General features: G+C 46.0%; 2 protein-coding genes and 1 long non-coding RNA gene across 4 annotated transcripts; 2 read left to right on the forward strand and 1 right to left on the reverse strand.

The window, feature by feature from the left end:
- Positions 1-709: 709 nt before the first annotated feature.
- GLT8D2 (glycosyltransferase 8 domain containing 2) lies at positions 710-39,261 on the forward strand. The gene is made up of 10 exons (XM_062203014.1): positions 710-948; positions 15,120-15,166; positions 16,946-17,038; positions 24,343-24,514; positions 30,047-30,164; positions 31,071-31,155; positions 31,677-31,789; positions 33,886-34,052; positions 35,092-35,204; positions 38,500-39,261. The coding sequence occupies exons 2-10, from the start codon at positions 15,148-15,150 to the stop codon at positions 38,667-38,669; spliced, it is 1,050 nt and encodes a 349-aa protein (XP_062058998.1). The 5' UTR covers positions 710-948; positions 15,120-15,147; the 3' UTR covers positions 38,670-39,261.
- Positions 39,262-39,310: 49 nt separating this feature from the next.
- Positions 39,311-59,427, reverse strand: TDG (thymine DNA glycosylase). 2 transcript variants are annotated; one of them, XM_062203013.1, is made up of 10 exons: positions 59,261-59,427; positions 52,439-52,581; positions 48,831-49,072; positions 47,629-47,698; positions 44,807-44,942; positions 44,533-44,615; positions 44,358-44,452; positions 42,026-42,197; positions 41,501-41,626; positions 39,311-39,668 (listed from the first exon to the last, which is right to left on the reverse strand). In XM_062203013.1, the coding sequence occupies exons 1-10, from the start codon at positions 59,281-59,283 to the stop codon at positions 39,664-39,666; spliced, it is 1,095 nt and encodes a 364-aa protein (XP_062058997.1). In that variant the 5' UTR covers positions 59,284-59,427; the 3' UTR covers positions 39,311-39,663. The 2 variants fall into 2 exon arrangements, with proteins under 2 accessions (XP_062058997.1, XP_062058996.1); XM_062203012.1 differs by having other exon boundaries at positions 39,313-41,170.
- Positions 59,428-63,665: 4,238 nt separating this feature from the next.
- LOC133768447 (uncharacterized) lies at positions 63,666-67,207 on the forward strand. Its single transcript, XR_009866966.1, has 3 exons — positions 63,666-63,752; positions 65,099-65,201; positions 67,118-67,207. It is a non-coding gene; the product is annotated as an uncharacterized LOC133768447 (long non-coding RNA).
- Positions 67,208-70,941: the final 3,734 nt, after the last annotated feature.

The raw sequence follows: 70,941 nt of genomic DNA on the forward strand, positions 1-70,941 counted from the left end.
GTTTGCAGAGTGAAGTAGTGGAAAGACGATTCTCTCTCTCTCCCCGTTCCCTCCCCCAACCCCGTAACTCTGCCTTTCAAATAAATTTTTTAATTTTTTTTTTTTAACAAGCACCTTGTCTCATTCTCCCGAGACCAGAGCTGGTGTCTGGGTTTTTTATTTTTTTGACAGGCAGAGTGGACAGTGAGAGAGAGAGACAGAGAGAAAGGTCTTCCTTTTGCCGTTGGTTCACCTTCCAATGGCCGCTGCGGCCAGCGCACCGTGCTGATCCGAAGCCAGGAGCCAGGTGCTTCTCCTGGTCTCCCATGGGGTGCAGGGCCCAAGCACTTGGGCCATCCTCCACTGCACTCCCGGGCCACAGCAGAGAGCTGGCCTGGAAGAGGGGCAACCGGGACAGAATCCGGCGCCCCCACCGGGACTAGAACCCGGTGTGCCGGCGACGCAAGGCGGAGGATTAGCCTACTGAGCCGCGGCGCCGGCCGTGTCTGGGTTTTGCTTTGGGGTCGGCTGCATTTCAGACGAGTGGTTCTGATGCAATAAGCACTTCGTAGTTCACTTCTGCTCTGCGGAAGGTCACCCTCCAGGCATTTGCTCTTCTTCCAGCCGAAGCGCTCGCCGGCGCAGCCCCGCCCGCCCCGCACATCTGGAAACCGTTTCAAGGGCCGCCCCTCTGCGCCCGCGCCGCGCCCGCCCGGCTTCCCAGCTGCTCGGCTCCGGGCTGGGAGAAACCCGAGCCGCTCTCCAGTCGACGCAAGCAGAGCGGGGTGCGGGGCGGGGAGGAATACTCTCTTGGAGACGTCACTTTGGCCTTGGGGCTCTCCAGCCCTTTGGGATTTCCAATGGGATCTTAGCAGCAACCGGCGCCCCGGGCCAGCCACGATTGGAACGCCCTGCCCGGCAAGCTCTTCAGGACCGGGGAGCCCCACGCCCTCCCTCACCGTTCGCCAGGTAAACAGAGACGCTGAAAAGCAGCTGCAGGCCTGCTCTGGTCCCCGGCCCCTCTACAGCAGTCTTGGCTGAAGACTCATAAATCAGAAGTGTCAGGCTGTCCCACAAAACTTGGCCTTCCCAAGTCCCCATCCCCGAGCGTTCCAAGGGGGGACTTTTTTTTTTTTTTCTTTTTCTCTTTTTTGCCATGGCAGCAAATCCAGGGTAGTAAATGTGCAAGTTTTCCAAGTCCTGGACTGCTCTCCCAGACCCGGGTTTATCCACCCAGCTCTGTGCCCTTTCTGAACGTGATAGCCCCACTTGCGTCAGATTTTAAGCACAGAAATCAGAAGTTACATAGGATGTGATGAAGGCTAACATTTACCACAGGTTCGTTTCTGAGCCACTAATGATTCAGTTGAGCTGTGATTCAGGTTTTCAGAATCTGTCCTGAGGGCCTGTAGCCCGAGTCGTGGAAATCTCAGTGAGGCTTCGAGTCAGGGCAGTAGCTGTGGGATTCGGGCGGAAAATGCTTTTTAACATTCGAAGTATGTCTCGTGTTCACTTTAAGTGCAAGCAAGGTGGACTGGACATGCCTAAGATAGCCTGATGCATTGTGAACGTAAGTTACAAAGCGATAGTTAACACAGAGTAGCTGAGAGAACTCGATGTCTAAACATCGGGATGGACTGTGGAAAAAACCGTTGCCTTCGCTGGCCCTGTGCAGTCAGATGCCTGAAGTGAGACTGGCTGGGGAGCTGGGCTTTGTCCCTTCCTTTTCCTCCAGGTGTTTTGGCATTGCACTTCTGCGTGAGACCCTTTCTGTATGACATAAAGGACTCCCATCCCCTGCTTGACCGTGAGCTGCAGCAGTGGGAGCGTGGGCTGGGTGGGGGGAAGGGGGGCGGTCAGGGCTGAATCTTTGTGCTGGCACCGAGAAGCTTTGTAAGCTTGACTCTGGGCGAATTACTGCTCCAGCGGGTGCCTCCATCGCCTCCTCTGTGAAATGGGAAATAGATGGCCCCCTCCCTAGAGAAGACATAGGGGAGGGTCTGCAAAGTAAGGGAGGCCTCAGGCAAGGTGAGCTTCTCTAGTGATGACGAAAGGGACTGCCCATCGCTGCTCCTCGCTCTGGTACTCACCTGCAGTACTCTAGGAGAGAAACCCACTTAAGGCTATTTAACCCACTTAAGGTTGTCTAACACAGGGGATTCCAAACAGGTGATCCCCAAACCATTTTAGCAAGTATCATTTAACATTTCTCAGAGTGCCTGGTGGGCTGCTGCTCTGACCATGGTTGTTTTCATGATGGTTCCCTTTATGAAATCCTACTTTATGACTAAGGAACATCCCTAGGGGATGGCTCTTTCTTTAAGAGCTTTACTTTAATTATTTGAGAGGCAGAGTGACAGAGAGAGAGGGAAAGACAGAGATCTTCTGTCTGCTGGTTCACTCCCCGGCTGCTCACGTGGGAGAACTGGATTGAGTACCCAGCTTCTGGCTTCAGCATGGCCCAGTACTGGCTGTTGTGTTGTGGGTCTTTGGGAGTGAACCAGGATGGGAGAACTCTGTCTCTCTCTATCCCTATCTCTCTGTCCCTGACTCTGTCTCTCTGCCTTTCAAATAAATAAACAAACAAATAATGAAACTTAGGGGTTCTGATTTTTGGAGTATTTTTCTAAAGAGTCCTTCCCATTTTTGCCTTTTCCAAAGCAGAGCTAATCCCCTTAGCTATTGCCAGGTCTCCAAATATCCTTTCCAGGTTTGACCACAGTTTGCCCAAATTGCTTGGCATCAAGTGAAACAGATCCCCATGCAATGTCTTCAGGCATCTACTTTTCAACTTGCCTGTGCTATTGGTGTTTTGCCAAGACCAATGCCATGGAGTTTTGTTCATTTTCTTTAGTCTTACCATTCTACATCCTTCATTTAATTATTTAATGTGTGGTAATATGCACCATTATGTGCTATTTGCACATTGTATACCTGTGTGAAAATATTATACTGTACCTCATGACTATGTACAACTACACGCATATTAATTGACAAATAAAAATAAATATGTAATCAATTTTGATTTGCATGTAGTGAATAATGTGAAATAAGAATCCAGTTGTATTCTTTTTTTTTTTCTTTTTTTATTTTTGACAGGCAGAGTGGACAGCGAGAGAGAGAGACAGAGAGAAAGGTCTTCCTTTTGCCGTTGGTTCACCCTCCAATGGCCGCCGCGGTTGGCGCGCTGCGGCCGGCGCACCGCGCTGATCCGATGGCAGGAGCCAGGGGCTTCTCCTGGTCTCCCATGGGGTGCAGGGCCCAAGCACTTGGGCCATCCTCCACTGCACTCCCTGGCCACAGCAGAGAGCTGGCCTGGAAGAGGGGCAACCGGGACAGGATCGGTGCCCCGACCGGGACTAGAACCCAGTGTGCCGGCGCCGCAAGGCGGAGGATTAGCCTATTGATTTTTTTTTATTTTTGACAGGCAGAGTGGACAGCGAGAGAGAGAGACAGAGAGAAAGGTCTTCCTTTTGCCGTTGGTTCACCCTCCAATGGCCGCCGCGGTTGGCGCGCTGCGGCCAGCACACCGCGCTGATCCGATGGCAGGAGCCAGGTGCTTCTCCTGGTCTCCCATGGGGTGCAGGGCCCAAGCACTTGGGCCATCCTCCACTGCACTCCCTGGCCACAGCAGAGAGCTGGCCTGGAAGAGGGGCAACCGGGATAGAATCCGGTGCCCTGACCGGGACTAGAACCTGGTGTGCCGGCGCCGCAAGGTGGAGGATTAGCCTAGTGAGCCACGGCGCCGGCCATCCAGTTGTATTCTTTAGCATGTGGATATCTAGTTTTCCCAGTACCATTTATTGAGGAGACTACCTTCTCCACATTGTGTGTTCTTGGTGCCTTTTTGGAAAATTAATTGATCATATATGGATTGTTTATTTCTGGCTTTCTATTCTGCCCCATTGGTCTGTGTGTCTGTTCTTACACCAGAGCTACACTGGATTACTATAGCTTTGTAATATAATTTGAAACCAGGAGATGTGATGCCTTCAGTTTGTTCCTGATCAAGATTACTTTAGCTATTTGGGGTCTTTTGTGGTTCCATATAAATTTTGGGACTTTTTTCTATTTCTGTGAAAAATGGCATGGGAATTTTGATAGAAATTGCATTGAATCTGTAAATTGTCTTGGTTAGTATATACATTTTTATAATATTGATTATTCTTATTTCAATCAGTTAAAAATTTTAGAAGTTATTTTAAGTTTGAGAGGCAGAAACCTTCTATTTAAGGAATATAAACTTCATGCATTTCATGAATACAACTTTAGGAACATAGTTATTCTTCCCACTGTACCCACCCTTCCACCCACACTCCTACCCCTCTTCCTCCTCCTGCTCCTATTCCCATTCTAATTTTTTTTACTAAGACCTATTTTCAATTAACTTTATAACACATGCAATTAACTCTATACTAAGTAAGGAGTTCAACAAATAGTATGAAAAAAAAACTGTTGCTCAGCAGTGAAGACAATGGCTGTTCAAAGTCACTGCATTTCAAATTATTAATTTCACTCCAATAGATTACCTTTTAGGTGCTCTATTGGATATCACAGATCAGAGAAAACATATGGTATTTGTCCTTTTGAGATTGGCTTATTTCACTAAGTATGATATTTTCCAGTTTCATCCATTTTGTTGCAAAAGAGGGTTTTTTTTGGCTGTGTAGAATTCCATGGTGTACATACCTTTCATTTCTCTATTCAGTCTTCAGTTGACAGGCATTTGGGTTGATTCCATATCTTAGCTGTTGTGAATTGAGCTGTAATAAACATGGGGGTAAAGATAACTCTTTCATATGCTGATTTCATTTCCCTTGGGTCAGTTCCCAGGAGTGGGATGGCTGGGTCATATGGCAGGTCTGTATTCAGATTTCTGAGCTATCTCCATACTATCTTCCACCAACTGTTTACATTCCCACCAGCTGAGGGTTAGGGTACTTTTTTCCCCCACATCCTCACCAGCATTTGTTGTTTGTTGATTTCTCTATGAAAGCCACTCTAACTGGGGTGAGGTGAAACCTCATTGTGGTTTTGATTTGCATTTCACTGATGGCTAGTGATTGTGAATATTTTTTCATGTGTCTGTTTGCCATTTGGATTACCTCTTTTGAAAAATGCCTGGTTAAGTCCTTTGCCCATTTCTGAACTGGGTTGTTTGTTTTGTTCTTGTTGAGTTTCTTGATCTCTTTATATATTCTGGTTATTAATCCTTTATCAGTTACATAGTTTGCAAATAATTTCTCCCATTCTGCCAGTTGCCTCTTAACTTTGCTGAATGTTTCTTTTGAAGTTCAGAAGCTTCTCAATTTGATATAATCCCATTTGTAATTTTGGCTTTGATTGCCTGTGCCTCTGGGGTCTTTTCCAAAAAGTCTTTGCCTATGCCAGTGTCTTGCAGGTTTCCCCAATATTCTCTAATAATTTGATGGTATTCGGTTGTAGATTTAGGTCTTTAATCCATTTTGAGTGGATTTTTGTGTAAGGTATAAGGTAGGGGTCTTGCTTCATACTTCTGCATGTGGAGATACTGTTTTCCCAGCACCATTTGTTGAAGAGACTGTCCTTGCTCCAGGGATTGATTTTAGCTGCTTTATCAAAGATAAATTGGTTGTAGATGTATGGGTTGATTTCTGGAGTTTCTATTCTGTTCCATTGGTCTATGCATCTGTTTTTGTACCAGTTCCAGTCTGTTTTGATTATAACTGCCCTGTAGTAGGTCTTGAAATCTGGTATTGTGATGCCTCCAGCTTTGTATTGTATAAGATTGCTTTAGCTATTTTGGGTCTCTTGTGTTTCCATTTGAATTTCAGCATCATTTTTTCTATATCTGAGAAGAATGTCCTTGGTATTTTGATTGGTATCACATTGAATCTATAAATTACTTTCAGTAGTATGGACATTTTGATGATACTGATTCTTCCAATTCATGAACACGGAAGATTTTTCCATTTTTTTGTATCTTCTTCTATTTCTTTCTTTAATGTTTTGTAATTCTCATCTTAGAGATCTTTGACATACTTGGTTAAATTCATTCCAAGATATTTGATTTTTTTTTGTAGCTGTTGTGAATGGGATTGATCTTAGATGTCCTTTCTTAGCCATGGCACTGTCTGTGTATACAAAGGCTATTAATTTTTGTGTATTGTTTTTATATCCTGGCACTTTATCAAACTCTTCTGTGAGTTCCAATAATCTCTTAGTGGAGTCTTTTGGATCCCCTATATATAGAATCATGTCATCTGCAATTTGGAATAATTTGACTTCCTCCTTCCCAATTTGTATCCCTTTGATTTCTTTTTCTTGCCTAATGGCTCTGGCTAAAACTTCCAGGACTATATTGAATAGCAGTGGTGAGAGTGGGCATCCTTGTCTGGTTCTAGGTAACAGTGAGAATGCTTCCAACTTTTCCCAATTCAGTAGGATACTGACCATGGGTTTGTCATAAATTGCCTTGATTGTGTTGATGAATATTCCTTCTATACCCGATTTGCTTAAAGTTTTCATTATGAAAAGGTATTGTGTTTTATCAAATGCTTTCTCTGCATCTATTGAGATAATCATATGGTTTTTGTTCTTCAGTTCATTAATGTGATGTATCACATTCATTGATGTGCAAATGTTGAACCATCCCTGCATACCTGGGATAAATCCCATTAGCTCCAGGTGATTGATCTTTCTGATATGTTGTTGGATTTGATTGGCTAGCATTTTGTTGAGGATTTTTGTGTCTATGTTGATCAGGGAAATTGGTCTGTAGTTCTCTGTGTTGCTTCTTTTTCAGGTTTAGAAATTAAGGTGATGATGGCTTCATAGAAGGAGTTTGGGAGGATTTATTTCCTTTCGATTATTTTAAATAGATTGAGAAGAATTGGAGTTAGTTCTTTAAATGTCTGGTGGAATTTACCAGTGAAGCCATATGGTCCTGGGCTTTTCTTTGCTGGGATGGTCTTTATTACTGATTCAATTTATGTCTTGATTTTGGGTCTGTTTAGTTTTTCTATGTCTTCATGGCTCAATTTAGATAGGTTATATATGTCCAGGAATCTATCCATTTCTTTTAGGTTTCCCAGTTTGTTGGCATACAACTCTTTGTAGTAATTTCTGATGATTCTTTTTATTCCTGTGGTGTCTGTTGTTACATTTCCTTTTTCATCTCTAATTTTATCGATTTGGGTCTTCTCCCTCTTTTTTTTTTTCTTGGTTAGTTGGGCCAAAAGTATTTCATTTTTTTTATTTATTCAAAAACCCAGTTCTTTTGCTGATCTTCTATATTTTTTTCATATCAATTTTGTTGATTTCTTCTCTGATTTTAATTCTTTCTTTTCTCCTACTAGTTTTGGGTTCAGTTGGCTGTTGTTTCTTCTTGAAATGCATTGATAGCTCACTTATTTGGTGCCTTTCCAATTTCTTGATGTAGGCACCAATTGCTATAAACTTTCCTCTTAACACCGCTTTTGATGTATCCCGTAAACTTTGAAATATTGTATTGTCATCTTCATTCATTTCCAGAAATTTTTTTATTTCTCTTCATTTCTTCAATGACCCAGTGATCATTCAGGAGCATGTTGTTCAATTTCCATGTGTTTACATATGTTCTAGAGATTCTTGAGTTGTTGATTTCCAGCTTCATCCCATTGTGGTCAGAGAAGATCAATGGTATGATTTCATTTTTTTTTTTAATTTGCTGAGACTTGCTTTATAAGGTTTAGCATTTGGTCTATCCTAGAGAAAGTTCACTGGTGAGAAAAATGTGTATTCTGCATTTGTAGGATGAAAATTCTGTAGACACCCATTAGGTCTATTTGGTCTATAGTGTCAATTAACTCTGTTGTTTCCTTGCTAATTTTCTGTCTGGTTGTTCTTTCCATTGCTGAATGTAGAGTATTGAAGTCCCCCATTACTATTGTATTGGAAGCTATGTCTCCTTTTAGATCCATTAATGTTTCTTTTAGGTAGCCAGGTGCTCTATGATTGGGTTCATATACATTTATTATAGTCACATCTTCCTTTTGAATTGATCCCTTAATCATCACATAGTACCCTTCTTTGTCTCTTTTAACAGCTTTTATGTTAAAGTCTATTTTGTCTGATATTAGGATGGCTACACCAGCTCTTTTTGGTTTCTCTTAGCATGGAATGCTCTTCATTCTCCTGAAGCCTCTTGTCCCACCTTAATGAGATCTCTCAGTTGGCAACATGTGGGATAGGGAGGGACAAGTCAACATTTACTGCTTCTCTGGTGTGGTCTCGTAGTCACAGTAACAGAGCTCTCAGGGAAACGCTGACCAGCCTTGCCTGGGAGCTGTGGAATGCCATGGGCACACAGTGAGATCTGTGGTCTGCCCCCTGCTGTGGACAAAATGGCCCTTCAGTAGCTTCAGGACCTTGTGGTTAGAGGGTTATGGCATCAGAAAGCTCTAATTTCCAATTCCCTCTCCACCATTTACTGGCTGTGTGATTTTGAGCAAGTTACAGAACCTCTCTGGGCCCCAATTTTAACATTTGAAAAATGGAGATAGTAATATACCCACCCAGAGCAGGCATTGTGGCATAGTGAGTTAGGCTGCTGTTTGGGACACTGGCATCTTGTATCAGAGTGACTGTGAGTCCTGGATGCTCCGGTTCTGATCCATCTACCTGCTAATGTGCTGGGGAAGCAGAAGTGATGATCAGATACTTGAGTTCCGGCGATATACGTGGGAGATCTGAATAGAGTTCCTGGCTCCTCGCCTTAGCTGGCCCAGCCTCAGATGTTGCAGCCATTTGGGAAATGAACCAGTGGATGAAATTCTCTCTCTTTCTCCCTGTCTGTCTCTCTCTCTGTCACTCTTCCTTTCAATTAAATAATCTTTTTTTTTTAAAGGAACAGCTGAAAAGTATTATAAGAATCGCAGGAGATATCGTACCTAAATTGCCAACTTAGAGCTGTGTACAAATTCAAGTTTCAGTAAGTGTTGTTACTGTGTTATCTGGCCTTTACACACTTCTCCCCAGGGTAGGTCTCATGGCATAGCCGGTTAAACTAGTGCTTGGGACACCCATATCCCATTTCAGGGTGCCTAAGACCAAGTCTCCTCTCTGCTTCTAATCCAGCTCCTTGCTAACACACTTGGAAAAGTAGCAGAAGATGTCCAAGTGCTTGGGCTCCTGCATCCATGTGGGACATCCGGCTTTGACCTGGCTTTGACCTGGCCCATCCCCATCTATTGCAGGTGTTGGAAGAGTGCACCAGTGGATAGAAGATTCTCTCGTCATGCGTGTGTGTGTGTGAATGTGTGTGGTCTTCGCTCTCTTACTCTGCCTTTTAAGCAAAAGAAAACAACTTCTCCCCATATTTGCACACCATTCTGCCTGCATCAAATGGATCTGTAAGGGTTCCTGATTGCAAGAAAATGCACCTCATTTCAAAGCAGCTTAGAGAGGAAGAAGAACTTTATTGGCTGGGTACCTGGAACATCCAGGGAGGGACAGGCCTCAGGGACTTGGAACAGTGCTGCCCTCTGCTCCGCACCTCCCTCTCTCATGGTACCAGATGGCGTCCTTCATCCAGCAGTAGAGTGGCCAAAATCCACTCTAGGCGTACTGTATCCCACGAGTTAGATGAACGCATGCGTGGAGAAAGTGTGCCCGAAACCCGGCCTCGGCAGAATCCTGAGCCAGCCCAGGCGCTGTTCTGACTCGATTCTGTCCCGAGTCAAGAGGGGAAGAGGAGAAGGGCAATGGCAGATGCCTGGGTGTGCCGTCCGCATCCGGGAAAATAAAAGGGACATTGTCGCTGGCTGTTCATAGTGAGCAAGCACTTGAATCCAGCCTCTGTTGAGGTTTGCTAGCTCACTGCCAACAAGGTCTCACCACCGGTGGGTGCAGATTTCCAGCCTTGCCTGATTGGCTCCCGGAAGCCAATCGGGCATGTTGCCTTGCCAGTTCCAAAGGCAGTCTGTCACTCCCTGGTTGCTGCCTGCAGCCTCCAGGCAAATGTCACTGTCAGAGATTCTCTCGAAGGACCACAGCTAAGGAGGATGGACTTAATTTTAACACAAACTTTGTGTCTTCAAGACAAATTGTTATTTATGGCAAATTAACTTAAAAAAATAAAGGAAGTCCATTTCTACGTCTTGGGGTTGTTGGCAAAATGTTACAAAGAAGTGAGTGTGACAAAATCAAATTTGAGTTTCCAGACTAAGATGAATTTTATTTATCTACAGTTCTTATCTCCTGGTTAAACTTTGTCTTTTTCACAGAGCCTGCCCTGCTATCTTGTGTTTCTGTGAATGCTCACTATGCCTTCTAATGAGTATCAAAGGTATCCTAAGAAGCTTGTAGGTAGATTAACTGCAAACTGGGAAAACCAGGAAGAAGGGTACAACTGGTATGTTTTGAGAACATAGAGTTGGTTTGCTTTCTTGAATTCAGAGCACAAAGTACTCTAGAATGTAGTGCCGAGACAGGGTTTAAATTTGGGGAAATGTTTGATTGAAACCTTTTCATGGTGGGGTCACCCTCTCCTTGCGTCCTTTTTTTTTTTTTTTTTTTTTTTTTTGACAGGCAGAGTTAGAGAGACAGAGAGAAAGGTCTTCCTTTGCTGTTGGTTCATCCCCCAAATGGCTGCCACGGCTGGCGCGCTGCGCCAATCTGAAGCCAGGATCGAGGTGCTTCCTTCTGGTCTCCCATGCAGGTGCAGGGCCCAAGCACTTGGGCCATCCTCCACTGCACTCCCGGGCCACAGCAGAGAGCTGGCCTGGGAGAGGGGCAACCGGGACAGAATCTGGTGCCCCGACCAGGACTAGAACCCGGTGTGCCAGCGCCACAGGAGCCTAGTGAGCCGCAGCGCCGGCCACTTCCTGGATCTTGAATCTACTCTGAGAACATTCTGAAATATGTGATGCTATAGTCCTGATGATTCTCTGGGTCTATAAACCTTCTTATGGAGAGGGCAGGAAAGAAATAAAAAACTCTGTTGATCTCTCTCTCCCTTCTTTGGGCACATCGCATCCTTGAGATCCAAACCCCTTGACAGACATCACATCCTTTTTGGAAACCTTAAAATTGGAATGAAATATTTTTAAAAAATTCAATCTCATAAAAAGGACAGTGTTTTCAACAACTGGTCCTGGTGTGTGCGTTTGTGGGGGGGGGGGTGTAGGCATCATGGCACAGAAGTTGACACACCGCTTGGGACACCTCTGTCTCATGTTAGACGGCCTGGGTTGAGTCCTGAAGGGAACTGTATTGGAAGTGCAGCCACCAGGACTCAAACCAGCGCTAAGGGATGCTGGTGCCACAGGCAGCAGCTTTACTCGCTATGCCACAGCACTGGCCCCTGGCAGTTTCTTAGAAAGTGGAACATAGAGCTAACAAATGACTCAGCAGTGTCTTTTCTGGGTGTTTACATTTGCACAAAAGCAAATAAACAAATGTTACAGAATTATTATTTATAATTAGGAAACACCAGAAACAACCTAAATATCCTTCAATGGGCAAATGGATAAATAAACTGTGGCATATCTGTAGAGTGGAATATTATTCAACAATAAAAAGATACACACAACAGCAAGTATGAACACCAAAGGTATAACGCTAAGTGACAAAAGAGAGTCTCAAAATATCACACTCTGTATGATTCCATTTATTTAACATTCTGGAAAAGGCAAAACTACAGTGACAGGGAACGCGTCAGTGGTTGCCAAGAAATCAGGTGTTAGGGAGGCTGCCAACAGAAGAAAACTCCCTAGGAGGCTTGAAATTGTTCTCTCCTTGCTTGTGGGGTTGTTAGAATGCATGCATGTGTTAAAATTCATACAACTATACAACCAAAAAATGAACTTAATGGATGTAAATTTTTAAAGATTTCAAAATCATCAAGTAAAAAGATTTAAAATTTGTAAAAATTTATTTCACAAGCAGAGTGATGCGGAGGTGGGGTGAGAATGAGAGAGTGTTTCCATCCCCTGGTTAGCTCCCCAAATGGCCACAAAGGCCAGAGCTGGTCCAGGATGAAGCTGGGAGCTGGGAACTTCATCTGGGGTCTTGCAGGTCGGTGGCAGGGGCCCAAGCATGCTGCTTTTCCCAGGCATATTAGCAGGGAGTTGGATTGGAAGTGGACAGCTGGGACTCAAACTGGTTCTCTCATAGGGGATGCCAGTATTACAAGTGGCAGCTTTACTGCACCACAATGCCAGCCCTCATCAAGTCGAATTTTGAAGCTGAATTGATATGCCTCGAGTAAATGTGCCGCAGGAAGTGTGTTTAAAACACAAAAACAGGGGGCCCGGCGCTGTGGCACAGCAGGTTAAGCCTTCACCTGCAGTGCCAGCATCCCTTATGGGCTCTGGTTCAAGTCCCAGCTGCTCCACTTGCCATCCAGCTTCCTGCTAATGGGCCTAGGAAAGCAGTGGAAGATGGCTCAAGTGCTTGGGCCCTTGCACCCAAGAGGGAGACCCAAGTGGGAGACCCTGAAGAAGCTCCTGGCTCCTGGATTCAGCCTGGCCCAACCCCAGGCATTGGGGCCATTTGAGGAGTGAATCAGCAGATGGGAGATTCTCTCTCTCTCTCTCTCCCTCCCTCCCTCCCTCCCTCTCCCTCCCTCTCCCTCCCTCTCCTTCTCTTCCTCCTTCCCTCCCTCCCTCCCTCCCTGCCTCCCTTCCTCTCTTATTCTCTGCCTTTCAAATAAATAAATAAATCCTTAAAAAAAAAGCGGGGATGCTGTGTGTTTCTCATACAGCACATTTGCGTTTCCCAGGGTGCAGTGCTGTTTCTGGTTATGGAAATTCACAGTAGGAAATTGATGGGATCTAGCAGACCACAAAGAAACTACACTGTCAGCATGTATCAAATACCTTGGCAGAAAAACAGCTCTCATGATGCTGGTTTCCTATTCTCTGAAGAAGCAGTTGGCTTCTTTTGTTAAAACAAGTTGTTGCTGGAATAAATCTAGTTTCTGGCCTCTTGGAATTCACCCTGAATTTGTCTCGTGTGAAACCAAGAACTCCATGTAAGAAACTTGGCCTGATAGAATAGGAGAATGATTGATGATGTGCCAGTGATGGTTCTCATTTCTTACTAGAATGTAATGCATCTCGTGTGTGTGTGTGTGTGCGTGTGCACAGCATCTCCTGTACTTAACTATTTGTTTGAATGTGTGCTGTATTCATGTGTGTTGACATCGTGTAGGTGCCAGAGTTGCAGTTTGTTAGAACATGAAAGTGGGTCTACTCAAGCCATTGGTAGCTGGTACCCATTTGATGCTGGTGCCAAGGGCCATATTGTATAAGTCCCGTATGTAAAATGGCACAGTCTTTGTATAAAAGCAATGCACATCCTCTTGTATACTTGGATCACCTCTAGATTACTACTCATACCTTCTACAATGTAAAGGCTATAGGAATAGTCATGTACTCTCTTGTCTAGGGAAGCAGGCAAGGAAAAAGTCTGCACTTGTGCAATACAATGCAACTTCTTTTTCCAAATATTTTCAGTCTGCAGATAAAACCTGTGGATACAGAGGGCTGACTGTATATTGCTCTTCACCACAATTTTTCTTAATTCCAGTTCCCTGGGAACTTTCTGTCTCAATTTCTTCTCCCCAGAGTCCTGCACTTTCTACATGGGAGACATGGCTTCCCCCCACCATTGAATTCCCCCAAACACACTGACTCTGTGTCTTCAGATCCAGGCAGAAGAGCAGCGTGCAGCTGGGGTAGGGGTCAAAGGTATAGAGAGTAGCAGAGGACTGTGGATTGAACACCGGACATCTCAGTTCTTGAAAAGTACCTGGGACCTATCTGCATGGGGACTTGCCCATTTTGTGGGTGAGTGACAGCACTGGCCATGGAATCTTTCTTCTCATATAGCATTTCTTCCTAGGCTGTAGTCAGACCACAGGATTCCTGTTTATCTTTTATTCAGACCTGTTTAGCTTTTCCCTGCTTGCACCCCTGTTTTCCCACCTATGCACACAGGGCCTTGCTGTCATAACAAAAACGATTTTCTTCCCCAGGAGAACTCTAGCCATGAAGAGTAATTCTGCACAGTTGACATAAAACTTGAAACAAGAAACATGGAAGATATTTTGTACTTATTGTGGGTGACGCTCAGTAATCTCTCTCCTTTACCATCAGAATTTCCTTGGAAATGTTTGAAAACATTGCCTTGGAGCTTCATGAGGTCCAAGACGGATGGACGTTTGAATGCAGTTAAAATAAAATCCACCTCCTCTCCAGGCACCATGGTGTCTGGTCTCTTTGTACCTCTAGCCCTTTCCAGGCTTTCCCTTGGTCCATTCTGTCCTAGGCACGTGGACCCTCTTACAGTTCCTCAAATACCCAGAGTTCTTTTCCAGCCACAGGGCCTTTGCACCAGCAGCTCTCTGCCTGGAGTGCTCCTCTACATGCTCTCTGTGTAACTGGCTCCTGTTCCTCCTGCCCATCAAATGCCATCTCCTCCTAGGTGAGGCTTTTCCGGTTTCTCCACCAGATGCACTCCTCCTCCCCTCACGGTTAATCTTTATTCTAATGCCTGAGTTGTTTCCTACATAGCACTTACCCTCCTGCCTCCATGAGGATGGGATCAGCCTGTTTTGTTTCATTGGCGCATCTCCAGCATGTAGTAGGATCTCAACAAAATAATGAATGAGTGAATGATGAACAGATGAATTGGATGCGAAGTGTGCTCCCGTCAAGGGTGGTTCTGCTTCCACAAGGGACTCCAGAAGGCGTGAAACCCCCCGTACCAAAGGGATGAAGCTGTGAGAGCAGAAAGACAGGCATGGGGTTGATCTCTGGGATGGAGACACTCTCAGGGGCTGTTTGTTCCAGTTAGCCCCATCAGCTCTGCAGACCCAGAAGGCACACAGAGCTGTTTTTGGAGAAGGTAAGACAAAGAAACAAAAACCCTGACAACAAAAAGTGAGCTCTTGCAGGCCCTTTGTAGGTGTGTTCACCTTGAAGAATCACTTTTGAAGAGGTGGCTGTACATTCAAGAAAGATTTCGCTTCCAGAATATTCTAGATGCACAGCGGGACAAGATGACCACACATTTCCCAACACATCAGGCTTTCGAAGGAGATTTAGTCCTGACCACGTGTTGATGATTTTTCAATTGATTCTCTTTTAAACAGAATTTTATTCTTTAATCCACAGGTCACGATTCTTATCTGCGTGAACACTTATGGCTCTGTTACGAAAAAGTAAGATTACAGCTTTTGAAAATCATGATTTTAATAAAAGATATTTTGATAGACTGTTTTGATGTTGGTGCTTTTTAAAAAAGATTGATTTATTTATTTGAAAGGCAGAGATAGAAGGAAAGAGAAAGAGACGGAGATCTTCCATCTGCTGGTTCACTACCCAAATGGCCACAACAGCTAGCGCTGGGCCAGGTGAAAGCCAGGAGCCAGGAGCATATTCTGGGTCTCCCTTATGGGTGAAGGGGCCCAAGCACTTGGGCCATCTTTCACTACTTTCCAAGGCACATTATTAGGGAGCTGGATTGGAAGTAGAGCAGCTGGGACATGAACTAGTGCCCAGATGGGATGCTGGCACTGCAGGTGGAGGCTTGACCTGCCGCGCCACAGAGCTGGCCCAGTGTTGTGGCTTTTTAAAGATTTTGTTTTTATGGATAGTTTTCTTATAGGCAGTTTTTGACATCATCACTTCAGGATGATTCCAACAGAAAGTTGTTAAATATTTCGGTCAGAGGTGGACTTATCAGGGCTGGTGTTGTGACACAGTGAGTTAAGCCACCACTTGCATCCCATATTGGAGTGCCAATTTGAGTCCTGGCTGCTCCACTTCTGATCCAGCTCTCTGCTAATGTTCCTGGGAAGGCAGTGGAAGATGGCCCAAGTGCTCAGGTCCCTGTCACCCATGTGGGAAACCTAGGTGGCATTCCAGGCTTCTGGCTTTGACCTGGCCCAGACCTAGCTATTGCAGCCATCTGGGGGACTGAACTAGCAGATGGAAGATATTCTCTCTCTCTCTGTCTCTCTCTCACTCTACCTTTCAAATAAATAAACCTCTAAAAAAGTGAAATGGACTTACCAAGAGAGGAAATATATGTCTCTCTATCTCTTTAAAACTTGCAAATAGAATTTACTTTTCATTCAAAATATGTATTCCTTACTATTTTCTTTAGACTGATTCATTTTTTAAAAATGTGCAACTAAACCACTTAATAAAACATTTTAATCCTTATTATAAATGGAAAAAGCATGATCTATTAGGAAAAGAAAAGTAGTTATAAAATATATACAATTGTAAGAATGTTACTCCATTCTTGATAGCTTTCATTGCCCGCCCGCACATGAATTCACGAAGACTTCTTTCCCACACTATGATTTAATATTGCTTGATGCTGTGCACGTGACCTCCCCTAATCAGCTCATGCACGACCCATGGTACGTGTTCCAAACTCAGGAAAACTGTCTTCTGCACTGCGTACATCTCAGTAGACTCCGTGGGCAGGCATCACTGATCTGCCATGGATGGTTCTGGAGACTTAGAACTGGAAGATGTACTGGAATCGTCTAACCTTTTATCCAGGGCAAGTCACCCTTGGCTGACAGTCCAATTAGCTGAGAAGCCACTGTGTTATAATAGCTGGGAACATGTGCTCATATTTAGTACAGGCTGGGAAGAAGCGTTACAGAGATGTGGGCTGTTATTTGAAACAAAATATGCATGCACAGAACGTGGCCCCAAAGGCAGCATCGTATCATCCTGCATATTGCAGCCTCTGCCATCAGATTGCCTTGGTTTGGTGCTGGGTTTACTTACATTGCCATGGTGTATCCTTGAACAGCAACAGTGTCCCCAGTGAGCACTTTCCGACACGTGCTCTCTGCTCAAAGAAAAGTGTCAGGTGGCCACGTGCTCCCCTGAAAGACAGCTGCGCACACTGAGCTACGCTGTCCCACGTGTGTTCAAGTCAGTAGGCTAAACTTTAATGTGCTTCCCTTTTTATTCAGTTAATCAGGTGCTGCTGTTCCTTCTGATTGTGACGCTCTGTGGGATTCTGTATAAGAAAGTTCACAAGGGGACTGTGCTCAGGAATGAAGCAGGTAAGCTGGCATTGCATCCACCGGACGGGGCGCCTGGGACCGTGGTTCGAATGTGTTCCTTGGCTGATGTCAGCAGCTGGCTTTAGAGACAAGTGACCGGTTGGTCAGCTCCCAAGGAGCTCCTTGTACAATGTCCACCCAAGCCTGACCGTTCTTATGAGCTCTGCAATGACCAGTGCTCTTCAAACGTTTGCATATGTGGCACGCACATGGTGGGCTTGCAGTCCTGAGCTGCACATGAGAGGTTTGGAATGTGCATTTCTGATATGCTCCCAGTGGGTGCTGATGGGTGCTGTGGGCTCTTGGACCACACTTTGAGGGACTGCTCTGCGTCCCATCCCCTTGGAGCCTCTCCATCCTTTTGCTTCTGGGAACTGCCCTCTTCCTCCTCTTCCTGCTGGCTCATTCCCATCAGGGCCCAGGCACTCTCGCTTCTCAGCTTAAAAGTGATCTTCCTTGACCCCACGTCCTCTTCCAGCTGCCCTCAGAGCCCTCCTCGGGGCTAAACTGTATAAGATGGCACCTTTGCAACCTCAGCACGCACACACAGTCAACCCCTACAAAAATCAGGAAGTGCCATTAGTGTGTTTCTTTTGTCTTCAACTCATCTACTTCTAATCTAGTCAAGCTAGTGCACTTACTTATGGAAAATACAGAAAAGAAAAATATTCCCTGAAGCTGCATCAGCCAAAGACAAAACACAGTTAAAAGTATGGTGTATTACATACACTGATTCCACACTTTTTAAGAAAGCCAGAGCTTAGGGGCAGGCATTGCGATGCAGCTGGTTAGTCTCTGGGAAGCCTGCATCCGATATTGGAGTGCCAGTTCAAGTCCTGGCTCTCCCAGTCCACCTCCCTGGTAATCTGCCTGGGAGGCAGCAGATGATGACCCAAGCCCTGCCACCTGCATGGGAGACCAGGATGGACTTCTGGCTTCTGGCTTCAGCTGACCCAGCCCTGGCTGTTGTGGACATGTGGGGAATGAACTAATGGATGTAAGATCTCTCTGTGTGTCTCAGTCTCTGTCTCTCTCTCTTACTATGCCTTTCAAGCAAATAAATAAATAAAGCTTTAAAAGATACTTTGAAAAACCTGGAGCTTAGAGACTAGAGACACAACAGTGAGTGAGAGACCGTCCCTATTCTCATAAAGCTGACGTTACCTCTGGTTATTAAAGAAAATCATTTAAAAATAACTGAAAACATGTATAATTGGTCTAAATGACTATCAGGAGCACCTGGGAAGAGAATGATTTCCACACAAAGACTTACTGTATGTGAAAATTCCTAGGACATTATTCACGATACGTCCAAGCTGGAAACAGTCCAACATACCTCAACCAGGGGTGGATAAAGGCAATGTAGTATGTCCACACATGTGGTATGTTTAAACATGTACACCTAACACACATGTTTGACACCCAGTGATGTGCTTTCCAACAACTTAAAGGAACAGACCACTGACACAATCTACAATATAGGTGAACCTCAAAAACATACTAAATGAAAGAAGCCAGATCCAAACACTACGTTATATGATTCTAATACAAAAATCTGTAGAAAAGATAAATCTATGGAGGAGAAAGAAGGTCAGTGGTTGGGGTGATGAAAATGTTCTAAAGCTAGATTGTGGCGATGGTTATACAAATTTACAGATTACTAAAAATCACTGAGCACTTACAATGGATGAGTTTTAAGAAACCTGCATTGGTTTGTTGGGACTGCCATAACAAAATGCCACAGACCCTGTGGCTTTAACTATAGAGATTTTTTTCTCTCACGGTTCTGGAGGCTGGAAGCCCAAGACTGCGGTACCTGCAGGTTGGTTTCTCCGGGGACCTCTCTGTTCAGCTTGCAGATGCCTCCTCCCCACTGTGTCCTCACGCGGCCTTGTCTCCGTGCTCACAGCCCTGGCGTTGCTGCCTCTTCTTGGTAGGATGCCACTCCTATTGGGTTCAAGCCCCACCCTAATGACCTCACTGTAAATGGCCTCTTGAAAGGCCCTGTCTCCAAATACAGTCACATCCTGAGCTACTGGGGTTAGGACTTTAGCATAGGAACCTGAAAGGTGACACAGTTCAGCCCACAAGAGCATCTAAATTGTATCTCAATAAACTGTCTTAAAGCTGAGAACAAAGGAAGCCGTATGAGGGCGCATGTCGCCTCATGGTCTGGCTTTTACTCCTCATGCTTCACTGGCTACCCAGAAACTAACGTTGGGTTGGTGAATCCAACCGTAGACTCCATTCTCCAAGGAAAGTCTTGGAGCAGCTGTGAAAACAGCCGCACGGAAGTGCACATCCTGACCGATCCACCAGCCATCTACTGATAAATAAAGCGTGTGGACCACACAGATAGGATCCAGTGTCTCATGTAACCTATTCAGTGTTAAAGTAAAAATGAATCAGTGTAAACAAAATTCCATTCAGAAGCAAGTAGTGTTGACCAGGCACCAGGTTCATAGTAGGTTCAGTGGGAAAAGCAAAAGGCAGAGAAGTATGATAAAGTATGATTTCAATTTGGCTTTAAAAAATATAGCTGTATGATATATATGTCCCTTACTTATGTGTTTGCCTGAAGAAGGGTTTGGGGACACACACTGTGCCACTGACACAGGTCTGCCTTTAGAATGAGAGTGGAAAGATTTAAAAAAAAATAGTCACGATTTGTCAGATATTCTTCTGTTTGGGCTGGAATCTTTCATGAAGTACATATTAATTTTTATAATGTTAAAAACATTAATTCAAGGAACTAGTGTGATAAGTTAATGTTCAGAAGCTTGGTGAAGTTGTATCGTGAACAAAAGCCTGGAGCCATTCTGTGTGACCTCCCGAAAATGACGGTCCCTGTAGTCTTTTTTTTTTTTTTTTAAAGATTTTATTTATTTATTTGAGAGGTAGAGTTACAGACAGGGAGAGGGAGAGACAGAGAGAAATCATCCGCTGATTCACTCCCTAAATGGCCGCAATGGCCAGAGCTGTGCTGATCCGAAGCCAGGAGCCAGGATCTTCCTCCAGGTCTCCCATGTGGGTGCAGGGGCCCAAGGACTTGAGCCATCTTCTACTGCTTTCCCATGCCATAGCACAGTGCTGGATCAGAAGAGGAGGAGCTGGGACTAGAACTGGCACCCATATGGGATGCCAGCAACGCAGGTGGAGAATTAACTCACTGCATCACAGCGCTGGCCCTCCCTGTAGTCTTTTGATCATTTCCTCACAATGAGCATCTGGTGACTCACTTCTGTCCTATTTGGGGCAGGGTTAGTTACTGCCTTTGGCTAAAACAGTCCTTTTTGAAATGGCCTTCTGAGTTTTGGCCTTGAAAGAGCAGACATTTCACCTCTTCTAGGATTAGGCGTGGCTTGTGGGAGTAAACTAAGGCAGTGCCCCTTCCAGTCCATTCTTTCGTCATTGTTATGTTCTCTAGTGTTATTAGGCACCAGATAGTTTCCCATAGCCAAATCTTTGAACAGATTGGCCCAGGTACCAGTGGGTACCATGGATACAGATAGTGCAACAGATGATGCCTGAAGCTGCTGCAAGAATGGGGCACTGGGGAAGAATCTGCAGTTGTAAGCCTTCCCTTGCATTTCCCCAGTGCCCCTTCGTTCTTCATCCTGTCCAGGAGAGACTGCTTGGGTGAGTGCTGTGTTCTGGCTGATGATGCGCCCAGCTTCTCTGACTGATGGAGGCAGGGTGGGGTGTCTGCCGCAGAGCTGTGCACTCAATGTATGACCTTCCTTGGGGTACCCCTCTCTCAGGAGGATACCTTCCTACCTCATGCTGCCTGCTGAAAGCCTTCCCCTAGCTTAGCAGTCAGGCTCTGCCCCAGCTTCTCAACCCTTCCTTGTCTCTTTGAGCCTAGGCATAGCCCATGAATCAGTCTTCTGTGATCCAGTTCTTTAGGGCCAAGCCATCAGTCCAATTTAGCTCCTTTCAGCAAACTTTTATTATGTATTTCCAAGATGCCAAACTCTATGGTATAATAAGATGAGTTTATGGTCCAGTGGGGTAGACAGACACATAAATAAATTCTCACAGTGCAGTGTGGTAAGTGCTCAAATAATAGTGTCTAATAAACCCATCCCTCCATCCATTCTTCCATCCACATGGAAGGAGAGTCGACTGTGTGCCACACACTAGGATAGATGCAAAGGGTACAGATGAGTGAGATACCATCCCTGTCCTCACAGTGCAACCAGCGGAACAGGAGAGAAAGGAAAGACGGCATCCAAATAATGGCAATGCAGCTGCTACGCCCAACCACAAGGTGACAATGAAGGGATACACTGGTTTGTGTATGGAGCTGCTAGAGGCACCTGTACTGCAATAGGAATGAATAGGAAAGAGTTAGCCATGCAGGAAAGGATTCAGAGAGCATTCCAGGCATCAGGAAGAGTGTGTGCAGAGACACGGAGGTGACAGCATGGTGTGTTACTCAGAGAGTGTGGTGTTACTGTAGTAGAAGCCAACAAAGCTGGGGAAGTGAGCAGGCAACGGCTCTGGAGGACCATGGGAGGCAGACCAAGGAGTGTGGCTTTACCTTTAAGGAACTGCGTAGGACTCTCAGCAATAAAGAAGCACAAATTTGCATTTCAGGCAGATAAAATGCCACAGGACTGGGGGCCTTCCAGGATCCCAGCTGAGGCCATGAGGAACAATCCTTGAGGAACTGCTTATTTACAAGACAACTTGGCTCTGTGATGTGCAGATTCGAGTCCGGGCTGCTCCACTTACCATCCAGCTCCCTGATAATGGCCTGGGAAGGCAGCTGGGGATGACCTGAGTGCTTGGGCCGCTGCACCAAGAGGCTCTGGGCTCCTGGTTTTGGCATGACCCAGCCCCAGCTGATGTGGCCGTTTGGGGAGTAAACCAGTGGATGGAAGATCTCTCTCTCTCCTCTCTCTCTCTCTCTCTCTCCCCCTTTCTCTCTCTGCATCTCTGCCTTTCAAATAAATAAGTAAATCTTTAAAAAATAGCTTATGATTACTTTAGATAATTTGGAAAATATAAGAATTAAAATTGCTCATAATTCCATAAATGTAGATACATTGAAAATATGCATGTATCGCATTGGGATCAACTACTAGAGAGCATTTTGTATTTCCTCCTCTTTTTTTTTTTAAAGATTTATTTATTTGAAAGTCAGAGTTACACAGAGAGAGGAGAGGCAGAGAGAGAGTGAGAGAGAGCGAGAGAGAGCGAGAGAGAGATCTTCCATCCAATGGTTCACTCCTCAAATGGCCGCAATGGCTGCTTTCCCATGCCATGGCAGAGAGCTAGGTTAGAAGTGGAGCATCCGGGAGCGCTCATATGGGATGCCGGTGCTTTAGGCCAGGGCATCAACCTGCTGCGCCACAGTGCAGGCTGTATTTCCTCCTCCTATCAGTACTCGCATATTATGAGCACTCTCTCATGTCAGTAAATAATCCTGAAAATCCAGAATATTCTAGTTATAGAAATTTCAGGTGCCTTCTTGAACTGATGGGAAAGACATGGGAGGAGAAGAGGGGGCTGGTTTAATGTTTCTTAAATTACACAAAGCACAGTACTGGTGTTTTGTGTCAACCACTGCTTGTTGAATGAAATATCAGCTGGACCACCCTGGGCCTGAATGGAAGTTTCTGCTGGAAGCTATCTGCAGAGAGAGAGCGTTCAGGAAAATCAGGTGGGCATTTGACAGTGGACGCCCTGCACACCAGTGAGGGTTATTCTTTGTCTCTGAAAGTTCCAATAACAAAGCATGATGCTATGGCATTAGCGTTTGGTATCTTCCCCATGCTCAAAAGAATAGTCCATTATTCACTTTGGGTGTTGGTCATGCGCTTTCATTTTTCTCCTTTCTCTCTCCTGCCTGGGGGAGGGGTGGCCCAGGAGCAGCAGTGTGTTCTGTAGCTGCATAGGGAAGGTAGAGGTTCTGGCCCAGGGTGGTGTGGAGGACTGTCGAGTCAATGAGCTCTTCGTTTTCCAGCTGTGTGTGTGTGTCTATGTGTGTGTGTGTCCATGCGTGTGCGTGTGTGTGTGTCTATCCGACTGGCCCTTGTAAAAGAGCTCTAGATCAACAGCCATGTAAGCAAATTAGAAGTTTGCTCTGTGCGGTGACGGAGGGGTGTCAGCCCCACCATCATCCCCATCAAGATCCGTTTTGGCCGGCGCCGTGGCTCACTAGGCTAATCCTCTGCCTTGCGGCGCCGGCACACCCGGGTTCTAGTCCCGGTCGGGGCACCGGATTCTGTCCTGGTTGCCCCTCTTCCAGCCCAGCTCTCTGCTGTGGCCAGGGAGTGCAGTGGAGGATGGCCCAAGTGCTTGGGCCCTGCACCCCATGGGAGACCAGGAGAAGCACCTGGCTCCTGGCTTCGGATCAGCGTGGTGCGCCGGCCGCAGCGCGCCTACTGCGGCGGCCATTGGAGGGTGAACCAACGGCAAAAGGAAGACCTTTCTCTCTCTCTCTCTCTCTCTCTCTCTCTCTCACTGGCCACTCTGCCTGTCAAAAAAAAAAAAAAAAGAAAAGAAAAAGAAAAAGAAAAAGAAAAAGATCTGTTTTGTCTTAAGGTTTTGGTGTCCTCAACAGGTGGCTTCCCTCTTGGGGTTTAAGATGACTGCTGTAATTCTGGCTACCATATCGACATTCCAGCTGATGGGGAGGGGGAAGGGGAACACGGGTAAGCAGATTCCTTGGTCAGGCAGATCCAGTTGTTGTACACGTTACTTGAAGTAACGTCCCATGGGTCTGAACTTGATCACATGGAGCTGCAAGGGAGTCTGGGAAAATAGTCTTAGTGAGTGGCTTATATGCAGCAAAAGCCCCATCATACTTTGCTTTGCTTTTATTTATTTGAAAGGTAGAGTGACAGAGGAGGGAGAGGGAGAGGGAGAGGGAGAAGGAGAGGGAGGGAGGGAGAGAGAGAGAGATGGATCCTAAATCTGGTTCACTCCCCAAATGGCCACAACAGCCTGGGCTGGGCCACACTGATGCCAGGAGCCTGGAACTCCATCCAAGTCTCCCACATGGGTGTGGGGGCCCCCTGAACTGTTTTCCAAGCCTCATTAGCAGGGTGCTGGATCAGAAGCAGCGCAGCTGGGAGTCGAACTGGTGCCTGTATGGACACCAATATTGCAGGCAGCGACTTAATCCACTGCGCCACAATGCTGGCCCACCAACATTTTTTTTTTTTAAGGGAAGGAGAAACTGGATATTGGAGAAAAATCAGCAATCCCTTCCACACCGTGCTGTCCAACCCCAGGCATGTGGGAGACTCCACTGTGGAATTCTTGCTGCTCTAAGACCCCGATTTGTCTTCCAGACGACGACTCCGAGACTCCTGAGGAAGTGGAGGAGGAGATCCCTGTGGTGATTTGCGTGGCAGCAGGGAGGATGGGTGCTGCCATGGCCGCCATCAACAGCATCTACAGCAACACTGACGCCAACATTCTGTTCTACGTAGTTGGACTCCGGAACACGCTGACTCGAATTCGGTAATTTGTGTGACAGACTGGGGGGCTTTCTACTGTCTGTGAATCTTCTGTATTTTTCCTTAAGTGCACCACTTCCTTTTTTTGGATTGATAATTGTTAGAATTAACAAGGGCAGGGGCCAGGGCCATGGCACAGTTAGTTAAGCTGCCACCTGCTACGCTGGCATCCCATACCTGAGTGCCAGGGTGAGTCCTGCCGCTCTGCTTCTCGCCCGGCACCCCGCTAATGCAGCTGGGAAGGCAGCGGATGATGGCCCAAGTCCTTGCGCCTCTGCTACCCACGTAGGAGACCTGGATGGAATTCCTGGGTCCTGACTTGGGCTTGGCCCAGCCCTGGCCATTGCAGCAAATTGGGAGGTGAACCAGAGGATGAAAGATCTTTCTCTGTCTCTCTCTCTCTCTGTAACTCTTCATGTCAAATAAATGAAAGAAACTTTCAAAGAATTAATAGGGGGATGTCTGGAGGTTTGCCCACTGACCTAAGGAGTCCCTGTCCTGCAGGGCACTGTGTTGCTACAAAGGAGGCTGGCGAACGCACGGAGGATCTCAGGCCTTCTGCAGCTTGTTGGAGCTTCTCTTTCAAAAATGGGTTCTCTCTTCTCTGTTTCTTACTGGGCAGAATAGTTATACCATTTAGCCATTAAAATGTTTTGTTTAATTTTATTTGAAAAGCAGAGCGATATCTCCCATTTTCTGGTCCACTTCGCAGATACCCACCACAGCCAGGTCTGGGCTAGGCTGAAGCCAGGGACCAGGACGTGGGTGGCAGGGACCCAAGGACTTGAGCCATCACTGCTGCCTCCCCCGAGCACATTAGCAGGGAGCTGGGTCAGAAGGGGAGGGGCCAGGACTCAAACATCCCACACGGTCTTTAGCACTGAGCCCAATGCCCTCCCCTACTTAACCACTTTAATGTGGCTCAGAATTGTCATTAATTATAACTTCTGAACAGCAAAGTGATCTTTTTTTTCTATCACAAACTGTACTAAAAACTGGAGTTGGATTAAAGAGGAATAAGCAGAAAATTGAATTTTAAATACAGTCTTAAAGGATAATTGTATAATCTTACTTTGGCAAGTATCTTGAGCTCAAGAATCATAAGGAAAAAAAGAACAGATTTGATTGTACAGCATTTTAGACTTTTAAATTATGAAAAATGCTATTTAAAATTGAGCACTTAATCTATTAGGAAAAATAGTTTCAACATGTATTGTAGACAAAGGATTATGAAATATAAGCATTTAGTACAAAACGGGCATAGAATATGAATAGATAACCCACAGAAAAAATATAAATGATCAACAAACATGGAAAGATGTTCTATGTGATAAGTAGGGGAAATGAGAATTAAAATAACACTTACATAGTTTTTCACTCATCAGACTGCCACAAATTAAACAGAACCACTCCATCTGTTTCAGGAAAACGTTCCTGATGATTTCTTGCTGATAGAATACACACAAAGATGTTCACAACTTGGTGAATGCAGCCTTTTGGGAGAGCAGCACGGCCTGTGGTGGCTGTGGTCTTTGAGGGCTTGTGTGTGTTTTCTAGGTTTTCTGTCTCATTTCTTACTCTCCTTATCAGTTATTGCTGCTGGTGATCCACGTAACTAGATGTCAGTGCCCTTTAAATCTCTGTGAGTGTGAAAACCAGATGACTGAACCCAAAAGGATGCATGAGAAGCAAGTTCCAAGCAAGGCTTTGTACTTAACAAAAAGCATGAGTTCTGGGTGGGGGCTGTTGCCTGGTTCTTGGCTTTCTAGTCCCTCTCCCCACTTTTACATAATTTAAAAGCTATTTTCATTGAAGTAGGACACAAAAACAAAATTGTATAAATCCAGTGTTTAGGGGCTGGTGTGTGACACTAATGTGGCATTGTACCACATCAGAGTGCGTGCCACTCCACTTTTGGTCCAGCTCCTGATTAATGTGCCTGGGAAGCAGTGGTGATGGCTCAAGTACCTGAGTTCCTGCCACCCAGGTGGGAGACCTGGCTGGACTTCCAGGCTCCCGGCTTTGGCTTGGTGCAGCACTAGCTCTTGCACTCATTTGGGGAGTGAAACAGTGGATGTAACATCTCTCCCTCTCCCTCTCCCTCTCTCCCTCCCCCTCCCAATCTCTCTCCCTCTCTCCCTCCCTCTCTCTCCCTCCCTCCTTCCCTCCCTTCCTCCATCATTATGCCTTTAAAATAATAATTCTTTAAAAAAAAGAAGAAGAAGAAGAAGAGGTGCCTGGCACAGGCTAAGGAAAAAAGATAATCAATCCAGAGTACAGTTTAGTGAGTCATCACAAAAGAACCACACTCACAGAACAACTAGCACATCCTCACTGACAGTTAGTCTGATCAGTGTTTTTAACTTCGCTATTCAGATGGGTTCCAGGTGGTATCTCATTGTGGTTTAAATCTGAAGTTTTTTTTATGTAAATGCGGTTGAGCTCTCTTCCTGCTTAGTTTGGCCACTTAGAAGTACATTTTCAAGTCTCTTGCCTATTTTTCTGTTGGGTTGTCTATCTTTTCCTAATTGACACTACCATAGTTTTTAAGATTTATTTATTGGGGCTGGTGCTGTGGCATAGCGGGTAAAGCCACCACCTGCAGTGCTGGCATCCTATATAAGCGCTGGTTTGAGTCCTGGCTGCTCTGCTTCTGATCCAGCTTTCTGCTATGGCCTGGGAAAGCAGTAAAAGATGGCTCAAGTCCTTGGACCCCTGCACTGGCATGGGAGGCCTGCAGGAAGCTCCTGACTCCTGGCTTCAGATCAGACCAGCTCCGGCCTTTGCGGCAATTGGGGAGTGAACTAATGGATGGAAGACCTCTCTCTCTCTGTCTCTCCTCTCTCTCTGTGTAACTCTTTCAAATAAATAAATAAAGATTTACTTGCTTACTTACTTACTTACCTGTGGTGGAATGAGAAGGCCGTGCCAAGATGGCCACTGGCAAGTGAGCGTCAGCTACTCAGGAATGGCTTTGAAACCCACCTGGCAACAGAGTCTGCCTGGCAACAGGCTGTGATTGGTTAGGGCATAAACTGCCCTTTGATCGTATTGGGTGCCTTGGCTATTTAAGCTGCTGTACCAACCAAAATAAATGAGTCTCCTGGGGTCTGTGTGGTGACTCTGCGTCTCTTGTCCCCACCATGCTCCTCCTCTCAGAACCAATCCACAGCAACACTTACTTACTTACTAACTTATTTATTTGAAAGGCAGTGTTACAGAGAGAGAGGGAGACAGAGTGAGATCATCCACTCACTGGTTCACTCTCCAAATGGCCCCGACAGCCAGGGTTGGTCCAGTCTGAAGCCAGGAGCTTCATCCAGGTGTCCCATGTGGGTGGCAGAGGCACACTTGTGCCATCTTCTGCTGCTTTTTGAGGTGCATTAACAGGGAGTTAGATTGGAAGTGGACAGCCAGGACATGAACTGGCACCCATATGAGATGCCGGCATCATAGGTGGTGGCTTTATACACTGTGCAACAATGCTATAACACACTGGCCCTTACACCATAAATTTTTATGGCTCAAATTTTGTAGATCTGAATTTTGTTCAGATTTAATTCTTTTGTAGATTTTATATTTTTAAAAAGATTTATTTATTTATTTGAAAGGCAGAGTGACAAAGAGAGAGTTCATTCCTCAAAATCCCTCACTAATCAGGGCCAGGCCAAGGGGAAGGCAGAAGTCAGGAACTCCATGTGGGTCTATCACATAGCTGGAAGGAACTCAGGCACATGGGCCATCATCCACTACCTGTCAGGTGCAGCCACAGAAAGCTGGATCAGAAGTGTGCAGTAGGGGCCAGCGTGTGGTGTAGTGGGTAAAGCTGATGCTGGCAATGCTGGCATCCCAAATGGGCCCTGGTTTTGTCCTGGCTGCTCTACTTCCTACACAGCTCCTTGCTAATGGCCTGGGAACGCAGTGGAAGATGGCCCAAGTGCTTGGGCCCCTGTACTGATGTGGGAGACCTGGATAACTCCTGGCTTCAGCCTGGCCCAGCTCCAGCCATTGAGGCCATTTACGGAGTGAACCAGCACTTGGATGACCTCTCTCTCTCTCTCTCTCTCTCTAATTCTCTCTGATTTTCAAAAAAAAAAAAAAAAAAAAAAGTGTGGAGTAGCCCAGACTTGAACCAGGCATTCTGATATGGGATATAGGTACCCTAACCTGCAGCTTAATCCTGTATGCCACAATGCCTACCCCTTTTGTTAAAAAAATTAAATAAGATTAAAGATTTATTTATTTAGTAGGCAGAGTTACACACACACACATACATACAGATTATCTTCCAACCATTGGTTCACTGTCTAACTGGCCACAACATTTGGGGCTGGGCCAGGCTGAAGCGACAAGCCTGGCACTCCATCCAGGTCTCCCATGTGGATGCAGGGGCCCAAGCACTTGGGCCATCTTCTGCTGCTTTCCATGGTGCATTAGCAGGGAGCTGAATCAGAAGTGGAGTACCTGGGACTCGAATTGTCGCTCATGTGGGATGCCGGTGCTGCAGGCTGTGACTTAACCCCTTGTACCACAATACCAGCCCCTCTTTTGTCAAATGTTAACCAACGGATGTTACCATATGTAGCTATCATTGCTGGGAATTTCATTTTGAGATTATTTCTACCACCAAACTCGTTATGGACTGCGTAAAAGAGGTACTGTTAGACTGAGGAAGTGGAGAAAGAGACCAACATTTTGAAGGAGGACACATGGGGAAGATGAGAGGCCGGTGAAGGCAAATTCAAGGCAGCGGAGTGCAAGCAGCGGAGCGCGGATGCCTCTCGTGCGAGCTGCGGGGTCAGAGGGGCCTGCTTCCTCGTGACTGGTGATCCGGAGCTGTCACCACGTGGCCAAGATCATTCCGAGGGCTGCAGATGCTCCTTTAGGAAGAAAAAGGAATGCTTTTGTTCTCCCAGTGTCCCGGGGAGACTATCTGGATCTGGGGAGATATTTGGGTTTTACTATTCTGCTTCATTTCCTTTGCAGCAAGAGTTATGTGACTGAGGGGGAAAAAAAAATTCAAGCCAGACCAGATGGGGAAAGAATCAGAAGGAGTTATAGGCCAAACACATTTTATTTTTACCTTTTTAAAGAGGCAATAGAGGGGACTGGCGCTGTGCTGTAGCAGGTAAAGCCATCACCTGCAGTGCTAGCATCCCCTGTGGTTGCTGGTTCGAGTCCCGGCTGCTCCACTTCTGATCCAGCTTTTTGCTAATGTGCCTGGGAAAGCAGTATAAGATGGCCCAAGTCCTTGAGACCCTGTGCCCATGCGGAAGACCCAGAAGAAGCTCCTGATTCCTAGCTTTGTCCTGGCCCAGCCCTGGCTGTTCAGCCATTTAGGGAGTACACCAGAGGATGGAAGATCTCTCTTTCTCTCTCTGCCACTGCCTCTCTGTAACTCTGCCTTTCAAATAAATAAGTACACCTCAAAAAAAAAAAAAAAAAAAGTGATAGATGGATCCCAAAGCAGTAGGCACAAGGAAGAGAACTGAGAACCTGGAAGTGTGTACTAGAGGGCTTTTTGTCATTTCTCTAGAAAATGGATCGAACATTCGAAACTGAGAGAAATAAACTTTAAGATCGTGGAATTCAACCCTACGGTGCTCAAAGGGAAGATCAGACCAGACTCCTCAAGACCAGAATTGCTGCAGCCTGTGAGTATGAATCCTGCAGGTGCTGGGGACAGGCCTGAGGGAGGCCCTTGTTCGACGGGGAACAGTAGCTGCCAGCATGCAACTGGAAGGGTTTTGAACCCTCACAATGTTAGTTCTCCACCAAACTCTGCTTATTTTATTTTTATTATTTTCGAAGTAGAAAGAGAGAAACAGAGGTCTTTACCTACTGTTCACTCCCCAAATGCACATGATATCCAGTGCTGGGTCAGGCAGAGCCAGGAGCCAGGAGCTCCATCTGGGTCTCCCACTTCTTACAGAAGGGACCCTTCTCTTACCAGAAGAGGGGCACTGTGGCAGCTGCGCCCACCTTCAATCCATCCTTGAAAGTGTACTGCATTCGAAGCACCCTGTGTCTCATGCATGCTTTCCCCAGTTCTGGGTATTTGTCCGAGTGTAAGCTGGACTGGGGTGATGAAGCCAGGGTGTCACCAAACAAAACTTTACAACTCTTCCCGCAACTCAGGAGTCTCCGACCTTTTTCTGGTTAAGGAGCTAGAACATTGGAGCTTCTCACAGGAATGACACGTGTGCCTGTGTGTCTGCGGCCGATTTAGTTGACAGCTATCAAAATTCATGAACACAGGGAAAGGCAGGCAAATTGTGCCCTCAAAGGTCGACCAGGTGGCCCCTGTGACCCAGTCACAGCAGCTCACAGGGATGAGAGTGGAAGCAGCCTCTGTGATATAGAGAGCTCAGGGCCAAAGGATCCCTGATCTGCCAGCGCTGGATTCAACCCTGGGGCTACCACGGGGACACTGGGAGGCTCAGGAGAGGCATCTTTGCAGCTCTTTGTTCCAAACCTGGAGCTGAGCTGAGGCCATGGTCCGGGCCGAGGCTCCACAAGGCATCGAGCCACCTGCCTGGTTTCTTTTCTTGTTTTGACAGCTGAACTTCGTTCGATTTTACCTCCCTCTGCTGATCCAGCAGCACGAGAAAGTCATCTACTTGGACGATGATGTCATTGTACAAGGTACACTCGCGGAGCGCCGCGAGCCCTTGGAGAAGGCGCGCTCGCTTTGCCTGCAGCTAGCTTCCCAGCGATTTTGCTTACTCAATTTGGGGCACAGCATGATTGCAAAGTGGGAAATATTTCGCAAACAGGAGTTAGTACTTTCCCAGACAATCTAGTTGCGTTTCTGAGGGCCGCTCTCTGATGGCCCCAATCTGCAAGAAGCAGCTCGGTGGCCCTTCCTTCCCCACGTGCCTAAACTGCACGGTGACGATGTTCTTAGGAATGCTGAGTTCTGATGGTTTACATGGTGCTTCCTCTGGCTTCCCCCTGCAGACACAAGCAGCATGCACGTGCTGCCTGCACAGCAACAGAAACCAAACTCGCCGAGTGTAGATTTGAACTTATCAAGTGTCTTTTCTCCACTGGTGCAAGCTATTAAGCAAACCACTCCAAGTCAGGGATCTTGTGGTCTTCGCTGTAGAAACACCAGGGACTCTGTCCAGCCTAAGCATTTTAACTGCTGACATTTCTAAACCCAGGTGATATCCAAGAGCTGTACGACACCACCTTGGCCCTGGGACACGCGGCAGCTTTCTCGGATGACTGCGATTTGCCCTCTGCCCAGGACATAAGCAGACTGGTTGGGCTCCAGGTAGGGGCATGGCCTGGGAGACCCGGCTCCCTGCTGCTTTGGCCCTGCCTGCTCCTCTGCGTCTCTGGGTGCCACTGAGTACACCTGGAAAGCCCCACCTGTCTGGGCTGCTGGGGGCATTGGGGCAGAACAGGGCTACGGTTTGGCCTTCTCGTTCCTACCCCAGCTCCATCCCTTACCAGCTCTGGGGCGAGTTACTCTAACCCTGCAAAGTCCCACTTGCCTCAGCTGAAGGTGGTAATGGTAAGAAGAGGTTTGCTGTGTTTTTGTGAGTTGTGATGAAATAGTGTGATGTCCAATGTGCGGCGTAGGGCAGATCCTCCAGAAATGAGACTTATTTGGGTTGCTCATAGCCACGCTCTGTCAGAGATGATGTGTTCTCTAAGAGAGACTTGCCAAACTCTATTTGCAGAGTTTTGCCCATTGCTCCCCCGACCCCCTTTCAGTAGGGGAAAGAGTTGACTTTATTCAAAGATATAGACACCCTTACCCTAGTGGAAATAAGGGAAGCTGAACCTATGTCTAATGCTGAAACCCAAGGAATAGCTTTGAAATGTGAGGTGTCAGGAGTTGAGTGCTGTCCTTCAGAAGAATTTCTAGCAAATTTTATTTTTGTGACACTTAAGGCATCTTAAGGTATAGGATCCAGGGCCAGATCCAACTTTGTGAAAGTCTTGGTGCTGTCATCACTTACCACCTTTATGGCTGCAGGCAAATTGCTTAGGCAATCGTGCCCTCTTCCCGCCACCATTTGTCAAACAGAAGTGATAACAGTGCTTCCCTTGCACGGTTAGTATGGGGATTACATTAGTGAAGGCACGCAGGTACCAAGGTTATGCGTGGGACTCTCTGAGGGCAGTGCCTGGCACATGGGAAGTACTCAAGTATTTCCAGCACCCCGAATCATATTTGAGAACACCGTATTGAAGTGGGTCATGGCAGTCCGTTTGCATGAAAGTGTACATCCGGCCTCGTCCTACATTCATCCAACTACTTATCTGTGCTCAATAATGCCTGACACTGTTTTCGGTACTGGTAATATGGTGAACAAAACCAGAGCTCCTGCCTTTGTGTAGCTTACATGCCAGTGGGAAGATAAACAGTGAACAAGTAAATTATTTAACAAAGGATCACAGTGGAGGCAGGACTGTAGACAGAGATGGGGTGGTTTGTGCCCACATCTGGAAGAGTTGAGGGAGCCATCTATGCAGATATTGAGGGGGCAGACGTTCTAGGAATAAGCAACAGGAAGTGCAAAGGTCCTGAGGCAGAGGTACGCCTAGTGTATGAAAGGTGTCCTATGTAGCTGTAGCAGAGGGACTGGGGGTAAATGATAGAAATTGGAGAGGTCATGGTGGCTGGACAGCACAGGGCATGGCAGGCATTTTGGGAATCTCTGGCTTTTACTGTGAATGAGATGGAAAGTCATAGAAGGGGCTTGGAGGAAATGAGTGGCACAGAGACAGAGTGGGGTTACTAACGGTGGAAGCAGGGACACTGGTTAGGAGGAACTTGCAGAACCAGTGTTGGAACAGGCACGAGAGGCAAGAGAAATGGTGGTTACTTTGGACCTATTTTGCAGATGTGAGCAACAGGATTTGCTAGGTTTAGATCAGAGGCAAGTGAGAAGACGTCGAGGATAACCTAACTCCCCGGGCCTTTTGTCCAAGGAACCAGGACAGAGCTGTCACTCACTGAGGTGGGGCAGGTATTAGGAAAGCAGGTTTGGGATAGGATTAGGATCGATTTTTACATGTCAGCTGGAGCTGCCCTGGTCAGCATCCAGAAGGAGACAGGGAGTTGGCAGAGGCAGCAGGAGTTGGAACCCAGACAGAGGGCAAGGCTGCCAGCAGACAGTGTTCAGAGCCAAGAGCCGGGAGGAGGCTGTCTCTGCCGTTAGCACTAGGGAAGGAACAGGTGCTGGGATTGAGATCTGGGACACTTGGCATTTACAGAAATGAGGGAAAACCAGCAAGGAGGACTAGGAAGTGGCCAGTGAGAAAGGAAGAAACTTCAGAGGCACAGCACAATGGTTTCCAAAAAATTTTCCAGAAAGACTTGTCAGTTCAAAGCACGCGTGTCTCATTTCTCCCTAGAACACATACATGGGCTATCTGGACTATCGGAAGAAGACCATAAAGGACCTTGGCATCAGCCCCAGCACCTGCTCGTTCAATCCCGGCGTGATTGTAGCCAACATGACGGAATGGAAGCACCAGCGTATCACCAAACAGCTGGAGAAATGGATGCAGAAAAATGTGGAGTATGTGTTGACCCACCATTTTTCCCATGCTTGGGCACCAAATGATTCCATTAATTTTTTATGCATAGCTCAGGGGTTAGAAACATTTCACACTTTCTTACAGAAACACTGTTGAGAAAGAAAATGGGGGCAGTAGATAAGAATCTCTCCTCAAATGACATCAGAGGAACCAAGATCCCATGAAATGAGGAGTCTCATGCATTTTCCTATAGTGACTTGAATATTTTCCATTGAAAACCTACATTTATCCTAGTCATTTGTCCTTCTTAGAAAAATTTGTTTCTAAGGATTATTTTATAAAGTCACTTTTACATTTTAAGGTTTTTAAATAATTTTTCATTATCAAAGTTTTAAAATAGAGAAAAATAACTGTAACCCAACCACTATTATCATGTCATTGTATTTCAAGTGTTTTTTTAAAATTTATTTTATTTATTTCAAAGGCAGTTACAGAGAGAGAGAGAGGGAAAGAAAGAGAGAGGAAGATCTTTCTTTCTTTTTTTTTTGGAAGATCTTTCAACCATTGGTTCACTTCCCAAAAGGCTGCAGTGGCTGGGGCCGGGCCAACCCAAAGTCAGGAGCCAGGAGCTTCTTCTGGGTCTTCCACATGGGTGGCAGAGGCCCAGATACTTGGGCCACCTTCTGCTGCTTTCCCAGGCTCATTTGCAGGGAGCTGAATCAAAAGTGGAGCAGCTGGGATGCAAACCTGCACCCATATGGGATGCTGGCATCACAGGTGGCAGCTTAACCCACTATGCCACAAAGCTGGCCCCATGTCAGTCTTTACCTGTTTATTTTAATACCATCATAACTGTGAATATTTAACTAATACAAGATCAGAACTTGATCTATATCTACTATTAAAACATGAACACTCCGTGAATGTGGGTGATGTGTGTGAGCTCATGGCATTCTGACAGTTTTGTGTATGTTTGATACTTCGCAAAATGAAAATGTGGCATTTCTTGAAAGTATTTAATTCTACTTTGAGTTTGGGGAGACCCTAGGCCAAATGACACCTTTCTATTCGGCTTTTTAGGGAAAACCTCTACAGCAGCTCCCTGGGCGGAGGGGTGGCCACTTCTCCCATGCTGATTGTGTTTCATGGGAAACACTCCACAATCAACCCCCTGTGGCACATAAGGCACCTGGGTAAGTGTACCAGAAAAACTATGCAAATGTCCATGGTAGACCCAGGGAGCACCACCCGGTGAGGGGAGAGTGTTCCAGCACCAGGTGCAACTACTCCACGTGTCCTGGGTGAGTATCTTAATCCTCAGTGCTCAGATTCTGTAGAGGCAGCTTGTTTCCTTAGCTACCATGGATATTTCTAGGAATTCATGAAGAGTTATTACTTGACAGCTTAGTATATAGTATATGCTCATATAACTCTGTCACAACTTTTTCACATGCCTGTATTGCTACTGTGAACAAAACCGAAGTTGCATAATGGCCCGTGATGAACAGAGATGGCTGGCATTGCAATGTCTTCCAAAGCAGCTGCTTACTGTGTCCTGTGTGAGTCCTCTACCAGCCTTACTCGATACAGGAGTGCAGCCGCCAGGGTTTGCGTGTCGAGTCCCAGCTAGGCCATTATGTGATTACTTTTAACTTCAAATACAAGTCAACTGTTTAGAACACAGCTTGGCACTAAGACACATTCACATTCGTTTTTTGTTGTTGTTGTTGTCCTTAAAGATTTATTTATTTGAAAGGCAGAGTTACAGAGGAGAGGCAGAGGCAGAGATAGATTGATCTTCCACCTGCTGGTTCATTCTCCAAATGGCTGCAATGGCTAGGGCTGTGCCAGGCCAAAGCCAGGAGCCAGAAGCTTCATCTAGGTCTCCCACATGAGTGTAAGGGACCTACAGGCAAAGGAGCAGGGAGCTGGATTGGAAGTAGAGCAGTTGGGCCTTGAACCAGCTACTATGTAGGATGCCAGGGCTGTAGGCAACGGCTTTTGCCACTACACCACAGTCCCAGTTTTGTTTTGTTTTGTTTTTTAAGATTTTATTTATTTCAGAGAGTTATAGAGAGGGAGAGACATATATAGAGAGAGCAATCTCCCATTTGTTGGTTCACTCCCCAGACAGCCACAACAGCCAGGGCTGGGCCAGACCGAAGCCAAGAGTCAGGAGCTTCTTCTGGTCTGTCATGTAGGTGGCGGGGGGCCCAATCACTTGTCTCATCCTTTGCTGCTTTTCCCAGGCCTTTAGCAGGGAGCTGGATAGGAAGTGGAGCAGCCAGGACACAAACAGGTACCCATATGAGATGCTGGTGTTGCAAGGTGGTAGCTAACCCCTTGCATTCGTTCTAACACATTGCCACAATCCCCTATCCAAAACCACTGGCCCAGCACTGTTTAGAAATTTGCAAATACTTTGCATTTTTAAAAACGGGAAATGTGGCACCGCATGTGACTTACGCTCCACTGCCAAGGAGTCAATAAAGCGACTTCCGTTTGCACACGGTGGGGATTGTTTAAGAATTACTGACAATGCATATGAACTTATTTACCAAGTGCCAGTTAGTGTAGTGGGTAAGAACTGGGCTAGGTTCTTTTGAAAAAGATATTATTTCCAATTCTTAAAACCGTACAAGGTGTCACATCCCTTCTCCTTCTGAAACCAAAGGACAGACGTAACTATGGATGCTGAGTGTCTCCCCTTAGCAATCCATGTACACTCACACACCATTACCAAAATTCTCCTTGATTTTCCCGACCACATGCACGCACCCAAGAGTGACACAGGGAAGTCAGGGGCACTAGCATTCTATCATTTTTGGTTTATAATAATGTTGGACTCACTGTCAGATCAAATAGCAACATCTCCATGTCCAGAAAGTTCCATTAAAGAAGAAAGAAATCTATAAAAATGTTGTGTTGGAACCGCTCAGTGGAGCTTAGAGTTCGAGCATTTTAGGGTCTTGGAACAGCCACTGAGAATTATATTTGATGAGGTACCTTACCTTATCTCACTGACAAGCAGGGAGGGGCATAGTCAGAAAGTCGTCACTTTTCCTTGGAAGGTTTTGGAATCAGGGATTTACAAAGTACATCTACACAGAAATCATTTGAAAGATGATCTGGTTTTATAGTATTTTGAATGCAGAAAGCAATGTAACATTAATAGGTATTACATGTGGGTCCAAACAGGTAAGCTTAAGGCTTTTTTTTTTTTTAAAGATTTATTTATTTATTTGAAAGTTAGAGTTACACAGAGAGAGGAGAAGCAGAGAGAGAGAGAGAGAGAGAGAGAGAGAGAGTCTTCCATCTGCTGGTTCACTCCCCAATTGGCCGCAACAGCTGGAGCTGCGTTGATCCGAAGCCAGGAGCCAGGAGTTTCTTCCAGGTCTCCCACGCGGGTGCAGGGGCCCAAGGACTTGGGCCAACTTCTACTGCTTTCCCAGGCCACAGCAGAGAGCTGGATCGGAAGTGGAGCAGCCCAGGCTCCAACCAGTGCCCATATGGGATGCTGGTGTTTCAGGCCGGCCCCAGCTTCAGGCTTTTACAATTGATGGACCACATTCAGCCAAGTTTCACCCCCACATGGCAAGCCCCTTTGAGGTGTCCATAGCCTCAGTCACAGAGTGGAGATGAAGAAGCCCTACCCAATTGAGCTTTTCCTTTGTGTAGATTTCCTGGACCTTGAAATCATTCGAGTTCTGCCTCCACAGCTAGAAACAACTGGCGCCTCTTCTGCACCTGTGTCCTCAGCTGAACTGTGAATCACAGAAGCCAGACTTTGTTGTTAACCCCGTAAACCAGTGTGACACGCTCCAGTGATCATCTTCTCTACTCAGGAGACTCTGAGTTGCTTTAAAATATTGAGGGGCTGGCGTTGTGGTGCAGCAGGGTAAGCTGCTGCTTGCATTGTTGGCATCCCATACTAGAGCGCCAGTTCAAGTCCTGATTGCTACATGTCTGATCCAGCTCCCTGCTAAAGGCACCTGAGAAGGCAGCAGATGATGGCTCAAGTACTTGGGGCCCTGTTACCCATGTGGGAGACCTGGATGGAGTTCTGGTCTCCTGGCCTCACACCAGCTGTTGTGCCCATGTGGGGCGTGAACCAGCACATGGGCAATTGCTCTCTTTCTCTCTGCCATTGTGCCTTTCAAATAAATGTTAAAAAAAATAAGACATCACATTCCTTTTCATGGAGATGTGTATTATGAAAAAAACTGCGTGACTTTCAAAACTTTTTGTGCCACAATACGCTTATCTTTTAATTCCATTTTCCACGCAGTTTTTGAAATGGGCTTGTATGTTCAGGTATGCATGAACATTACTAAGGTCACAGTGGCTGTTTTAGAGGTTTGGGGTGGGTGGAAAATTCTTCACAGCTTAATCCTTTCATTGCTTTTTAAATCATGAATTTATATTCAGTGTTACTAGGCAGATTTTATTCTCTAACAAGTCTACTATTTCCCTCTGCACACAACAAAGGCTGGAATCCGGATGCCAGATATTCGGAGCACTTTCTGCAGGAAGCTAAACTGCTGCACTGGAATGGAAGGCATAAACCCTGGGACTTTCCGAGCGTTCACAACGACTTATGGGAAAGCTGGTTTGTCCCTGATCCTGCAGGGGTCTTTAAGCTCCATCACAATAGCTGACAGAACTCAACATTTTAAATACTCCCTACGGAAAAAGGTGCAACTGTCCCTTTGTAGCCTTGCAGCACGTTGTTCTTGAGGAGCAATACCTTTGACATGTACAATCCACGACACGAGAACCAGAAACTTCTCTGTGCAGATTGGACCTCGGACCAGACGGGCACGGACGTGTTTCCTTAAGCCCAAGTGATAATCGTGGAGGCCATGATTCCGTGAGTGAAGCATGTTGCTGGAAAGAAAGAAACCCAGCCGGCTATGGGCAATCAAGGTGCTTCACACTGAATGGCACTTACAGCCACAAATTCAGCATTTTCTAAATGTATTTTTTACATGCAGGTATTTTTTAACAGGTTCCCAATCTTGTCTTTTATAGCACCGTTGCATTTAAAACATGGAGGCCTGAAGAAATAAAATTGTTATCAATTTTTAAAATTTTTCATCATGTATATATTCTGAGTGCTAAATACTAGATGGTGAACTGGTGCAGGTTTGAAGGGGGAAGGAATACCATTGATTCTGGCCAGAAAAAAGCTCGAAGCCCAAGGGTAATCACTCTTAAAAATTTCTTTTTTTTTTTTTATTGTAAAGACCATCAGACTGTCAGATGAATTTCAAAATCTTTCCATATTATTTAATGAAAAAGTCTCATACTGTCATGTACAGCATATACCAACATTTATTATGTATCTGTCAAATTCAATGTAAAACACCATTATTGTAGGCTTGGAAAATCTTCACACCCATTATCTAGTGGGCATCTGTCATAATTTAAAAGGTATTTTCTCCAGTCAAATAAAAAAATCTATTGTAAAGCTACAATAGTTATTTCCTACAGCCATACCTAGTTACATGCTTTACATAGTCCCATGAAAAAATAATTCCATTGCTCCTAATCCCTGATGCAAGGCACTTCAGAGCACCCGCAGACGACGGCCATGTAAACAGCAGTACAGTACATCATTAAATAACACGAATGACTTCCACACAGCTTGACCTAGACTTCAGGAAAAATAAAACCATCATTACCACAGCTAAAAAGCATACTAAGAGTCACAAGAATTTGTTTCTCTTATTACAAAGAGAAGAACAAGACATACCACCTCTCGGGGGAAAGAGGAACCTTGTAAATATTTCATATTGAAAATGAGCATGCTCCCTGGGTATGTACGGAACTGGAGTATTCAGGAGTGAGTAGGAGTCAATGCAAATGGCCATTTCTGAATACCCAGCTTCAACGTCTACCAGACTAGGGGTCTGGACTATTTGTAGCACCATGGGAAAGGCATCAGAAAATCACAAAGGTACAGATTTCAAACCAATCTTCCCACGAGATTCACTTAGTCCATAGCAACTAAGTAACAGCAATGATGCAGAGAAAGGATTTTTAAAATTATTGGCTTACTAGATTTACCTGGCAAGAAAGGTTCTGCATTATTTATTTTGGTACATCTCATGTACAGAAAGCACCGGTTTAAGTAAGATTATCAAACCCCTCCAGCCATCTTTTGCTCAGCCTGAAAATTCATTTCTTACCCCTTTCCATGTCACCAACCTTAAAATCAAGGCTAAAATTACAATGGTGATAAATACTGACAGAGAAATTCAGTTCCTTCCCTATCAAATTTATCTCTCAAGTAAAACACAGCTAAGTGACAAAATGTCAGAGTTCTGCTGCACTCTCTGGAACCTACCGCTCCAGTGGAGAGCTTCTGCCTCCTGGAGGATTAGCACACAGGGGCCAGGAGGCCAAAGCCAGGGAAGGAGGTTGGGCCAGCCCTGCCATAGCAAGGCCACACTCCATATTTCTACTGCTAAGTAACTCTCAACACCACTCCTAACATGAAGAGGTCTGAGCTGAGAGCAACTTAGGCAGCTCTGGGGTGACCCTCAGTAACCACCAAATGCTAACAAATGGGGCTCCACTGAGGGCTAACTTCATATGTGAAAATCAACATATTTGTTCCTTACCTGTGCTAATTCTTATCATGAGCACACCCTCCTTAGGCATAAAAGGAGTAATAGTCTGCCTAGGTTTATGCACAGTTAAGGATCAACTATAAATATTCAGACTGCTGTATTCTAAAATTATAGATCAAAAGTGACTCCCAAAAGAAAATCAATTTCTTCACACATGAAATATATAAAAAGCTGGAATGATGGTTAATTCACATACAAAATCACATACAAAAAAACCCTACTTTTCCTTCCAAATTACTTAGGTTCATACAGTTGATTCTCTCACACAACTGTTCTACACTAATGACATGGCTAGAGTAAACTACTACTAAAATACTCAGTTAGCACGCTGAGGTCCCGTATCTGGACAACTGCATTAAAACTGCAGCATTCCCGTGGAGCTGAACAGCATTCTTAGACACCCTGCTCCTGCGCTCCACAGTGATTGTTCAGGGGAGGAATCTGGTCTGTAAACGGCTGGGCCATCCACTGCCCATCTGGAATGTCACTGAGAGCTGATTCTCTTAACTCCGCACTGTCCGCAGCTAGGAGAAGGGAAACAACGTCAGGGGATTCTGCCTAGTCTACTTAGAAGTTTTCAAATGATCTAGTCAGGAGGTTTAAAAGGGAATTATTATTAAACTAGTTAAAGGAGGAAAATGCAACTAAGATGCTTTAAAGGAGATGAGTTGTAAGGTCCATGTAAACATCAAATACCACCAACTTTTCACCGTCACTAAGTAACATTTTGTATATTGCCATTCCCACTCGTCAGTACTTTACTCTCATTCTGTAAAATCTGCCTCTTGCCCCCCGTCCCTGAATCCTGACAGGACCAGTCTCTGGAAGCGGCACTCATGGGGGAGGGAACATACCTAGCCCATTAGACGAGAAGCTGCAAGGTTCACTATTGCACGGGTTGTCACTGTAAGCACCACCGTAGGCTGCTTCATAACCAGGATCATATTTTTCTTCCTTAACAGCCATCTTCTTTGCATCCTCTGTGACAGAGATAAAAAGAATTTAAAATGGATTTTGTACAACAATTTTGAAGGCAGCTTTGTTGAGAAATCATGAGCAATTCTTTCTTTAAATGTTCATGAAAGCTGAAATATATCTTTTGCAGTCCTCTTTTAAACTCTTTGTAGCGTATACCAGATGAACTCATAAGGATTATAGAAGCTTACTACACTTAATTTTAGGCACAATGTGATGTTTCCTATATCCTCAGGGTATGCAGATGGAGAACCTTGGTAAGAGACTTGCAACAGTGACTAATGGCTATTATCAGAGCCCTCTGGCTGCAAGTACAATTTTTTTCTTTTCTTTTCCTGTTTCTGTATCCACAACCTATTTTCTGTAATGTATATAAATGAATGAAAGGAATAACAGTAGCATACCTTGGGCAAGCTGTAAGTCAAATGTGTACCGCACTTCTTGAACGTCTGTGTTTCGTTCAATGCCTTTCAACTGATCTCTTAAGTCCTTCAACTTAATGTAGTAATGAACTTTGTCCTGAGCTCGAGGAAACTGAGCACACCTTGCACTGGATGATGGCATCACATAGCAGAGCTGGAATCACAGGTTTTAGTTTCAGAGATGTTACAGTTCTACTGAATCAACTCGTACTGACATTATACAATTTATCTTAGAATTACTAACTTAATACCTAACCACATACATATATTGTATGCAACATCAATAAAAGTAGTTGTGCTTAAGTTCACATCTGTAGTATTTATTTCAAAGTCAATAAATAAAACATAAACAGCCTTCTTCCTCCAACATCCATCTATCAGTAAAGTCTTTTTAATAGAAATGCATGATTCATGGTTCATAATTCAAAAGACACAGAAGGGCATGGGAGTGTATAATGAAGGCTTCCCTGCCGGCTCTGTCTTTACCCAGTTCCCTCACCCAAGGGCAAACAATGTTGCTAGTTCCAGAGATGCCATAAACATACAATCCAATGTGTCTAGATATACTCGCCCCCTTTAAAAAATATACAAATGTTAACATGCTCTACTTCCTGTCCTGCACTCAATAATTACAATCAGAGTAAAAAAAGAACTTCCTTTTTTTTATAATTGTGTAGTACTTTATAATCTATTCAACCAGAGCCCAACTGGGGACATTTAGGCTGTTTCTAATTTTTTGCTATTATAAGCTGTAGCCAAAAAAAAAAAAAAAAACCTTTGTACATATTTGAATGTTTGAGTATATCCAATAAATTCCTGGAAGTGCAATGGCTACAAAGAAAGACAGCTGCATTTATCAGCTTGGTGATGGTGACAAACTGTCTTTAAAAGCACCTGTGAGAGGCTGATAGGATATGCATGTTCACATAATTTTTAAATTGGCCTCCATATCATGTTTTACAGGAAAAACACATTACTGGTTTTGCTTATGTATGTGTAGAAAATGGTGATTCATAAAGCTATGTAGTATGAATATTACTGGATTTTGTAATAACATTTTCCAATCTAAAGATATTCTTCTATTAAAATGATTCAGAAGCTTAAAAAAAGATAGGTCTTTTTGTTGTTTCACAGTTAAATCACTAATAAATCAGTAACTTTAACATTTCATGATAAAGACTAAGTTTTAAAAGATAAATGCAGGGGCTGGCACTGTGGTGTAGCAGGTAAAGCCACAGAGCCCACAGTCCTGGCGTCCCATATGGGGACCAGTTTGAGTCCCAGCTGCTCTGCTTCTGATCCAGCTCTCTGCTGTGGCCTGGGAAAGCAGTGGAAGATGGCCCAGGTCCTTGGGCCCCTGCTCCCATGTGAGAAACCCGAAGAAGCTCCTGGCTTCTGGCTTTGGCCTAGCCCAGTCCTGGCCTTTATGGCCATTTGGGGAGTAAACCAGCAGATGGAAGACCTCTCTCTCTGCCTCTATCTCTCTAACTCTGCCTTTCAAATAAATAAATCTTTAAAAAAAAAAAAAGAAATTAGAGTTGGGAAATATTGCTATTTCTGAATGCTTGGCTGGGCTGTATTTATATGGCTCTAAAATGAATATACAAATAGGACCTGTGGTTTTACTCATCAGAGTCACGTTTGTTTCATAACTGGGTCCAAGGGCTAACTCAATTGCATTTGATAAGCATACACCGTTAAATATATTTTATTCCTGATTTTTTTTATAAAGATTTATTTATTTGAAAGTCAGAGTTACACAGAGAGAGGAGAAGCAGAGAGAGAGGTCTTCCGTCTGATGGTTCACTTCAGATGGCTGCAATGGCCAGAGCTGCGCCGATCCCAAGCCAGGGGCCAGGAGCTTCTTCTGGGTCTCCCACTTGGGTGCAGGGGCCCAAGGACTTGGGCCATCTTCCACTGCTATCCCAGGCCACACTAGAGAGCTGGATTGGAAGAGGAGCAGCTGGGACTAGAACCGGTGCCCATATGGGATGCCGGCACTTCAGGCCAGGGCGTTAACCTGCTGCATCACAGCGCTGGCCCCTAGGTATATTTTAAATGCAGTACATGAGCCAGTTCCTCTTAATAATTTAGGTGGATAACATCATTAACACATTTAGTTGATATATATGTCTCTAATAAGATCCTAACAGTTTCTGAATTACTTTACAACTATTAGTTCAAGTTGATATATGTATAGATATTATTCAACAAAATACAGTGTGCTTTTTTTCGTGGCATAAACCACAATGGATAGGGAATACCAAGGGAGAGAGACAGTATTTCACCTCCAGCTGCCATTTTAAGGACTTACAGTTTCTGTGTCTGGAATCTTGTGGGGTTGAAGCCCAAATTCCAAGTTCTTAACCTTAATTCCAAAAACTTCTTTACTAAAAATTTCATAAATACCTAAAATGAAATACAAACATATTTACAGCGTCTATAACATTAGCAAAGAAGAAAAGATAAAATTTAAAAGTAAATCTTACATTTTCCATTAAACACTGCTATTCGTGGCTGATATTTCTGTAATTTCTGGACTAGAATACGTCCTCCTTCACGAAATTCTTTACTAAAATTGAATTAAGAAGTAGTCAAAAACAAACGTGACAACATTTATAATACGCTAAATTCAGGCAGTTTTCAATAAAAGATCACACCATATAGTCACTGAGCTCAGCTTGAAGTGGATGTGAATGATGTTCTCAGGGCCTGTGAGTGCAGCAGGTTCAAGGTTCCGACTCCCCAGTGCTACGTCATTACCTGGAAAGATCCTTGCTTCCCGGCGTCGTCCTCTCCACCATATTGGTAAATCCAATGCCATACTTCCCAGGTAAAGTGTGATCGTCCATGTGGTTCAGCTGGACCTCACTCAGCCCTGACATGAACAGACACTTCCCTGCGAAAAAGACAGTTCAGCTTATTTCTGCAGAAGGTCAAAGGCTTTTGCCCAAAGAAATGGTGTGATAATCTAGGTTCTATTCTTGAAATTAAAAAAAAAGATTGAGAATATTAAAAAATGGTAACATAGCTCAAACACCATATTGAGCAATTACTATGTGTGGGGTCAATCCTTGGCATGGATTAGCTCATTTAATCACCGTAATTACTTTATGAGATAAAATTATAATCTCCTTTTCTGTCTGAGAAGACACAGCTACTAGTGTAGGAAACTTTGAAACTATTTTCCTTTCCAATAATTGCTGTTAACATCACCTGCTCACAGATAAACATACACTAATAACAACAAACACCTTGACAGTTAAGAAAATGCAGAATTCAGAATGTACCAGAAAGTTTTTTTTTTTTTTTTTTTTAAGATTTATTTATTTGAAAAGCCTAGTGACACAGAACAGAGAGAGGGGAATCTGCATCCACTGGTTCACTTCCCAAATGACTGCTGGACCAAGCCAAAGCCAGGAGCCAGAAACTCCAACCAGGTCTCTCAGATGGGTGGGGCAGGGGCCTAAGGACTCAGGTTATCTTCCAGTGCTGTCCCAGGCACCTTAGTAGAGACCTGGATCAGAACTGGGAGTTGAACTCATGCCCAGTTAGGATGGTGGTATCGTAGGTGGTGGCATAACCTGCTGTGCCACAACAGTGGCTCTACCAGATACTTTCAAAAAGCAAATGAAGAAAAAATTTTGTTAGTTCTAAAAATCTGTTACTGTCACTTGCTCTAAATGCATTTAATGTTACTCTTGGGACTGGTGTTATAGCACGGGGGTTATGCTGCTGCCTGCAGCACGAGCATCCCATATGGGTGTCGATCAAGTCCTGGCTGCTCCACGGTCAATCCATGGCCTGGGAAAAGCAAAAGAAGGTGGATCAAGTACTTTGGTCCCTGTCACTCACATGGTGGACCAGGAAGAAGCTCCTGGCTCTGGCCTGGCCTAGATGTGGCCATTTGGGAAGTGAACCAGCAGATGGAGCATCTTTCTGTTTGTCTCTCCTTCTCTCTAACTCTGCATTTCAAACAAATAAATAAAATCTTAAAATAATTAAAAAATAAAAAGAGAATGTCACTCTTAACTAATGTTGGGGCTAGCGCTATGGCATAGTAGACTAAACTGTTGCCTGTGGTGCTGGCATCCCATATGGATGCTGATTCATATCCCGTCTGCTCCGCTTCCTATCCAGCTCTCTGCTATGGCTTGGGAAAGCAGCAAAAGATGTCCCAAGTACTTGGGCCTTTGTACCATGTGGGAGACATGGAAAAAGCTCCTGAGTCCTGGCCTGGGATCAGCCAGCTCCCACTGCAGCCATTTGGGGAGCAAACCAGCAGATGGAAGACCTTTCTCTCTGCTTTTCCTTCTCTCTGTAACTCTACCTCTCAAATAAATAAATAAAACCTTAAATAAATCAACTAATGTTTCCTAAGGGCTTACCGCATGCACTATTCTACTAGGCTGTGTTAATTAAGGTGGTTTATATATAAGGGGTGGGTTTTGTGGCACAGCAGGTTAAGCCATCACTTGGCACACCAGCATCCCATGTTGAAGTGCCAGTTTGAATCCTGACTACTCATCTGAGCCAGCTCCCTGCTAATGTGCTTGGGAAGGTAGTGGATGATGGCTCAAGTACCTGAGTTTGTGCCACCCATGTGGGGAGACCCTGATGGAGTTCCTGATTCCTGGATCCAGCCTAGCCCAGCCCTGGCTGTTGTGGCCATATGCAGAGTGAACCAGAGGATGGATGAACTCTCTCTCTCTCTGCCGTTTAAATAAATAACTTTTTTTAAAGATAGTTTATATGTAATTTATGGTTTTAAGGCTCATTCTAAAATTATGAGCATCTTAGGGCTGGTGTTTGGCACAGGATTTAAGACATCACTTGGGATACCTGCATCCTATATCAGAATGCTCAGCTGCAAGTTCTGGCTCTCCTCTCAATTCTACTTCCTGCTAATGTGCACCCTGGGAGGCAGCAGGTTCAAGTACTTGGGACAGTGCCATACACATGGGAGACCCAGACTGAGTTCTAGGCTCTTGGCTTCAGCCTGACTCCCGGCACTGACCCGCTGCAGGCATCTGGGGAATGAAGCAGTGGATGAGAGATTTCTCTGTCTTCCAAGTAAATAATAAATAAATGTAAATGAACAGCATTTTTACTACTATTTTCTGCTAGTAGTATCTATACAGAATGTCTTCAATCACAGCATTTCACAACTATTACAACTCGATTGCCAGTGATCAATGTATTTCATTTCTCCTAGGGAATAAGACTTACAAAAATGTGGGTCAGTATTCTGTCTGCACAGCCATACAGAGGTACTACTGTTACCACGTTTATGGATAATAGTTTTAAAAAATCATTTTGAAGAGTAGTGACAATCATTGCAAACAATTCAACAGAGGAGAAAGTACTCTTTCTCATGTCCCTCCACTCTCATACCACATGTTAACCAAAATGCTAACAGTGGCACAGCACCTCAAAACCATGTTCCATGTACACTGTACACATATACATATACACATTCACATACACACAAAATGAAGGTATATTTACATATAAAGGCTTTAAAAACACACAGTTGGTTAAAGAAAAAGTCTATGAACAAAGATATCTAATTAAAAATTACTTACAAAAATGGTTTCCAGGTCCAGGATAATGATGTCCTTTGTAAGCAGCCATTAGTCCTGGATTTATGCCAATCTAGCAAACAAAATAATTACACTTTTTAGTCTTAGAAACTAGAATTTTAAGACTTAGGGCTTCTATGGAGGAGTGGTGGGCAAAACTGAACTGATTAAGATATAAACTTCATACAGCATCATAGGTGGTATCATTTGTCAGTTACTACTCTCGATCGACATGGGAGAAACAGACTACCTTTATTAAAGATCTGCTGTTGTTCAGAAAAACCTCATGACACCCTGTCTGTGACCCTCACCAACTTCAGTCCGGAGAGGAAAGATCTTGAAACAATCAATCAATCTGAGCCCCTGCCCAGCCACCACAAGTTTTGCTCTCAATTCTTGCAAATAACATGCTGTATGTCAGCTACAGCTATTCACATGTTGATGGTTCTCACAGTTACACACACAAAAACAAGCTGAATATCGGTGCAGCCATTAGGGAGAACTCTCAGCGCTCATGGAATCCAAGTGACCCACAGGGGTCCTTCCATTTAACTGCTGCCCTGTGAGGGAGGGATTATTATTAACCCTGTCTGTAACGAGGGAAACAGTAAACAAGAAGGTGAAGGCCCAAGGTCACATCTTGTGACCTCAGAGAGTTCCAATCTGGAATTGCCCTCATTTTTAAAAAAAAATTTTTTTTTAATTTTTGACAGGCAGAGTGGACAGTGAGAGAGAGAGAGACAGAGAGAAAGGTCATCCTTTGCCATTGGTTCACCGTCCAATGGCCGCCGCGGCCGGTGTGCTGCGGCCGGCGCACCGCGCTGATCCAAAGGTAGGAGCCAGGTGCTTATCCTGGTCTCCCATGCGGGTGCAGGGCCCAAGCACTTGGGCCATCCTCCACTGCACTCCCGGGCCACAGAAGAGAGCTGGCCTGGAAGAGGGGCAACCGGGACAGAATCCGGTGCCCTGACTGGGACTAGAACCCGGTGTGCTGGCGCCACAAGGCGGAGGATTAGCCTGTTGTGGGATTGCCCTCTTAAAACATTTTCATATTAACACAACCTCATGGAGATGGCACCATTTACCATCAAAAGGATTCTCAGAAATGGTTCTTTTTAAGCAAAATGCTGTCTGCGTGGACAACAGCTGAGTAGAGCTAATCCACTGATGTGTTTATAAAAGCAAATGAAGACAAAAATCCTTACAATTACAATGTCCAAGTTGAAGGTCAAAATATCAGGGAGAGTCTTGGTCAGAAGTTCGGCCTCTGACACGCCATTAAAACGGTCCACTTTCCTTTTCACCTTAAACGCATCTGTAATTTTTTCTTGCTTTTCCTTTGACTTGGCAGATTTGCCAGATTTTTTTGCCTCAGCAGGTTTTTTGGGTTCTGCTGGTTTTTTGGGTTCTGTTGCTCGAGTTTTTCTTTTTCTTCCTTTTGGAGCCTCTGAAACACAAGGATTTCTAGAATGTACACACAGATGATTGTAACCTAGAACCTTCAGCAGCTTTCTCAGAAGTTACCCTGTTGATACCTTCTTACTCACTCCCTAAAGCTTCTTAGAGTCACCCTTATGTTCTCACCACCTGTCTCCTCTGCAGCAACTTCCTCTTTTACTCTAGAGCTGGGCCTCTGTGGGCCCCAGCCCAGCCTCCCTTCCCCCATAGCTATTCGTGGAAAGAAACACCCATCACAATCAATATTACTCAGCATCTTGTTATCCCCAGGGATTCTAAAGGTAAATATAGGGGGCCAGTGCTGTGGTGCAGTGGGTAAAGCCACCATCTGCAGTGCTGGCATCCCATCTGGGCGCTGGTTCTAGTCCCAGGGGCTCCACTTCTGATCCAGCTCTCTGCTTATGGCCTGGGAAAGCAGTAGAAGATGGTCCAAGTCCTTGGGCCCCTGCACCCACATGGGAGACGTGGAAAGGCTCCTGGCTTAGGATCGGCACAGCTCGGGCCATTGTGGCCAACTGGGGAGTGAACCAGCAGAGGGAAGACCTCTCTCTTTTTCTGCCTCCACCTCTCTGTAACTCTGCCTTTCAAATAAATAGATATATCTTTAAAAAAATGTAAATATACCAATACTTAAGTTAAAACAGAGAGAAGGTTAAATAGAAAAAAATAGGAAAAGAAAGCCAAAACAGCTGAACTCAATCTCTGCGTAACTTCTAGTAGTAGAAAACCTCAAATGGCATGTGGCTTATGTCAGAGGTTACAAGGTACAGCCTGTTCCACAGGAAGTCAAATGGGAACTGAGAGGTGCTGAGGAAACCTCTGGGCTGCAGTATTTTTCTTTCTTTCTTTTTATTTTAAAGATTTATTTATTTATTTGAGAGGCAGAGTTACAGACAGAGAGAGAGAGAGACAGAGATGTCTTCCAACTGCTGGTTCATTCCCCAAATGGCCGCAATGGTCGGAGGTGTGCCGATCCGAAGCCAGGAGCCTGGAGCTTCTTCCAAGTCTCCCACGCGGGTGCAGGGGCCCAAAGACTTGGGCCATCTTCTGCTTTCCCAGGCCATAGCAGAGAGCTGGATCAGAAGAGGAGGAGCCGGGATACAAACTGGTGCCCATAAGGGATGCCAGCACTGCAGGCGGAGGATGAGACCACCATTCCACAGCACAGGCCCCTGCAGTATTTTTCAAAAGGCAAGACCAGGGATGTGATCTCAGGACCTAAAGCACACTTATCTGAGCCTCTGCTCTACAGATGCTCTAGGCTCGGTGATTTTCTGTGGTAAGAGCTGTCCTACACATTACAGAATGTTTAGCAGCATCTGTGGTCTCTACCCACTAGATGTCAGCAGCATCCTGCCAGTCACGCCACTCCAGTACCCCCTTGGAGGACAAACTCACCCTTGGCTGAGAACCAGTGACCTACAGCTACCCAGCAGGAAGCCTCGGTTCTCTCACTCTCAGTTCGGTAACACTGTCCTCACTTCCTGGGCACTACCCCTCTCTGCTCCTATTTGGCAATTCCCTAGCCGAGCCTGGCATGATCAGGGGAGCTTCTCTCTCTTTTGCTTCTCACTGCTGTAGCCACTCCCTAAGCCAAGGGACCCACCACACTAGCTTGCAGCTGGGGAAATCCTGGTGCTCCCTGCCCAGAAACATGGTAGAGACAAGGGCAGGAGGGATCTCCAACACAATGGAGGTGGATGTGCTCCTGCAATCATAAACCCAAACTCTGAGCTCATTCAAATACCGCAACAACAGAGAAAACGGTTACCCTCTCTCCACCTCCATTTCCTCAAAATCTATTCACCTCCTCTTCCAATTCTGTGTCTTGGTGACTGGTACTTCCTTCAGCCAACTGCCTGTGCCAGAAACATGGGAGTTTCCTGGAGTCTGAGTTTGCCTCCCAGGAGTGTCTGTTGGAAGGCTTGTCCCTAGGATGGCAGTTGGGAGGTGATATGGACCCTTTAAGAGGTGTGGTCTTGGCCGGCACTGTGGCACAGCAGGTTAAGCTGCTGCCGGCAATGCTGGCAAATATGAGCGCCAGTTCAAGTTCTGGATGCTCCACTTTGATCCAGCTTCCTGCTAACGCACCTGGGGAAACTAGCAGAAGATGGCCCAAATACCTGGGCCCCTGCACCCACATGGGAGGTCTGGATGAAACTCCTGGCTTCAGCCTTGCCCAGCCCTGGCCACTGTGGCCATCTGGGGAGTGAAGCAGTGGATGGAAGCTCTCTCTGCCTCTCCCCCTCTTTCTCTCCATAACTCTTTCAAATAAATAGATCTTAAAAAAAAAAAAAAAAGAGGTGGGGTCTAGTGGGAGGCCCACTGGTTAATCGAAGAGATTTTAGGCCACCAGCCCCTCGCTGGCCTCCCCCTTGAGGAAGGGATCTCTCCATTGTGAAGCCATCCCTGAGGAGGCCTTCTGCTGAGCTAACGCTGGTGCCACGCCGCTGAACCTCCACAGCTGTGAGCTACATAAACCTCCTGTCTGCATGCGTGGGCCAGCCTCGGGTATTTCATTCTAGTAAAGTAAAACAGACAAACACACTTCCTCTTCTCCCTCATCCTCCACGTGAACTCCGTGAGTCAGTCAGGCAGTTCTACCCCTTGGGTATCTCTCAGCTCTCTCTCCGTTCCTTCAGGGCCTCCTCACTTCTCCCCCAGATCACTCAGTCTCTAAGCCACTCGTGCCTCCCAATTCTGCCTTCCTCTCTACCAGCCAATCTCCCCTCTAATATTTTCAGACGTACTTTCAAAATGCCCACTATTTAAGCCATCCCTTTGCTGACATTCTCTCAACAGCTCCCTGCTGCCTTCAGGATAGAAGATACATTCTTTAGGATAAAAGCAGGCCCCGCTGCCCCCACCGCGCCCCATCCCTCCTCATTTCCTTGCTGCACCTTGGACTGCAATGACAGAGAATCACTCCATCTCCACTCTGTGTCATACCCATCCTTCCCCTTGTTTGTGCCCTGGCAACCTGGAATGTTCCCCACTGTGTCCCGCACAAGGACGGAGTCTCCTCACCCTTGCAGGTGCAGAGCTCTGGTGCTATTTCTCTGCTCTGGGAAACCGCCTACGTTCTCAGCCCAAGGTAAGTGCCAACTACAGGAGGCCCAGAACACCCATCCTGTGGCCCCCTTCACTACCCCGTGTGCTGAGGGGCAACACAGTTACTCACTGCCTTTCTCTTCCAGACTGTGAGAGAGCTGAGGGCAAGATCCACGTCCTTTTATTACCCAGAACCTATCCCTGTGCTTAGCACACACAAACACTTAATTCATCGCTAAACCCGTCCTGAAGTCAGGCGGCTGATCCAGTACCCAATGCTGTGAACTACCGTGGGGAATGCTACCTTGTACAGGTTCCTCAGCAGGAGCTGGGGCTGCGACTTCTGCTGGCATTTGCTGTTCGTTCATAACTGGCATATCGGGAGCCTCGGCCATCATTTGTTGAAAGGGAAACGTATAAAAAGCTTGAGCCTGCTGAAGGGAACAGCTGAAAGAACAATTGGTAGACGATATAAGCATAATAAAATTACCCAAGTTCAAATGATCAGCTGCAAAGAAGCTCTTTAGGATCCATGCATCTGGCAACCAGATTGTGGAATATATTTAGCTAACTGAGGAAGAGAGACAGGAGGAAGATCTAAGCCCATCTGTGCACACCCAGCCAACCTTTCCTGAGTGTTCACCCAAATAACAGTAACTCTCACGCAACATAATGACAGGTGTGTCACCAATAAAACATCCCCGTCTTGGCAAGTCAGCCTGTACTTTCTATGAGAGCGTGGGAATTTTCTAATAGCCAGACTGGAAAGGCTCTTTAAATCACACAGGATCATAACGTCCACAAACACAATCTGTATCCCCACTTTAACTAATTAATCATCTTGTCACAAAGATCTTCTTCCATTCAACTTCTGTTTTTTTTTTTTTTTTGCTTATTTATCTGTTAATGTATTTATCCATTAAGATTTGTTTTTGCAACATTTTTGCCACTAAATGGAAATCAGAAGTAGATACGCTGTAAACATCTATTAAAATTATTAAGCAAAAAAAATCCTCTAAACTTCTTTTCTGAACATGATTTAAACTTCCTTCAAAATACTCTGTCAAAGTAAACAGTACAGTACTTCAAAGCAAATAATTAAAAATAAAAATCTTTCTGATGACCTTTGACCTGTCACAAACTATTAACAGGGATGTGGTGAAACTTAAGCTACAGACAATGCCAAAGAATGCCATTAAATACACAGGAGACAGAAAAATGCTGGGAAACAAAATGGGAAAGTGTGGTTTACTACTTGCAGAGAGAATGTTTTCTATGTCAAGATACTCTATCAATTGTCTTTGTGACACTGGATAAAAGAGAATGCAGAGGTCAGAAAACAAATTAAAAAGACAAATAAGTATGCTTTATTTCTTTTCATTTATTTGAAAGGCAGAGAAAGAAAGAGAGGGAGGGAGGAGGGAAGGTGGGAGGTAGGAAGGGAAAACCACGTCAGACTGCACAGGCACTAGCTCCCAGTCTGCTGGCTCACCCCTCCAGAAGCCCACAGCAGCCAGGGCTGGGCCAGGTGGAAGCCTGGACCCAGGAACGCAATCAGAGTCTCCCACATGGGTGGCAGGAACCCAAGTTCTTAAGCCCTCACCTGTTGACTCCTAGGGCACACATGTGCAGGAAACTCGAATTGGGAGCGCAGTTGGGACTGGAACCAGGCACTCTGGGAAGCAAGTCTGGCCTAGTAGGTTTCCAAGGAGTGAATGCTGTAGTGTGTGAATCCTATTTCAATAAAATGATAAAGCAAGTAATAGGCAAATAGGTAAAGCCATTGCCTGTGATGCCAGCATCCCACATGGGCACTGGTTCACATCCCTGCTGCTCCACTTCCAATCAGCTCCCTACTAATGTGCCTGGAAAGCAACAGAGGATGGCCCAAGTGTTTGGGCCCCTGTAATCATGTGGGAGACTCAGAAGAAGCTCCTGGCTTTGGCCTGGCTCATCACAGGCCACTGCGGCCATTTGGGGAGTGACCCAGCGGATGGAAGATCTCTTTCTTTTTCTTCCTCTTTCTCTCTTCCTCTCGGTGTAACTCTTTCAAATAAATAAACCAGTCTTTAAAATATGAAATAGGAAAACTAAAACCAGATAAGCTTAATTGGCCTAAGGCACACAGGTTCATGACAAAGCTAGAATGCCAAATGAGTAAAGACAGGGGGTGGGGGGCCAATCCCACTGGGCAATCCACTTCAAGCTACCTTTAATGGTGAACTGGTAAAGAAAAGGTTCAGAATTACTGAGAGGGGCCAGTGTTTTGGTGGGGTAAAGCCCTGGCTGTTGCAGCTATCTGGGGAGTGAACCAGTGGATGGAAGATCTCTCCCTCTGTTGATCTACTGGTTCACTCCCCAAATCCAACAGCCATGGCTGGGCCAGGCTGAAGCCAACAGCAAGAACCTCACCCCGGTTCCCTACATGGGTGGCAGGGACCCAGGTACTTGAGCCATCACTGCTGCCTCCCAGGGTGCCCATTAGCTGGAAGCTGGAAGGGAAGCAGCAGCACTCTGCTGGGAATGTGGGTGTCCCACGTGGGAGCGTAACCGCCTGTGTCCAGTGCCAGCCATGATGTATATTTCAAAGCAGAAGAGAACAGAAGAGAGTACTGTAAATTATGTAGAAGGCCTGAACGTTAAAATGTAAAAATGAACAGAAGGGAATGTGCTTAGAACCTGGCACAAAGTAAGATGTCTTCCTTTTTCATACTTTTAATATTATTAGTAGTTCTTTTCAATAAATTATGAAAATAATTGCAGGCACAGGGGCCCAACCACTTGGGCCATCTTTCACCACTTCCCCAGGCCATAGTAGAGAGCTGGATTGCAAGAGGAGCAGCCGGGACTCGAACCAGCGCCCATAGGGATGCCAGCATTGCAGGTGGAGGCTTAGCTCACTACATCACAGTGCAGGCCCCAGCCTATCTTTGCAGCTCCCTAGCAGCCATAACAAAAGGAAGAGGATGGATTATAACCTTTTTAACACTTGGCAGAAAAAAGCATTCTGTCTACAGAAAAACCTTCATGAAACTGGGTGCCAGGAAACCAGAGGGATGGATAATTACATTTTCTATTATCTAGGATTAGCTGAATTTGTAAGCAGCATAGAGCTGTTTGTCTGGTAACTGCCATCTAACGGCCCACAACCTGCCAGTGCTTCTGTATAAGCCTCTACGAGGGGGGCAGCGGCAAAGAGCACTTGCCCAGCCCTGCCCCCTCTTTCAGCTTCTGTTCCTCACCAGGAAAATGACGGGTCAGTGTCAGTGATTTCTACATATGTGGAGCAAGTGCAGGGATCAGACTACACTTAAGAGATGTCTTATTTTCCATAACTCCAAGAAATCAAACCCGTTAGCTGGATTAATGTTTTCATTTGCCTTTGTCCACTTTTCTCCATCATCATTCGTGTCCACCCCCACTGTTCTGCAGGACATTTCTCTTCCTGCAGTTCATCGCTTCTCTCCTGGCCTCCACGTGTACCTTCCTTTCATGGAACTACATGGCTCACAGGACTGGTTTGGACAGGTGCCTGAAACAGATGAACTAATTTTCTAACAGTCTTTCTCAAAATGTACACATACACATCCAGAGTTGATTAACAAGACAAGCGGATTCAGATCTGTTGTGTTTCAGAAAACAAAATCTTTAATAAGTTTTCTCTAAAACTACCAACTGCAAGGGGTGGGCCCTGTGGCATAGTGGGCTAAGCTGCCTGCATCGTATACGGGAGTGCTGGTTTGAGGCTTGGCTGTTCTCCTTTTGATGCAGCTTCTTGCTAATGTCCTCGAAGGTAGCAGATGATGGCTCAAGTGCTTGGGCCCCTGACACCCACAAGCGAGACTCAGATGGAGATCCTGGATCCTGACTTCAGCATGGCCCAGCCCTGGCTGTTGGGGAGAGAACCAGTAGATGGAGGAGCTCGCTCTCTATCCTCTCACTGTCAATGCCTTTCACGCAAATGAAAATAAACATTTAAAATTACTGACTCCAACTTACTTAGTCTTCAGATATTTTACACTATTTTAAGTGTTTAAGTTTCTGTTTTCTGAATAAATATCATCTTCACTTAAACATGCATATGCAAAACTGAATACTTACAAAAGAATGATCAGTGCTAAACAATTCAAATGCTCACACTGCGTGAACTGCAATGGAACACCACCATAACCACCAGAACACTGTATTTCATATTGCTAACCGGAGGTGCGTGTATTACATGGGCACAGTCTACACTAGCAAATGTGAACATGATGACTTGAGCCAGCCGGAGCCCCCAGTTTCTTCATATGATACGAATGCATGTGTCTTTGCTCTCTGGTCTTTTTTTGTACCCAGAATCGAATAAAATACTCCAGATACAAGATCATCCGCCTGGGCAGGCCATCAATTCTCTCATCCTCATTTGGTTAGCTTTACTGGCACCCTCATTATGCTACTGATTCACACCGTGTTTATCAGCATGGACAACTGCTCTCCTATCACTGTTCTCTCGTCCCACACTTCATCATGGGTTTCCCGCACCAGAGACAGGACCGTGCCTCTTTCTGTAAAGATGACTCCCCATTCTAGCCTGCCGGAATCGGGATTCTGCCTCAACCTATCAGTTCAACAAACCCCGCCCAGAGTTGGCTCATTCAGATCTTATCAGCGTGCCACTGGCATCATGAAGTTGTTCAACTGTTGAAAAGAACGAAGCTGGAGACAGAGCCCCACGGCCTGTTGGGATGGACCTTTCTTTCGTCTTCCTTTGACTTTCCGGGCAGGAAATCGATATTTGATTTTGCTTAACTGGACTCACCATCCGTTCATCCTCATCCCACTCACAAAGAGAAGCAGTGCGGCAGTGCTGTTGACTAGGAAGGTGGACTTTGAAGCCAGACTGCCTAGACTCAGATTTCAGCTCTGCCAGCTGCTAGCTTTGCAGGCAAATTCGTTAACCTCTTTATCTCCCAGTTTCCACATCTGGGAACAACAGTACCCAACTCACTGGTATTGAGGATTAGTTAGTACACATAAAACACCCAAACAGTGCCTGGTATGCAGTCAGCTTGCCGCAACGGTAGAGACCAGGAGGTGCCTCCTGTCAGCATCCCCCTGATCCAGTCTACATAGGATTGGTCTTTGCTTTTTCTAAACACACACTGCAGCCTGGTATGCATTGGTCCCTTTTTAGAACATGCAGCAAAATCTGTTCAGAAACAATGTCCATGTGGGACACACCTGTTTACTTCCACACTTCAGATCCCTGGCCTGCTGTCTCTGAGTCCCCAGAGACTGCTGCAGTCTGGCCTTTCTCCCCAGGCCAGGACACACAGTTTCTGCAAAGGCAGCCTAACGTCTTCTCCAAGGGCCTCACTGCTCTCGAGTTTTACCTTTCTCTTACGAACACTGGTTCCGCCATTTCCAGCCCGACAATCATCTTCCTTGACATGGGAGATATGAAATCAAAACACAAACTAAGTATACTTTCTGTCATTCACTAACACCAAACTGATGGGCTGGGCAGAAAACCCCAACCTTGTCCTTCTCTTTGTCCACATCTAATACAATAGCCCTTCTTGGTTCATTTAACACTCCCAGAAATCTGGGTCTCAGCGAGGATTGATCTTTCCGTCTGTGTAACTCCTTGAAGTCTCTTTTGGTTTGGCATCCTACTTCCCGTCTTGGGTAAAAGTCCCTTTCCTGTGTGGAACGTCCTAGTCCCCTTACACAACTGCTCCTTTCCCCCTCTCTGATTGATTAGACTGTAGACGCCTTTGAAGACTCTTGACTACGTTCCATTTTGAGTCTATGTCCATGGAATATTTTCCTTTGAATGTTTTAAAAGTATTCTTCCAAACTAAAAAGTTTATTATATGCACATTCCATTCCTGGATCAGCCCAAAGTCAAGGATGGCAGAGAACCACTGTCTCAGGATGACCAAGGTCTGAGTCATTCCTGGATCCTGGAAGAGAAACTCCTTCGAATGTTACACTGAATTTTCTCATTTCCTAAAGGTGACAGCTTTGTAAGTCCAAACAAAAAATGCTCCAGAACAGCCCTATGGAGGAAATTAACACAAATCACAGCTTTGAGCTAAAGCGTGTACTTCAGTCCAACTATTTTGCTATTAAGACACAAAACAAGGCCTCATCATGTGTGATGGACTTGGTGGTAGGCTCAGCTCAGACTGGATTCTGCTCTTAAAAGGAGGATCACAAAGGTGAGAGATTTCCACAAGTTCTGGGAGTTCTCTTACTTGTCTTCAGGGAAAGAAGCAGAGTACAGCATTTGGCCCAAGAAGTCAGGATCGAGTACACACTTAATCAGCGTGTGTCTCCTTCCTAACTCTAAGACTGCTTATTTGGGTTACTTAAGTACCCACCTTCCACATGGCAGCCACCCACAGATTCCAGAGATCCTGATTTTACAGGCTTCAACAGGAGGCCCAAAGAACTGTGGCGTCTCGCCCAAGCTGAGTCAGGCTACTCCTCTTTAGGCCTAACAGTACGCTACTTCAATGTAAATCACTCTTTTTTTCTTTTTAAAGACCCGGAGACCTCATTTCTCATTCATCTTCCTGCTAGGAGTTCGAACCTCTAACTCTGTGCCTTTGCAAAACCCTCTCTGGACCTATCGAACGCCCGCAAGGGACACTTGACAGACTCAGGATCGTGCCAAGACCCCTGGACAGCTTTTGATTGCTACACAGAGTCCCACGGCAACAGTATCCACCCTTAATACCCCTTCCAGTGAGCTGCTGGGGAGGAAGCCACGGTCACTCTACTAACTCCACAATGAAAACTGCGGCTGATTAGGACACTCCCTCGTCACAGACTCTGCACGGTACTGGACGGTGGAGGAAAGAACCACCACCCCGACTGCGGCTGCCCGCTACCAGACGTCGAAGCCCCGGGGGTTACCAGCCGCCACCGACCCCGGCTCCAGGAGCACCAGGAGCCGCCCGAGCCCGGGACCGGCGCCGAGGGGCGGCGCAGGCCCGCGGTGCGCACGCGCAGCCCTGGCCTTTGTGCTCGGGCGGCCCGGGCAGCTCGAGACCCCAGCGTGCGCGCGCTCGCCCGCCGGCCGCCGCGAGGGGCGCGGGGAGCGCGGGGAGGGGCCGCGCCCCGCCCCCGGATTTACCTGCCCGCGTTCTCCGCTTCCATGCCCTGCGGCCGCCTGCGCGCGGCTCCTCCTGCCAGGCAAGCGGCCCGCTGGTCTCTGGGGTACGACGGGCTTCGCACCGCGGTACGATCCCAGAGACTTGGCCTCGATTGCTGGCAGGACCAGGACGGCGGCTGGCCTTAAGCTCCACCCCTACTTTTCTCCAGACCCCCTCCCCCCCGCAGATGTCCCCCTTCCGTGCGCCACTTCCGCCTTCTCAGATCCGGGTCCCACGCGTCGTGGCCACCACGTGATGCAGGACAGCCCAATCACGTGCGCTGCCCGTCGCGTCTGGCTACCCCGCTCCGCCGCTTGGCCTTTCGGGAAGGTGGAGGACGAAAAGCGGTTGAGGGGCTGCGCCCAGTGGCGTCAGCTTTCGTCTGTGCTGAGTTTTCGGGGTTGGGCGGTCGCGTGGGTGAAAGGGTGGGGTTCTCTGGCGGTGCTGTGGAGGTGTCAGCATTATCCAGACTTCGCCACCCCCAATTTTTGTCCCGATTAAGAAACAGTGCGTTGCACTGTCAGGTAACTAATGTGATAGGGGGAAAGGAAAAGGTTTTGGAATCGGAAAGCCTGGGCGTGGAGGCCGCTGTGCCGTCGTGAAACTGGAAACTGAGGGTGCTTGTACAGCTGGTGTGTCAAATATAAAACTGCACGGAGCGTTCTCGGCTTTAATGTGGATGTGCGAGATGGCGGCCTTTGAAGTCTGGAGTACTACGTGCCGTTCAGGCGTCGCCTGCCCCGGCCTCGGTCTCCGTGGTTCTTGCCCTGGTTTTTGTTTCATTGGTTGGCGGCCGTTCTCAATGCTGTTTGCACAAGGACTTCCTTCAGTAATTCCTAATGGAGATAGGCTTTGCAGCCTCTCGGGTTTGCATGATGAAAAACAGGGCTCCTGTGAAAAGTTGCCCAAACCCCCAGTGGCTCCCAGCAAATCGGGTTCATTTCTCCCGCGGCTCGGGAGCTGGGAGCTGGTGGCGCCCTGTGCTCTTTGTGCGGTCCTGCTAGGAGCCAGGAAGAGGGAAAGACTCATTTGTATCAGATCGATAGTGTGAAGCTTCAGTGAAACTTCTAATATTTTAAAATGTTACCGGGGCTTAGGGAAAACCTATTTACTTGATACTGCCCAGAAGTTGGGTAGGAAGTTAGTCATGAGAGATATAAGTTAAAACCAAAAAGAAACCACTGCCCACCTATCAGAGTGGCTGAAATTTAAAAAACAAAACAATAAACACAACACGGACTGGAGCAAGTGTTGGATGTGCAAGTCTCACTGCTGTTGGGAATGTGATTTTATACAGGTGCTTTGGGAAGCAGTTTGGCGATTCTTTTTTTTTTTTTTTTTTAAAGATTTTATTTATTTACTTGAGAGGTAGAGTTACAGACAGAAGGAGAGAGAGAGAAAGGCCGTCCATTTGCTGGTTCACTCCCAAAATGGCTGCAACGGCCGGAGCTGCGCCGATCCGAAGCCAGGAGCCAGGAGCTTCCTCCAGGTCTCCCACATGGGTGCAGGAACCCAATCACTTGGACCATCTTCTACTGCTTTCCCAGGCCACAGCAGAGAGCTGGATTGGAAGAGGAGCAGCCGGGACCAGAACCGATCCTCATCTGGGATGCCGGCACCACAGGTGGAGGATTAACCTGTGCCCCAGCGCTGGCCCCAGCAATTTCTTAAAAAGTTGACTATGTACCTACCATGTGCTCTAGCCTTTTTCTCCTAGGTATGTGCCTAATAGAAAAGGAAGCATGTTCAGAGACTTGTATACGGGTCTTTGTCATATACTTTATTTACTGGAAATTATCTTTAATTAGTTTTTTAACAGATTCAGTGTGATTTGTAGATACAATTCTGAGAGTATGATGATATTCCCTCCTTCCCTTCCCTTCTTCCTTTATTTTTAGTTTTTGAGATAACATTTTAAATTTACATTAGATAAAAAGGCTCAATACTTCACCAAATAAGTTTACAAGTAAAAAGCAAAATGACCCTAGCTTAGTAGGAATAAAGACAAGAGCTATAAACAATAGTTGAATGGAAAAATGACCATTTTATCCATATACAGTAAATTGTAAAGTAATCACAGATCATTAAAACTATAGCAGTATAACATTCCTTACTATTGGTTTGACAAAGGTATAAAACAGTTTTACAAACTATATTTGCAGCAATAACACACATTTCATTTGCTTTTTAAATTTTAGCTCCCACATATAAGGGAGAACATGCAGTATTTGTCTTTCTGGTCCAACTTTTTCACTCAACATGATGTCCTGCACTTGTCTCATATGCTTCACTGTTTGTAGAAGTTTTATTTCTGTTAGCCAACAACTGGAAACAACCCATATGTCCAGCAGCAAGTGAAAGGATAAACCAATTGTAGTATAAAGGTACTCACAATTAAAAAGGAGTGAACAGTTGATACAAGCACCAACATGGATGCACTGTGTTGCATGAATAAGCCATACAAACAAAAGTACCTACTGTAGGATTCCATTTAAATAAGATCCTTGAAAATGCAAACTAATCTATAATGACAGCAGATCAGTGACTACCCACAAAGTGAGGCAGTGGGAGAGGGAGAGATTAGAGGGAAGCACACACACACACACAAAGAAACCTTGGAGCTGTTGGTTATACTGACTTGGGTAATGGTTTCACAAGTATACACATTTTTAAAACCACATCAAGTTGAATAAATATGCATTTATCATGTCAAATCTATAAGATTGTTTATAAAAATATGAGGGGCAGGCATTTGGTGCACGGCTTAGGATGTTAGGATATCTACATCCCGTATCAGAGTGCCTGGTTTGAGTCCAGCTTCCTTGGGAGGCAGCAGGTGATAGCTCAAGTATTTGGGTCTCTGCCCTCTATGTGGAATACATGGGTGAATCTTGGATTCCTGGCTTTCACTGGGCCCAACCCTGGCTGTTGTAGTTATTTGGGAAGTGAGCCCATGGATGGAAGATCCCTGATAATAAGGTTTACAAATATGTGGGTTTGGCATTGTGGTGGAGCAGGCTAAGCTGCTGCTTGCAATCCCAGCAGCCAATATCGCAGCGCTGGTTGGAGTCCTCTCTGTTCTGCTTCCGAGCAGGGAGGGCAGCAGAAGACAGCCCAAGTGCTTGGACTCCCGCACCCGTGAGGGAGACCCAGATGCAGTTCCCGGCTCCTAACACTGGCCTGGCCCAGCCCTGACTTTATAGTCAGTTGGGGTGACCAGCAGGTGGAAGATCAATCTCAAATCACATATACGCACACACGTGAGTGTATCATAATTCAAACTAAACACACAACCTTGATCCTTCAGAATTCAGTGTTACACTACCCTGTTTAATCAAAACCAACCCCCAACCAAAATACAATCTAAAGATGCATGGAGGGGCCCATATGGCATCCCATATGGGCGCAGGTTAGAGTCCCGGCTGCTCCCGGCTAATAGGCCTGGGAAAGCAGCGCAGGGTGGTCCAAGTGCTTGGGTCCCTGCACCCACCTGGGACACCCAGAAGAATCTCCTGGCTTTGACCTGGCCATTGCGCCCATCTAGCCGACGGAAGCCCTCTCTGCCTCTCCCTCTCTGTAACTCTGCTCTTCAAATAAATACTTTTCAAAACGTAAAGATGCGTGGGTTAAACAGTATCTCCAGGTTTCCTCTTTCCCAGGAGCACCGTAGCACAAGGACACAGCTGTCTGAGTGCGGCTCTACGGCAGCCTCAAGGGACACCGGGCACCAGCGCAGTCAGCACTTGGCCCTTCACGCACAAACGCTGTGTGCCAGCCTCCACAAAGCTGGAGATCGCACGCAGTTTTCTTTGTGTGTGCCGGATGCAGTAATCCAGAAAGCACCCCAAGTCTACTTCTAACGGGGGAATAAAGCGAGCTATGAGGACAGCAACTAGCAGTACGGAGCCCAGGCTCCCGGCCCTGCCCCACTTCCGCCCTGGTCACGTGTCCGCGCCGGCCGGCAGTGCCTCTGCTTTCCCCCTCCGGCTGCGCCCCCAGCCCCTGCACTTTCGGTCCGCCTGGGCTCCAGGGCGCACTTCCGCCCGCCTTCGGCCCCGTTGCCCCGCGCCTGTGCACTCGGTGGTACGCTCGCCCCCGGGGCGGGTCTGGAGGACGAGGTGGGGGCGGTACGGAGTGCAGTTCCTGCCTTCCCAGGAGCTGTGGGTCAGGCTCCTCGAGAGCTGCTGTCGAGTCCCGCCGGCCCGGCGCCGCACGCTGACGAAGGGCTGGAGTCCGGCTCTAGTCTCGGAGGGCCTTCGTCCCCTCAGCCGCCTCGCGTGCGGTCCGAGGAAGCCCGGCGTGGCCATTCCGCGCCGGGGACCTTCTAACGCCGCCTCCTTTCCCTCCCGGCCCAGGCTGCCCACCATGCCCGCGGGCGTGTCCTGGCCCACCTACCTGAAAATGTTCGCGGCCAGCCTCTTGGCCATGTGCGCGGGAGCCGAAGTGGTGCACAGGTACTACCGGCCGGACCTGGTGAGTGCCCGAGCGAACCGGCTGCCCCGCGTCCTCCCAGCAGCCAGAGGGCTCTTAGAGGACATTGGGGTCACAGCGCTTTGCATGTGGAGCCGGGCGTGTGCGGGCGCACCTGCTCCGGCCCCGCTGACCACCGCCCGGCCCCGCCGGCTCCCGCGCTGTTTCTCAAGCCCGTCACACCTCCCTCCACTTCGGCGCCGTGCTCTCCCTTCTTGTTGGCGCCTGCCTTTCACATCTTGGCTTGGTTTCCTTCTTCAAAACTTCAGGTCTTGCTCACATGTCCCCTGCAGCCACGAGGTTCCTTTGTCCAGGTCCCGAAGACCCACCCTCGGCTGGTCCGACTCAGTCCTTTCTTTCCATAGAGCACTTGCCACGTGCGATTTTATTCCTTTGCTTGCTCTGCCAGAGCGTAAGCTCCGTGCGGAGACTGTGTCTCATGGGGTCGCTGTTGTAGCTCCTAAAAAGGAGCTTGGGATGGAGGGGATGCTCAGTACCTATTGAATGAAGAGTGAGGGAATACAGGCGTTTAAAGGAAGGAGAAATTTTTGGGGAATGATGGGCTTGGGGAGGTGGGGATGAGAAAGAAGGGCGCGGGTCATTGCAAGAATGCGCTGGTGTTGCCCTGTAGCCATGAATGGAGTGGTTTGGGGCACCGTGTAGGGGGCAGTCGCTTGTGCTTAGACCCTGCCTGGACAGTAGTCATTAGGTTTCTGGTTCGAGTTCCTGGTCACTACAGTTTTGGAGGTGTTTATCTCTGTTTTCAGACGAGGAAACTGAGGCAGGTTCAGAAGAGCATAGGCCATTCCCCAACGCCACACAGCTCAATGAGGCATTGATTTAAGGATCTGAACCCAAGCTTTCTGTTTAGTGTTGCCTTTCTGTTTCCCTTAATAAAATACGACCACACCCCTGTAAACATTAGAAATGGAGATCCTCCACTCGCAACTCCCTTTCTCCAGGCCCCCCCACATCGATTGGGTGGTGTGTATCGTTTGATTTTTTAGTCATTGAATGCTTGTGTACACACAATTTGTAAATGGGAGTTCATATGCACATTTTTCTGCAGTTTTTTGGTAATGTCTACATGAATAGACATTTGTATATTTGCATTCTTTCTAATCATTGTATCAAGTGTGTGTGTATTTAAAGATTTATTTATTTGAAAGACAGAGAGAGGGAGAGGGAGAGCGAGAGTGAGCTTCCATCTACTAGTTCAGTCCCCAAATGGCTTCAGTGGATGGTGATGGGCCAGGTCGAAGCTGGGAGCTTGGACCTCCATCCAGGTCTCCTACTTACATGGGTGGCAGGGGCCTAAGTGCTTGGGTTGTCTTCTGCTACCTTCCTAGGCACTTTAGCAGGGAGCTGGATCAGAAGTGGAGCAGCTGGGACTCAAAGCGTTGCACATATGGAATGCCAACACCCGCTGTGCCACAACACTGGCCCTTACATGTATGTTTCAAATATTACTTGGTCAATGTCTTTTTTAAAAAATAATTTTATTTAAAAGGCAAAGTGACACAGAAACAGAGAAAGAGATCTTCCATTCACTTGTTCGCTTCTCAATGGCCTCAACAGCTGGGGCTGGGGCAGGCTGAAGTCAGGAGCCTGGAACACCATCTGGGTCTCCCACATGGATACAGGAGCCCAAGCCCTTGGGCCATCTTCCGCTGCTTTCCCAGGTACATTAGCAGGGAGCCGGGTCAGAAGTAGGGCAGCTGAAACTTCAACTGATGCTCTGATACGGGATGCTGGCGTCACAGGTGGTAGCTTAAGGTGCACCACAACGCAGGCTGCACTGATCAGTCTCTCTCTCTTTTTAAAAAAAATTTATTTATTTGAAAGTCAGAGTTACACAGAGAGAGGAGAGGCAGAGAGAGAGAGAGAGAGAGAGAGAGAGGGGTAGATCTTCCATCCAATGGTTCACTCCCCAGATGGCCACAATGGCCAGAGCTGCACCGATCCGAAGCAAGGAGCCAGGGGCTTCTTCCAGGTCTCCTATGCGGGTGCAGGGGCCCAAGGACTTGGGCCATCCTCCACTGCTTTCCCAGGCCATAGCAGAGAGCTGGATCTGAAGTGGAGCAGCCAGGACTCGAACTGGTGCCCATATGGGATGCTGGCGCTTCAGGCCAGGGCGTTAACCCACTGCGCTACAGCGCCAGCCCCTGATCACTTTCTTGAAGCAGGGAATTTATTTATTTATTTATTTGCTCACTCCTTCATATGTTGCACATAACAGTACTTAGTATTTTTGAATAAATTAATGGATTTTTGTTTGTTTGTTTAGAGTTAAGCCAGTGAGAGAGAGAGACAGAGAGAAAGGTCTTCCTTCCATTGGTTCTCCACCCAAATGGCTGCTATGGCCGGAGCTATGCCGATCTGAAGCCAGGAGCCAGGTGCTTCTTCCTGGTTTCCCACATGGGTACAGGGGCCCAAGCACTTGGGCATCCTCCACTGCCCTCCCGGGCCACAGCAGAGAGCTGGACTGGAAGGAGGAGCAACTGGGACTAGAACCCAGCGCCCATATGGGATGCTGGCACTGCAGGTGGAGGATTAACCAAGTGAGCCACAGCTTCGGCCCCTAATGAATTCTTAAGATCTATTTTCTGTGCTGGGCACAGGGAGAATCGGTAAATACCTAGGGGCTTCAAAATGTTTATGGAAAATGGAATTAGAAAGATTATTTTAGTGTAAAAACAAAACATAACAAAAAAGGAAAGCTAGTGCTGGCATTGTGGTACAGTAGGTTAAGCAGTCACTTGTGATGTTGGCTTCCCATATTTGAGTACCATTTTGAATTCTGCTCCACTTCCAATCCAGCTTCCTGCTAATGTGCTTTGGAGGGCAGGGGAAGATGGCCCAAGTCCTTGATCCCTGCCACTTATGTGAGAGACCAGGTGAAGTTCTAGGCTCCTGGCTTCAGTCTGGACCAGTCCTAGCTATTGTGGCCCTTTGGGAAGCGAGTCAGTGGATGGAAGATTGCTGTGCCATTTCAGATAAATAAATCTTAAAAACAAATTGAAATCCACGCATAGTTATTCATAATGTGCATCTTACACAAACTTTTTGAAGAGCCCTTGTAGTTTAGCAGTGCATTTTCACCTGCAGTAAGTTTTACTCAAATTCTCGAGTCTCATTGATAATGATGTGTGTGAGTCCTGTAGTCCTTAATGACAGTGCCAGGATGATAGAATCATATAAATAACAGCGTTAGAAAGGGACTTGGGTCAACCAGAGGTTTTGTAAGAGTTATCACTGGGCAGCAAGCAGTTCTTCTTTACTCTTTGGCTTAAAGTCTTCTAATCACAGTGAATTATCATATGAGAACACTAGCATCTGTTTTTTGTTTTTGTTTTTTGTTTTTGTAGACAATACCTGAAATCCCACCGAAGCGTGGAGAACTCAGAACGGAGCTTTTGGGTCTGAAAGAGAGACAACATAAACCTCAGACTTCTCAGCAGTAAAAACGTCAACTCTGCCAAGAGTTCTGTGAATAACTGTCTCTTATATGTGTATTTTAATATGGAGTCAACTACTTTTTTAAAAAAAGATTTATTTATTTATTTGAAAAGCAGAGTTGCAGAGAGGCAGAGAGAGAGAGAACGAGAGAGCGAGTGAGGTCTTCCATCCGCTGGTTCACTCCCCAGATGACCACAATGGCCGAAGCTGCACCGATCTGAAGCCAGGAGCCAGGAGCTTCTTCTGGGTCTCCCACACAGGTGCAGGAACCCAAGGACTTGGGCCATCTTCTACTGCTTTCCCAAGCCATAAAACTGCTTTTTTTTTGAGCCGCCGTCCAATGCTAACTGCAAGAGAAGGTGCTTTGTAGATATTAACTGATACATGGAAATTTAATTGTAACTCACCAGTAATTCTTGTAAACTGTCCAAGTGCTTCTTGTCAGCCTCTTGAATGAGGTCTGGAAGATACTTAATCTTGAACACCATGATGTTATAATTCTGAATGAGTTTGATTACAATGGCAAATGGGGATTATAAATTAAGTATAATAAAAGTAATATTGACAATGAATGCTAATGGTGTGACATTAATATTTCACTAAATATTATAAAGTATTTATATATAACAAAAGTATAACCTTTGTAACTGGGTCTTTTACAAGTTCTCTACCAATTCTGAGAAATCCCTGAAATCCAAAAAAACAAATTAAGATTGGCATTTAATGTTTCCTGTAAAGTATGTTTTAGTAACTGAATGTCTTTATTGGGCACTGTGGTAAGTTGAATTGTATCTCCTAGAAAGCTGTTGAAACCCTAACCTCCAGCACTTGGGGATGTGACCTCATTTGGAAATAGAGCCTTTGCAAACGACCCTGAGTTAAGATGAGGTGAGTAGGATGGACCCTAATCCAAAATGGATCGGCTTTGTTCCAAGAGGACAATGCCGCCATGTTTGCACAGAGGCAGAGGCCAGTCACGCAGCTAACGCAGGAACACCCAGGGTTGAGCACCACCGCTGGAACACCCAGGGTTGAGCACCACCGCTGCGAGTGAGCACGGCCCTGCTGATTCCCGGACTTCACTCTCCTAGCCTTAGGAACAGAGAGGAGCAATCGCTGTGTTTTAAGCCGCCTGGCTTCAACAGCCCTAGGAAACGAAATCCAACATTTCAACCCTTTCTGACTCTGCATTCAGGACAAAAGTAAGTTATAGACGAGTTGGGTTTCTGCTCAGGGCAGGACTATCTCAGAATTCTGCTTTCTTAAAGATAATGTTGAGGGCTCTTTCCTCGCTGGTTAGCAGGTAGCTCCATGATGGGGGTTTGTGACCTGTGTTGAGATCTTAACTATTAAATCCTCAAGTGCACGTGAAACTTGTTTCATTTTCTATAGTTAGTGCTTTTTAGTTTAACAAGGCAACTGAATGAATTGGTTTATTTCCAGCCCTAAATGTAAGATCTTTGATTTTATTTTCTGCCACCATGCCACTTGGTGCTTTACTGGTAGCTTTCAGTACCAAAGGACTTCCGATTCTGTCAGTGACAGATGAGTGGGAGCTGACCCTAGTGAGAGGCCCGAGATTTTGAAGTAGAAGATGGTTTTGAGACTGCTGTTTGCTGCTGTTTTACTTATGTGAACTTGACTACTATTTTCTTGGAAAAAAAAATTATATGCTTTGCAAATGGTGAAGCTTGCTGCACCTGCCAATTGCAAGAAGCTTGAGACTGGAAGTCTTGACCTGTTGAAATTACAGGACTTAGAAAATGGCTTCCAAAGGATTAGTAACTCAAATCTAGGTGCGCAACTTCCTCGGTTGGAACTCAGGGAGGAAACCCTGTGGACGCAATGTTGGTGAACTCTGATCATGCATTTGAAGATAGTATTGAGGAGCCCCTCAGCACTTTGCAGAACAAAGGCCCAGCATCGCTCACTTTTGCATGAAGAAAGGACCTGCCCCTCCTGGCCAGTTAGTGCACAAGGGATGACCCTCGTCTCCAGTGAGTGCAGTGAACTGTACTGCAGAAGCACCTCCCTTACCTTCTGTTTACAGGAACAGAGTAAATGATCCAAGGAAGAGTCGTGACTAGAACCCTACTCTCCTACAAGACAGGACTTCATGATGGTGAACAATTTTTGTAACGTAAAAATCCACCTAAAGTAAAAATGCCATCTTTATTTTAGTAAGTGCTGGTCTAAGTGATTTTCACCAAGATACATATTTTCTTCCTTTGTTGAAGTTGACCTCTGTGTGGAAAACGTACACTGTGGTGGGTGTAGAAATGCTCCATCCAGATTCCCCAAGGAGAGACGGGTGACTGCAGCACCAAGAGTGTTGTGAGGGAATGCCTTCACCAAGGACTGCCCCAGGCAGAACGGCCTTGCTCAAAACCAGGTCTCCTGAAGAGCCCTGTGTCCAGTGACGGAGGTGGAGGCAGAGTGGCGTGGCCATTTCAGCACCCCATGGGCTCTGTTTTGGTTCCACATCTCCCCTTGGGGTTTACCGAGGTGGTCTTTGGGCCTACGTTGCTGCTCAACTTCTCACTGTGCTCCATCTCACTTGCTTTCCTGCTACAAATGCTGCTGCAAGGGCTCTCGTTAATAAGCATCCTGTGTGTTGAACTCCATCTCAGTGCTTCCTGGAGAACCACCAAGTCATGTTCATCAAAAATTAAAGTAGTACTAGATTATTCTTAGGTCTGTTGCAACCTGTGTGGCAATTTAATTAGGCCAGTTAAACAAGGTGTTGTGCAAGAGACATGTTAAGAGCTGCAAGTTTTTATTAAAAATGGAGGGAGCAGGATGTTTTTGGTTTCTCGCTGGGAACAGTAGAAAATTAGAATTTGTTACTATTCTTTTTTTTTGTTTTTTTTTAATTTTTGACAGGCAGAGTGGACAGTAGAGGGAGATAGAGAGAAAGGTCTTCCTTTTTGCCATTGGTTCACCCTCCAATGGCTGCCGCGGTAGGCGCGCTGCGGCCGGCGCACGAGCTGTTCCGATGGCAGGAGCCAGGTGCTTCTCATGGTCTCCCATGGGGTGCAGGGCCCAAGGACCCGGGCCATCCTCCACTGCACTCCCTGGCCACAGCAGAGAGCTGGCCTGGAAGAGGGGCAACCGGGACAGGATCGGTGCCCCGACCGGGACTAGAACCCGGTGTCCCGGCGCCGCAAGGCGGAGGATTAGCCTGTTGAGCCATGGCGCCGGCTTACTAGAGGATTCTGAGGAGCAAGTGTCGATGTCACTACTTGAATATATGACATCACAAGAATATTCACTAAAAATAACTCAGTGGCCAAGAAATGGAAACATTACAACTGACAGTTAATATAGCACTGTCGGAAGCTATTCTGTTGTAGCGGGCTTCCCAAGACTGGGCTGCCATTTTGTTTCCCATAAGAGGAAAAGCAGCAGGGCAGTTTTAAAAGATACACAAAGTAAGGAATTTGGTAATGTCAAAGTGCAGACTAATGCTAGAAAAACACCTTAAGGTGGAGGGAAAAAGAATGAAACCAAGAGAACTACAACAAGCACTGAAAGGGGTACTAGATTGTTACTCTGTAAGCTGAAACCGTGCACTGTAACTACCTGAATGAGGTTGTTGCAGAATTTCTAATATACATGTTGTTTGAGGATGCAACTGAGTAACACGTTCTCCAAAGATGGAAAAAAAAGTCCCACCATTCCACAGGGTTGTAAGATTGACTATGAGATTAGGGACATCGTTTTCTCACAAATG

Source organism: Lepus europaeus, chromosome 10, assembly GCF_033115175.1.
Source record: "Lepus europaeus isolate LE1 chromosome 10, mLepTim1.pri, whole genome shotgun sequence".
Classification (NCBI taxonomy): Eukaryota; Metazoa; Chordata; class Mammalia; order Lagomorpha; family Leporidae; genus Lepus; species Lepus europaeus.

Bases quoted from the DNA above. Each gene is read 5' to 3' on its own strand.
- GLT8D2 (XM_062203014.1), top strand. The intron at 24,515-30,046 runs GTAATTTGTGTG...TCATTTCTCTAG, and splicing joins AACACGCTGACTCGAATTCG to AAAATGGATCGAACATTCGA. The intron at 35,205-38,499 runs GTAAGTGTACCA...CACACAACAAAG, and splicing joins GTGGCACATAAGGCACCTGG to GCTGGAATCCGGATGCCAGA.
- TDG (XM_062203012.1), bottom strand. From the start codon at position 59,283: ATGGAAGCGGAGAACGCGGGCAG. The intron at 47,699-48,830 runs GTAAGGATTTTT...TTTGTTTGCTAG, and splicing joins TCAACTTGGACATTGTAATT to ATTGGCATAAATCCAGGACT. The intron at 41,627-42,025 runs GTATGCTACTGT...TCTCTGTCACAG, and splicing joins TGACTTACAGCTTGCCCAAG to AGGATGCAAAGAAGATGGCT.